The sequence below is a fragment of the Henckelia pumila genome, chromosome 1, assembly GCF_033568475.1.
Source record: "Henckelia pumila isolate YLH828 chromosome 1, ASM3356847v2, whole genome shotgun sequence".
Taxonomy (NCBI): domain Eukaryota; kingdom Viridiplantae; phylum Streptophyta; class Magnoliopsida; order Lamiales; family Gesneriaceae; genus Henckelia; species Henckelia pumila.
The window spans coordinates 172,336,758-172,408,846 of record NC_133120.1 but is presented as its reverse complement, the minus strand read 5'-3'; the positions used below and the strand labels follow the sequence as shown (position 1 = coordinate 172,408,846).

Below are 72,089 nucleotides of genomic sequence, written 5' to 3'. Positions count from 1 at the left end.
TTGGTTCTTTAGACTGATCAGTCGACACAATTATTAGTCACATTCATGGATATGACATAGACCATTTATGATGATGACATGCTCAATTATGCTATGTATGATTAGTTATGATGTATATATTGATTGATGATGACAGATGTTTATGATGCATTATTCTTTTAAGATCATGCATGCACGTTCATGTAAGTTATATGTATTAATATGATTATGTGTTTGCATGATTTTAACCCTTGTTATGCATAAGATAAAACATGTTGGGCCTCTAGGCTCACTACGCTTATATGGTGCAGGTGAGTATGATGATATAGTAGATGACACGGTTGCTGCGACCGGCGGTGAGGGCCTATGAGTTCACACGTTGACGGCACCCATGACCGATGTTATCCGTATTTTATGTCATGATATTTTATCAATACTTTAAAACAAGTTTTCTGCATTTACACGTTTTTTGTGGTTGAAAATATTATTTTATTATGGATGCATGGTTTATGGATTGTTAGTTGAGATGTTAATTTATTACTGCATCATTCGAGATTTATTTTATATTTGGTCATCATTTATATCAAGTTTTTAGTAATGTTTATTTTAATTTTTTATACATATATGTATGGACATATATGTATTATTATTATTATTATTATTATTATTATTATTATTATTATTATTATTATTATTATTATTATTATTACTATTTAAAAAAAATCTAGTATTTTATTAGATCGAGTCGTTTCAGCTAGCAATATGCGTGGCACATGGAATGGACTTCAGGCATTATTTCTTAGTGATTGTCCTTATGCATACTATGTTCACTGTTTTGCCCATCGATTACAACTGACATTGGTTTTTGCAGATAATTAAGGATGTTAGTGTTATTTGGGAATTTTTTTTCTCATTTGGACAATATTGTCAATATTGTCACTTCTTCTACTAAGCGCATTGCTGAGTTACATACTGCACAGAGAAATGAAATTGAGCATATGTTAGCAATTGGAGAACGTGATTCTGGAAGTGGGGCCAATCAGATTGGTAATTTGCAGCGAGCAGGAGCTACTCGTTGGAGTTTTCACTCTGACTCAGTAAAAAAATTGATATGTATGTATGCTGCAACTTGCAAAGTTTTTGAAGTTCTTAGTGACCATTCTCCAAATGGAAGAGCTAAGGCTGAAGTTCGGGGGGTTTACAGAAATATGGCAAGATTTGAATTTGTGTTCATTTTGCACTTGATGCATAAATTTAGGAGAATAAAAGATACTCTTTGTCAAGCTCTTCAAAAAAAATCTCAAGACATTTTGACTGCTATAACATTTGTCTCTACTACCAAAACTATCCTTCAAGAACTTAGAGAATGCGGATGGGAAGAATTTCTTTACGGAGTGAAAGATTTTTGTTCAAAAAATGAAATTGATGTGCCAGACCTTGATTGTCTATATAAGATTGGTCGTTCTCGGCAGCAAACCATAGTCGAGCATCATTACCACTTTGATGTTTTTAATGCAACAATAGATTTCATCTTGATGGAGCTAAATACTCGGTTTAATGAGTCATCAGTTGAATTTATTTCCCTAACTGCAGATTTAGATCCAAAAAATTCATTTAACTCGTTTAATAGTGATGATATTTGAAAGCTTGCAACAAAGTTTTATCCTGAAGATTTCACAGATCAAGAAATTGTTGCTTTGGAGTATGAATTGGTACATTATAAACTTGATGTGATGCAGAATTTGAAGGCTTTTACACTTGTTGGGTTGTGTCAAAAATTGACTGAGAGTGGGCGATTAAAGGTTTACGTAATGTTGACCAGATTGATTCATCTTGTTTTGACGTTACCTGTTTCTACTGCAACTAATGAGCGAGCTTTTTTTGCAATGAAGCATGTGAAGACGGCACTTCGCAATAAAATGGAGGATGGCTTTTTTGCTGATTGCTTGACACTCTATATTGAACGATATTTAGCTAAAGAAATAGATGTAGATTCTATTATACATGAAATTTATGTTTCAAAATCTCGTAGGGCTCAACTTTTTTGAACAATATAATGTATATTGTCTTTTTTAGATATAGTTTTTTGTAATAATATATAACTTATTACATTAAGTTCAAGCTCTTTCTAATTCTAATTTCTGGATCCGTCCTTGGTGATGGTCACGTGGTGTTCGCTTGCATGTGTACCGTTATTGGCCAGAGGAAGGGCGGCGACAGATGGTGGAGATGATGGGTTAGAGTTTTCTTTTTTCTATCTTATTTCAAAAATTCAAAAATTCAAGAAAAATAAAAATCAGGTTACTTTGTTTTTGGTAAATATTTCTAACCCAACAAATATTTTTGGATCAAACTTAATTCGATTATAAGCCCATTTTGTTTTGGATTTTAACGATATTTTAGTTTAAAATTTTAATTATTCAAATAATGATAAGATTATTTTTATATATTTTAAAATGAGTTGATGGAAATAAATTTATTTTGACATATAAAAATTTTTGTGTATGTAATTTTTATGTGTATTAATCGGCCCAAGGGAAGGTTAATATTTAATATGGTTACATATGCATTTGTGAGGAAAACATGTGATAGTAATTCAGTTTTCATGTGAATAATAAATCGGGTCAAATGAAATTGTTATTTATCATGTTATTTACTATCAGTATTATGTATCCTCTTATCTGGTTTGCATTATTTGAATTTATTTATGATTTTCTATGTATTCAGTTTATCGGGTCAATATACAAGGGTCAATTAATTTTGAATATAGTGGCATCCAACCTGAAAAGATCACCCGTGACCAATTAACTACCTGATTTTCCCGTCAATGCGGGTGGGTTCGGGTCGGATTGACGAAATATTATTTAAAAATTTCTCAAGCCGAACCCGAATCTAACCAAAAATGGCCAACCCGAACCCAAACTCGGCTAACCGGACAAACTCGATCAACCCGAACCAACCCAATTTTATTTTTTATTTTTTAATTTTTTAACAAAATAATTAAATAAAAATTCAAACACACAATAATAATAGTAATATTTAATTTAAATACATAATAACAGAATCTAAGCTTATATATAATTTAAATTTGATAGTTTAGTGGTAGAAAATTTAAAGTATAGTAATTACTAGAAAAAATATAATATTATTTTAAAAAATCAAAATTGTTCAAAAATAAACATTAAATGACAAAAATTTATTATATCAATATACAATAATTTTTTAAAAACATATAACATATAAAAATTTAGCAAATCGTTATTAATTTTATATTAAATAATAATAATAATAATAATAATAATAATAATAATAATAATAATAATAATAATAATAAATTCCGAGTCATCTCGGTCAAACTGAGGGTGGTTGAGGGTGGCAGAACTGCTTTCTTGATATCACTGTAGCAGTTGACCCCTGAAACTTCAAGATTATATTCAGTTGAGGTTGGTCAAATGAACTGTTTCTGTAAGGCCCGGGATTATTTAATTTTAATCCGAAAATATTTCATTTGGGAATATTTAGAGTTTAGAATTCTAATATTCTTAAATTGATAAGAATTGAAATTGAATTAAATCACTTTTCCGATGAATGAATTGCAAATAGCCAAAAGTCCAGGGACTAAACTGCAAATATGTTATATATATCTTCTATTCCACTTGCATCATCACCATTTACACGTTACCATCAGCAGAAAAGGCGAGAAAGAAGCTGAAAACCCCTTGGGACGCCATTTTCATCTAATTCAAGCCCCGATAACTTGTGATTCGGCCGTTAGAAATTCAAAATAAATACATATCTGCGATCACCGCTTCGAGACCTTCGTTTAGGTACAATTTTTATTGAGTTCTTTCATACTTTATTTTTATGTTGAAGATGGGTTGTTATTATTCTTGGATATATGCATCTATGAGCTAGTACCGATTATGTATTCAAAGACAGATCGATAAAAGACTGTCGTTTGGATTTATTATGATTTGTAGCAGCTATCTTCGAACACTTTGAATTCTGATGGTATTGATTCTCAACGTATATTGGAGAGTTGTGTTGTATATGCTTGATGAATTGATTTGGATATTGTTTGGATCGCCGGTTTTTAGCCGTTACGCAGCCGGTTCAAGAATTGTCAAGATTTTGATATTACTGTTTGAGCTGAGAATTCTTGAGTTATAAGATGATATGCATTGTTCCAAATACTATATTTCAGCTTTATATCGAAGTTTGACGACTCGAGAATTTAGCTTTCGAACCGAGAAAGAATTGAAGAAGGTTTGAAGTTTGTTGCATTGAGCAAGTTTCCATAATTTGAGCAGATTTTTATAGATGACCTTGATGTTATATTTTCAGATTTGAAGTACTTTCAGACTCGACATTGAAATGTATAAATGACAGCTAATCCAGATGGGAGAGAACACTCGAAATAGCTATGATTTTCGAGTATTCCCTTTTAAATCACATACTTTTTTTCTTATATGCTTTTATGTGATTTTGATACTTGTTCTTGTTTGGTTTGATTCTTTGATTAATTGTCCCAAGAAAAGATTAGCAACCCGAGTCCCTACAACAGCTGCTCCAGCACTGACCTGATATTCAGATTGATGTCAAAATGTTTCAGACTTGAAACAGCAGATATTGAAAGAGGCTCACAGCAGTAGATTCAGTATTCATCCTGGTGGCAGAAAAATGTATAATGATCTGAAGATGCGATATCGGTGGAAACAGATGAAGTCAAATGTGACTGAATTTGTATTCAGATGTTTGAATTGCCAACAGGTAAAAGCTGAACGAAAGAAGCCAGGTGGTTTATTGCAGAGTTTATCATTTACAGAATGGAAATGAGATCACATTTCCATGGATTTTGTTACACAGCTACCACGTTCATCCAGAGGATGCGATTCCATTTGGGTTATTATTGATAGGTTGACAAAATCAGCATGCTTTATTCCGTACAGAATGACGTACAAACATAATCAGATGGTAGAGATCTACGTCAGAGAAGTGGTAAGATTAAATGGTGTGCCTAAATCTATCGTTTCAGATTGAGACCCTAGATTTACATCACATTTTTGGCATAGCTTGCAACAAGCTCTTGGTACTCAATTTCATCTGAATACTGCATATCATCCTCAAACAGACGGACAGTCAGAGCGGACTATCCAGACACTTGAGGAGATGCTGAGAGCTGTAGTACTAGACTTTGGTACTAGTTGGCAAGATTCATTACTACTTGCAGAATTTTCTTATAATAACAGCTATCAGACTAGCACTGAGATGGCTCCATTCGAAGCACTGTACGGAAAGAAATGTAGATCACCGTTATATTGGGATGATATCTCAGACGTACCAGATGTTGGGCCTGATATGATCCAAGAAATGACTGAAAAGGTAAAGCTTATACAGAAAATAATGAAAACATCTCAGGATAGACAAGAAAATTATGCGAATATCAGACGACGACCTCTATCTTTTGATCAGGGAGACAGAGTTTTCTTGAAGATTTCTCCGTTTAGAGGTACAATCAGATTTGGCAAGAGAGAAAAGTTATCTCCACGTTTTATCGGTCCATATGAGATTATCGAGAAGATAGGTGATCTTTCTTATCGACTTGCTCTTCCTCCATCTTTGTCTGGTATTCATGATGTATTCCACGTCTCTATGCTGCAGAAGTATCAGCCTGATCCTTCCCATATTCTTCAGCCTGATGAAGCTGAACTTGACGAGACTCTCAGTTACTTTGAGCAGCCTATTTAGATTTTTGATCGCAAAGACAAACAACTCAGAAACAAAAAGATTCAGCTAGTCAAAGTTCAGTGGAGTCAACATGGCACTCAAGAAGCGACTTGGGAGACTGAGTCAGATATGAGACAGATATTTCCAGAGTTGTTTCATTGATGTGAGTTCTTATTCTATTTTTTGTTATTTTATTATCTTATGCGTATACAGATTGCATATACAGCTTGCTTATGATTTCGAGGACGAACTCATGTCTTAGAGGGGGAGAAATGTAAGGCCCGAGATTATTTAATTTTAATCCGAGAATATTTCATTTGGGAATATTTAGAGTTTAGAATTCTAATATTATTAAATTGATAAGGATTGAAATTGAAATAAATCACTTTTTCGGGGACTGAATTGCAAATAGCCAAAAGTTCAGGGACTAAACTGCAAATATGCTATATATGTCTTCTATTCCACTTGCATCATCACCATTTACACGTTACCATCAGCAGAAAATACGAGAAAGAAGCTGAAAACCCCTTGGGACGCCATTTTCATCTGGTTCAAGCTCCGATAACTTGTGATTCGGCCGTTAGAAATTCAAAATAAATATATATTTGCGATCACCGCTTCGAGACCTTTGTTTTGGTACAACTTTTATTGAGTTCTTTCATACTTTTTTATATTGAATATGGGTTGTTATTATTCTTGGATATATGCATCTATGAGCTAGTACCGATTATGTATTCGAAGACGGATCGGTAAAAGACTGTCGTTCGGATTTATTATGATTTTTAGCAGCTATCTTCGAACACTTTGATTTCTGATGGTATTGATTCTCAACGTATACATGCTGAAATATTGGAGAGTTGTGTTGTATATGCTTGATGAATTGATTTGGATATCGTTTGGATCGCCGGTTTTTAGCCGTTACGCCGTCGGTTCAAGAATTGTCAAGATTTTGATATTATTGTTTGAGCTGAGAATTCTTGAGTTATAAGCTGATATGCATTGTTCCAAATACTATATTTCAGATTTATATCGAAGTTTGACGACTCGAGAATTTATCTTTCGAACCGAGAAAGAATTGAAGAAGGTTTGATGTTTGTTGCATTGAGCAAGTTGCCATGATTTGAGCAGATTTTGATAGATGATCTTGATGTTATATTTTCAGATTTGAAGTACTTTCAGACTCGACATTGAAAGGTATAAATGACAGCTAATTCAGATGGGAGAGAACACTCGAAATAGTTATAATTTTCGAGTATTCCCTTTTAAATCACATACTTGTTTTCTTATATGCTTTTATGTGATTTTGATACGTGTTCTTGTTTGGTTTGATTCTTTGATTAATTGTTCAAGATGTTTTAGAGCATTTAATGCATACAGAATATGTTGCATTCATATTGAACTCTACCTTGAAAAGCACTGAGGGCTGATTGGTCTAGAGTGCATATGATGTTTGGAGGGCTGTAGTTGAGTGGTACGGAATGTAGAGTTACTTTCAGAGCCAGAAGACTCACTATAGTTACACCAAAGTCAGAGAAAATAAAATACTTGACTTCACCTCGATTGGGTAACATGCATTGCATTCATGTTTATTATATTGCATGTTTTGTTATTTATACTTGGTTTTATTCTCACCGAAATTATCCGGCTATTGCTTTGTTTTGTATGTGTGCATGACAATAGGTGGGGCAGGAGCTGGTCAGAAGCAACAGGGATAGCTCGAGAGAGAGTAGTAGCATGTGGTGATTTTTGTTTAGCAGTTAGTGTATTAGAATTTGTATCAAACATGTTAGAACACTAGATATTAGTATATATGTTTGATATTCGTCACTTTTTAGCGTGGTACATATTGTGTATTCTAGAATACAATGTTCATGTATGAATATATATGTTTGAATTTGTAGTTTGACAAGATTATAATAGATAATCATGATTGCTATTTCATGGTATAGTACAAAATGAAATGGAAAACATTAGAGGGAAGGTCCCATTTTTCTGGCTGGGCAGACCTCGCTCGAGCGAGAGTTTTTCGCGCCCGAGCGAGATACATCCAGGGATCGCTGGTTTGTTTCCTTGCGCGCGGGTGAGAGCTCTTCTCGCGCGAGCGCGGGCAACCAGAAATTTTGCTGGAATGTTGCCTCGCGCCCGCGCGCGCGCGCGAGACATGTATAAAAAAATTTGGTATTAATTAATTGATTTACTTTGAACGTATAATGTTGAATTATAAATTGCCCCAAGATAAGATTAGCAACCCGGGTCCCCACAGTTTTCTTCTCGCGTGTCGATGTTAATTGGAAAACAAATATTATGTGTGAAATGATGTCAACTAACAGATTAGAACTTGTGATTAAATGGTTGTATCGGAGTAGTGATTGAGTGAGAATGCTCGACTGAAAGTAAGATAACTCAAATGTTTGTTTCTGGATATTCGGAGATTTCAATACTCCTACGCCACCCCTTCTTCCACCTCGGAAGGATTGAATCTAGAAAACTTTGACTATTACAACACTTTGCAACAGCCCACTCCAAGACTAGGACTTACACACGATTTCCTATCCCAAAACTCCTAGAATCGAGAACTCAGCCCTCGACTAATTTTTGTTACAATAAGGTTTGCAGTACCTCAATTGTTTTGCTAATACAAATCGACTGGTCAGTTTTCAATTGACTTTACCCACTTGCATTATAACTCAACACTTAAGCACAATTCGATTTTGCTGATCTGATACACTGATATATGTGTGCTTGTATTCTTCGGCTTCTTGATATATACTTTGAAGTATGCGTAAGTTCCTCGACTTAATGGTTTGTGGGTAAACTGAAGGTGTTCATTTTACCTCTGGTAACTTGAATATTTGCGTGAGTATTTTTCTGAGGAGCCGGATGCATTTCAAGCATCCCTTGATATGTATTTATACTTGGCCGGCAACGACTCTTTCAAATTCAAATAGAGGACGTTAGCTTGTCTTTTTCTCGTATATTCTTTGTCGTGATCGTACATTGTTGTGCTCTGGCTTCTGCGATATCGGCTATGTACGGAAAAATCTATCCACAAGAGTTAGGTTGATTTAGTCTTGATTACTCAGTCTCTTGGATGATTCAGTCTAGCAATCGTTAAGCTTTGATTTGGCTGTGAGACAGTTTGACTCCGAAAAACCGATTCAGTTTAGCATATATGAAATTGATTCAGTTTAATTCCATAAACTGAATGTAGTTTACCTCATTTCTTGGATTGAGCTTCAGTCATGTCAACATAGTTAATATCTTCAGTTTAGCTCCCAAATTCGTCCATTTTTCTAATTTGGTTCCGCTCGTTGAGTTCGTACAATTTACTTCTGATTTTTCTTGTTTAGTTTCGTGAATATCAAAACTATGTAATGTTTCAACATAAAACCATCGATCTCAAATTTAAATTTCACATTTTTTTTAATCCATTCAAAATATATAATACAATTTTCATATTTAATATTATTTATCTATTCTCTTACGAATCAATCTTATCATTACACACATTAACAGCTTCTAACAATTATTTATCCTATTAAAACACTCATTATATAAAAGTAAAATGGAAATTTTTCCTGAAATTTACTTTTCAATAACCTAAGAGGATGGAGGGTTAATAATGGATTATATCGTTTCAAGATTAGATAACGAATTTAAAATATAATACTAGGACTGTTTTTATTTTTACAAATAGGTATTGAAAAAAAGAAAAACAAAATATTCTTCCCTTCCTAGAGAACCGGTTTCATTTTTAATTTTTTCCTCGAAAATATATTTTATTAATTTGACCCAATTTTTTGTCATTAACATCATGTGATTGTATGATATCCGATACAAAACCAAATTATAAAATTCTAAACAATATTAACAATACATTTGAGTCAAGAATTTGAAATCCACAAATCCAAATACACTCAGGTTGCACTTGAATTGAAGTATTTCAAATTCATAAATTTCGATTATAATTTTAGTGTTATCAATGAAACATAGAGAACATCAAATCCATAGATTTCAAATACTTTTATCAAAGCAGAACCTCAAGGTTGCATGCCGATCAAAATACTAGTATTTCTCGTGAACATGAACGTTAATCTACGAATTCCAATTTCCAAGTCTGGTTAAGTTACACACAGGGACCAAGAAACGCAGAAAGCGGACAAAAATGAACATATTCACATCAGAAGTATATGATACCATTTTGTACAGTTCAAGAATCAAGACACCAAAACCTGATGACTTGATGCGAAACATGAAAGGAGGATGTGTGAAAGCGAATATGGCGTATCATATCGAAGGAACTTCAGAATTCTTACATGTAGAGAGCCTGCTACAGGAGGACGAGCTAGACGGCATGCATCGAAACTTTCTAGTTCTTCGAGTAAAAGCACTGTACAAAAGAAAAGTGAGATACTCGGTCCTATGGCTATTCTTATTACAACCCTTGAGGAACAATCGAAGCTCATTTTTTCTGACAGTCGTGTATTCGCAATTACACATGCAGGTTTGTATTAAAAAAAGGCTGTATGGAACTCGTCCTCAAGATTTCCCTGATTCTAATGCATCAAGTAATGAAACAACTTCGTCAATGGAGGGTCTTCTTCTAGGATCTTCGTCTATGCATTTACAGGCAACAAGCAGCACCTCCATGAGTTGTTTTTCACAATCTTGATGCCATATACTCGGATCGAATATTTCCTTCTCTTTTTTCTCTAGCTTCTTCTGATAAATCCACGGCACCAGAACTCTACAATTCTTTCCCTTGCAAACATCAACAGGCCGTCTTCCTGTAATAAGCTCAAGAAGAACAACTCCGAAGCTGTAAATGTCGCCCTTGAATGTTGCAGTCAATGTCTGACTATACTCCGGTGGAATATATCCCAATGTGCCAACCAAATCCGTGGTTACATGTGTATCGTATGGATGTAGCAGCCTTGAAAGTCCAAAATCAGCCAAGTGGGCCTGAAATTTCTCATTCAACAAAATGTTGCTAGTTTTGATGTCTCGGTGAATTATGTTTGGCTCATTATGCAAATAAGCCAGCCCGTGTGCCGCTCCTTGCGCTATTTTCAATCTGGTCTCCCATGCAAGAAACGAACTACCATCAACCCTTTCGTGCAACCAATAGTCCAAGCTTCCATTTTCCATAAATGAGTAAACTAACAACCTATCATTCCCATAAAGACAGTAGCCTTGAAGAGAAACAAGGTTCTTGTGCTGAGCTCTGGACAGAGCTTCCACTTCAGCTCGGAATTCACGTTCCATCTGTCCACAATCTCCAGAAAGCCGCTTGATGGCAACTTTCGAGCCATTAGGTAGATTAGCCTTGTAAACAAGACCAAATCCTCCACAACCAACAATATTTGATTGGTGAAAATTGTTTGTTGACTTGAGTACATCTGAAACTGTAAGATCTCTGCAATCTGTGTTCTTGAAAAGCACCAGCTTTGGAGATCCAAATGCATCGGAAAATCTTGGAGCCCGGCTGGTTTCCTCCACATCTTCAATTGGAACTTGTGCATTTCTTCTTGATATTCTTATCAACATAAAAGCCACGATCAAAGCAATTCCGGTGCCAATGCTGATTGTTATTCCAAATATACTGCCTCGGACAAACTTGCCATGTGCATTATGCGGTTGATTCGGTGGTTGGTGCTCCGTGACATTGACAGAACAAGGAGAAATCATATTTCCGCAAAGTCCAGGATTACCATCAAAGCTGGAGCTGGGAAAGCTAAGGAACTGGCCCCCTGTTGGAATTGGTCCTACCAGATGATTATTAGCAACACTAAACTTCGAAAGGAAGGTGAGCTGATTGAAAGATGAGGGAATAGATCCATGAAGGTCGTTCGAAGACAAGTCTAACATCTCCAGGTTTACCAAATTTGAAATGGAACTCGGGATGGTCCCAGTTATATTATTTCTACTAAAATCTAACACGTGAAGCTGCCTTAGGCATCCTATTTCAGGCCAAATTGATCCATTAATTCTATTATTGCTCAACAATATGGATGGAGGGAAACTTGAAGCTTGATTATACTGCAGGCCACTGGCACTCTGGTTTCTCTTGACAAAAAGTGGAATACCAGATGATGTATTAAGACCCGGTGAATGAAGAGTTACAGAAACAAGGCTCTTAAGGTCTGTGATGCCTTTTGGAATTGCTCCAGTTAGCGAATTATTTGAAAGGTCCAAATAGAATAATCCTTCCATCTGATCAATCCATGAAGGAATACAGCCTTGTAAATGGTTCCACGACAAGTCAAGAACTTGCAACTTCCGACAATTTAACAGCCAATCCGGGATTCTACCAGTCAGGCCGCAGTTTCCCAGCGCGAAAAGCAATAAGCTCTCAAAGCCACTCATGCTTCCTGGTATTTCCTCACCATGAAAATTTTTGGTGAGTATAAGAGTGGTCAGATTTTTGCAATGCCTCAAAACAGATAATGAGCCCCTCAAATTCACCATGCTGTTGTTAGACAAAGAAACAAATGAAAGAGAGGAGAGATTTGTGTACGTTTCCGGGATTTGTCCAGTTATATAATTCTTGGCAAAACTCAAGATTCTTAGTTTCTGGCACCTAGATAGTGATTCTGGCAAGGAACCAGAAAAATAATTACTAGCAAGATCAAGAGCACAGAGATTATGCATTCTTGAGAAATCAAGACCAATAGGACCCCGAAGAGTGTTGTTCCGCAGATCAAGCACCTGCAGCTTAGAGCAGTGTGCCAAAGAGTTGGGTAATGAACCAGAGAAAAAATTAGAAGGTGCAACAAACTGCTCTAGTTCAGTTAAGTTCCCAAAAACATTAGGAAGTGAACCTGAGAACCAATTCTCAGTCAAAATTAAGGTTCTAAGATTTACAAGCTTACTGATCTTATAGCTTAGGTGGCCTGAAAAATTATTTGAAGAGATTGAAATGTGCTCCAGCGATGATAAAGAGTACAAGGAATTCGGAAGGTCACCAGAAAATGAATTGAAATCCAAATGGAGCTCACGCAGAGATGCATTGCAATCTTTCAAGCCTTCAAGCCCCCCTGAGAAATTATTGGATGACAAATCCAGAACCTGAATTTGGTTTGAGAAAGTACATAATTTGGAGCTGAGTTCACCAGTACACAAATTGTTGCTTATATTGAATACAACAAGATTTGGAAACATCCCAAGATCAGCTACATTTTCGGTGAACAAATTAGTGGAGAGATTGAGGGAACGAACTGTTTCTAACCCAGATATTGCCATGAACGGAGATCCGCTTAACATATTGTGACTAAGATCAAGAACTCCCAGCTGCTTCAAATTAGAGAGACACGAGGGCAAGCCACCATCAAGAAAATTATGCGAAAGATCAAGCCTTTCCAACAGATCCAATTTGCATAAGGACTCAGAAATTCCACCCTTCAAGTATTTTCCAGACAAACTTAAAGCCATCACTCTACTTCCTGCATACGCATTAACAAAATCCTCACAGACAACACCTTCCCATTCGCAACAACTTGATTCGTTAGACCATGAAAATCTTACAGAACCCTTGATCAATTGGCCTGAAAAATCCTTCAATGCTGCCAAATCATTCAGATCACAGTTCCCGGTAGGCGATCCAAGATTCAGCAAGCAGCAGAAAAAGCAAGCCAAGAATACCAAACTAAAAAAACCCATCAAGAAATTATCAGGCAAGCAGAGAACCAACTAAAGTAAAGGCTAACAAAAACCAGGAACTCAAAGAAATTATTGCTCCCCCTACTTTTCAGAATGAAGAAGAAATCCGAATGATGAAAAATTTACAATTCACAAACCTACACACCTCAGAAACCACGAAGGGTCAAATCATAACACTTCTGAGGGAAGCAACAATTAAGATCTCCTGTCTCCCACATGAACAGAAATCTTAAATCACTACCTGAGAAGCAACAAGTGCCTGTAGATGCCGCACTTAGATTTCCTCCGTCCCAACTTGAAATAAATCTTAAACTTCGAAACGCTATTCAGATCAAAACCACCTCTTTCACGCAGAAACTACAAACCCAATTCCCAAAAGACCTCAAAAATCACGGAGGAGGAAAAAGACATAACAAACGACTTGCAACACAAGCTTGCGTTCTCATGGTCCAAGATCCCCATGTCCCCAATTTGCAGACATAAATGGGAAAACGTATTTTCTTTGTAAAACCCCACAAACCAAATCCCGTCATTAAATACTACTTTTGTAGCCGTATCACTTGCAAACGAAGCAATCCATCACCTAGAACTGGAGCCCACCAGTCGGAAAAATTAGCTCATAATCTTACCCTTGCTGGGCAATTTTATTTCTCTCTTCATATACTCCTGGTGAGCAATTAGAAATCAAAGAAAGTGCGAAAAGAAAAGGTTCAGCATCAGACGAAAGGGGCAAGATTTGAACGCTGATTACACTCGTCAGTGCGTGAAAGGTAGGTGGCTGTGGACTCGTTGAAAATGATGACCGAAGGATTTGACTCTTTTTATTAATTATTTTTATTATCAGATTATTTTTTTGTTTTATCGGATTTATATTCATCAATGTTGATATTCTAGTTCCTTGCACGAGATCGTCGATGTCCCAAATATAACATAAATAAGATTATGGTTACTTTTTTCTGAGAAAATAAGATTATGGTTATTAATATTTCATCGAAACATATAATATTAAGTGATGTAGCAAAAAATTTATATTACTGGATTAAAAAAAATCTGGATAACTTGTGAAGATTTGGATAGCCGGATTAATACTCAAATTGTTTCAAGCACCGAACTTCAACAAAGTGAGTGGCGCCAGGGGTTTTTCGACGAAAACACTCCGACGCGCCGAATAAAAATTCTAGAGAACTAGAATATGTGACTATAGAGGGCGTACAGACTTTAGCTATTTATAGATAGTCGGAGAGTTTCATGGGTTTGAGTCTCTTATGAGCTTTAGGAATTTATGGGTTTTGATAAAGTATCCAAATAAATAATATGAGACTCAAATAGATTGAATCATTGGACTTCGGTCGGGAGAAAATCAAATTAGATCATAACTCATCATTATGATATAAATAATAATATTTTATTTTGATTCATTATTAAACCGGAAATAAGCTAATAAATTATATTTTTTTTAAAAAAAATCAATAGTTAATTATTAAGGTTGGTTTATTGTATGGTTTGTGATGTGTTTATACAGTTAAAAAGATTATCTAACTATAATATTTTTTGTTATTTCTAAATTTAAAATTTTAAAATAAAAATAAAAATTTTGTTGTATATAATAAAAATCTAGATTATAAGATAATATTAAAAATTCATTTTTTAAAAAAATTTAATCCGTTAAATAGTATAGTTGATGATATATATATATATTTGTATTTTTAAATAAGTTTTTACCAAATTAATTAGTAGTTAGTATATGAAAGTCATAGATAAATATATATATGTAACGTCCCAATTTTAACAATCAGAGCGTTACTCAACATACATACTTAAAATTTATGAAAAAATCAAAACTTTGTAGAAGCATCATCTTACTTATTAAGAATGCGCGTATTAAAAGTGCACAATAAAGAAACGACATCTAAAAGTTTTTACCAAACATGGCCATAAATCTTAAATTTCAAAACTTATTTTCCTCTCCTCAACTAAAAATGTTTTAAACAACTTTCATTCAAAAGTATTCGCACTCATGCATTACCCGATGGACCGACCTGCCTCTCTTCATGTCCTCCCACATAATCATCAATGAATGCATCCACATCATCGTTACCTCCATCATTCAAGTATAGTGAGTCTAAAGACTCAGCAAGAAAATGCATAAAAAAAAAGATTTTTCTACTTTAAAAGAGAAAACATTATTTAAACATTCATGCAATAAGCATAACTTTGATGTAGCAATAACATAAGAAATATTAGAGGTGATAAGTATGAGTAATGTAGAAACCGTCATAATGAGCCATTCATAAATTTCTGTTGATCAACAAGCATATGGCATTACGCCCGTAAACTTTCATTCTTTGGATAGCCGCTCCGGAGCTCATCCCAAAGTGCATACCCCGTATAACCATCCCGTGAACCATGTTTGGATAGCCGCTCCGGAGCTCATTCCGAAGTGCATATCCCATGTAATCACCACAAGACGCATAAGTCATCAAAATATTTTTCATACATCATAACATATCATGCTTCATACATATCATCGTCATTCTTGCATAATCATGAACTTTCATAAAACAATGTTTTGCATGCATAAACCAATGTGAGAACCCTTCATGTATAAAATACTTCCTACATTTCATGATTTTCATGAAAAAATAGTTTTCATGAAGGTTAAAAACATAACTTACATTACGAAAATATAATTGATCCACGTGAGTCGTTCCGTTCGTCACGGACATTCAAAACTTGAAATGTTTGCGTAAAACCTCCTAAATATACTTAAGACATCTTAAAATAACATGAACATGAATTTAGGACCCTTAAAACGAAGGTTAAAAATTTTGGGACAGACGCATTCTGGACCATTGTCCGGACCCTTGCACGGACCCGTGTCCGGATGGGGCACGAACCCCGGGTCATCCCCGTGCACAAAAAAATTACGTTTTTTGGTACAGAGGGCATCCGGACCCCCTTACAGGGTTTGGACATTCACGAAATAAAAAAATTCTGGCCTGCGAACAGCTTTCACGAAAATCTGATTTTTGGGTTCCTAATTCGGCCAATCTTCTTGAACCTTGGAAATACAGTTCAAAACTCTGATAAACCTTCAAAGAACACCTCAAAACTCATTCATCAATCCATTAATTCAAAGATTTGAATCAAAAATCCATACCCAACACACTCAAACTCAAAACTTGGATTTCAAACATCTAAGCCTTTACAACTCATCAAACTTGTACCGAAAACATCAGGAACGCCTCACGTTTCACAATTAATCATATTTATTCATGAGTCATCAAGAAATATGCATAGATCATCAATCTTCATCATAGGGTTTAAATATTTAAAATAGCTATATTCTTGAATGGGTTTCAAACCGATGAAAACTTGCCTGACGTCTGTTTGGGATTAACCTGGACTGCGGAACGATCTAGCCTTGAGAAGTCGAAGAGCTCTAGCTTGGAGATCGCAGTGTTTGAGAGAGATTTTGAGAAAAGTGAGCGTTCAAAAAAAATGAGAAGAGAAATCTGAACGTCTGATTTTTCTTTTCTTACCTGTGACTAGTGGGCTTCCCACACGGCCCATTAGTTACACTTAAAAAAATTCTTTAAAATTTTTACTCTCTCAATAAAATACTCTGCATCTACTAACTTTATTTAAAATATTTTTCTTAACTCGTTTCAAGGCTAGGCTCGTCCCTACTACCCAAAATTAAATACCAACCTAAACATTTAAAAAAAATCACATCACATCACATAAGGATTCTCGGGCATCAACATAATTCACATAATTTAAACATAACAATTATATATTTAAAATAACATGAAATAACTCATATAATTAATTATTTTATTATAATTAAGCTAGTGGACTTTTGGATCATACAACTCTACCCTTCTTAAAAGAATTTCGTCCTCGAATTTCGACTTACCAAACAGTTTCAGATAGCGTGCTCGCATATCCTGCTCGGTTTCCCATGTGGCTTCCTCAACCAATTGGTTGCGCCATAGGATCTTTACCATCGGAATCTCTCTGTTCCTCAACCTACGAACTTGTCTGTCCAAAATTTGAACAGGCATCTCCTCGTAGGACAAGTCTGGCGTCCATTCTACTGGCTCATGGCGAATAACATGGGAAGGATTCGCCACATACTTCCTTAACATGGAGATATGGAAAACGTTGTGTACACCTTCCAAGTTTGGAGGTAATGCCAGTCGGTAAGCTCGAGCCCCAACTTTTTTTAGGATCTCGAACGGTCCTATATATCTTGAACTCAATTTACCTTTTTTTCCAAATCTCATAACGCCTTTCCATGGTGATACCTTCAAAAATACATGGTCATCTACTGCAAACTCCAAATCTCTATGCCGCTGATCAGCATAACTTTTTTGTCGACTTTGAGCTGTCAACATTCTGTCCCTGATCTTGGTTATCACATATACTGTCTGAGCCACAATATCGGGCCCCAAAATAGCTCTCTCTACAACTTCATCCCAATGTAAGGGAGTCCTACATCTTCTCCCATATAATGCCTCATACGGAGCCATGCCAATAGTTTTTTGATAACTATTGTTGTAAGTAAACTCCACTAAAGGCAATTTCGATTCCCAATTTCCTCCAAAGTAAATCATGCATGCTCGCAACATGTCTTCGAGTATCTGAATCACTCGTTCTGACTGACCATCTGTCTGAGGGTGGAGAGCTGTACTGAAAGCTAGCTTCGTTCCCAATCCTCTATGTAAACTTCCCCAAAAGTTTGAAGTGAACTTAGGATCTCTGTCAGATACTATCCTCGCTGGTACTCCATGCAATCTGACAATTTCTCGAATGTACAGCTCTGCATACTAATTCATCAAGAAGTTATTCCTGATTGGAATAAAGTGAGCTGACTTAGTTAACCTGTCAACTATCACCCAAATTGAGTTCATCCTTCGCGTTGAAACTGGCAATCCTACCACGAAATCCATTGTGACATCTTCCCACTTCCATGTAGGTATTGGCAATGGTTTCAGGAGTTCTGCCGGTCTCTGATGCTCGATCTTCACTTGCTGACAAGTCAAACATTCATTCACAAATTTTACAACATCCTTCTTCATACCTGGCCACCAATATAAGGATTGCAGGTCCTTATACATTTTTGTACTTCCTGGATGAATAGAATACGGAACAGTATGGGCTTCAGTCATCACTTCCATTCTCAATGAATCCACTGCTGGTACCCACATTCTACCTCTGTGATGCACAATGCCGTCTTTGATGGTATACAGTGTACCACCCTTAGCCTCATATCTTGTTCTCCAAGTTATCAACTGTTCATCAGAAACTTGGCCTGTTCGAATTCTATCAAGAAAATTAGGTGTAACGACCCACGTCCTTCCTGAAAGAGTGGGTGCCCGGTTAGCCAACTTGTGGTTAAGGGCTGTTATGACTCTATGTGTAAACAATCTTTTGTTTAATATAATTTACACTTTTTAATAATGGAATTTACTTTATCTTCCTTCATATTGATATATTATGATATACTATTGTTGTTTTGATAAAGACCTTGAATATACTATAGTGTATGTAAGATGTGGTAGTGCATTGGGATGACTATCATGAAACACATCTTATAGTCACTGTATATTCTAAACAGTTCCTAGTCGATTGAGCCGTCCGCAAATAAGGATAAGGATCGCTCGAGATTGAGACTAGCATTTGCGATGCCTAGTACCACGTTTCATTGGTATGGAACATAGAGATGTTCAAAGCATGCAAATGGATATTCATATGATGAATGATCGAACTACCCTATCCGGATTTTCCAAGTGGTTATCACTTATCGAGTGGATAAAGTCCGCGGTTTTGGTTGTACACCATTAGTCCTTACTTCTTGAAACATCATTGAGACTCTATATGCTAGTACTGTACTTTGACTCATTTACCGACTCTATTGGGGTCATAAGGTGTCGAGATTGGGTGCAGTTACGATACATATAGGAGTCGATGCTTTGTTGTCAAGGATTCACCACATGCTTGCGAGCGTGGATATCCTATGAGATCTGAGGAGATATTAGTGTGACAAATTTCTGGCCAGAGTACATGATGTGCTTTAAGAAATGGTTTTTTAGTAGCACATGCGATGTCAATATTTGATCTTCAAGATGAATTGCATAGTTATCGAATCTCGAACGACTCTCGATTTACCAATGGTTGTTGATTCGATCGGGATATATGGATGAAGGGACCGTACTGTACGCTAACCAAAATCTATTGGTTCTTGCAGGCACTATCAGTGATACCTAGGGAATCATGGGGCGATGTTGCTAGGCGCTCTTACTATGATTCGTTGGGTAAGTCAGAAATTGTTGTTCCGAGTCACAAGGAGTTGTGAGCCCACGGCTAGCTGTATCCCTGAACCATTGAGGGTCACACAAGTAATGGATTTCCAATCCCCGTTGAGATAATTAAATTTAAAGAGTTAAATTTAGTGAATAAAGAAGTGGGACTTCTTGTTTAAGAATAGAGGGAGTAAGATTTCCTAAAATGACATAGTGATGGACATTTTTGGAAATCACTGAATTTGGATTTAGAAAATTTATCTTGACTTTAAAAGATGCAGAAATGGTTTTTGTGCACAATGGTGAAATTGGTTTATCAATCTGAGTCACGATGAATTTTATATTAAATTTTGAACATGCGGGCTTAGCTTGTCAGGCTTGAACTTATGACTAATGGGCCCTAAGCTGTTAGCAGCCCACGTTATAAATAAGTTATTTCAGTGCAAAAATTACACGTAACAGGTCACAAAATTTCGAAACCTAGAGAGCCTCCTCTCTAGAATTCGGCCGCCCCCTTCCCTCACAGTGTTCGAAATTCAGTCTGCAAATTTCTGAATTTGCAGTCTGATTTAACAGATCATATCTGTTCTATCTCATTGTAGAAACTTCTGATAGACTTTCTAGTGCAGTCTATCAGAGGGATTAAACTTCTGTTCGTGGACCTGATTTAAGAATTGTTCGTTCATCAGTTCCTGGGATATACAACAAGAGCAGATTAATCTGTTGGTGTCCATAATCTCGCTTCGAGATTTTAAGGTAAAATTTACATTGTTTAAATTTTATGTTATCAATTTTAATTGCAGGAATTTGATACCCATGATATGGAATTGTTCCATATAAAATTTTAAAACTTCCGCTGCAACGGGTATCACTTTCTTTTTCGATCCGGAGAACGACCGTGTTCCAACAGTGGTATCAGAGACAGGTTGTTCTCGGATTTTACGATTAAAATATTGTTCAATTGTACAAGCCTCGATTTTTCAGAAAAATAAAAAAAAAAAATTTAAGTTTCCGGGGGGCTGCCCGCTGCTCGAAAAGGCAACGGGCGGCCGCTGCCCTGCACGCAGCTGGGCCGCGCCCAGCGGCCCAGCGAAGGGCTGGGCCCCCGGCCCGATTGTCGGGGACTGCCCGGGATCGTCCCGGGCAGCCCAGAAAAATTAAAATTTTATTTTTTTTGAAATTTTGAATTTCAGCCCGTTAATTGTTATCGGGCCCAGTTTTTGGCCCGATTGAAAATTGTTTCAGTTGGTCCACGAGGCAATGGGTCAAAATTGTTTGAGCCCAAAATTTTTAAGAAAATTAATTTTTGGATAAATTTTGAATTTTGGAAATTTATAAATTTAATCCAATAAATTAAATCTTTAATTATTAATTTTGGTACAATTGATAATAAAATATGATTTTATATATAAAATTGGATTTTATATGTAAAATATGATTTTATGGATAAACTAGATAAAATATGATTTTATATATAAAATAAGATTTTATGTATGAAATATGATTTTATCTATTTAAATTTTATTGCCATTGCATGTTATCCAATGAATTAATTTGGAATTAAAATTATTGGATAAGGATGATCGATTGACATGACCAATATTATAGGTGTATGTTAGGTTGTTTACATTTGGTTTTATTATTGTTGTTGTGTTTTATTAATGGGCCTGGTTTATGGCCCAATATGAATTGTCATATGTAATATAATTGGGTCTGGTTTATGGCCCGTTTCCACCCCTTAAATATGTATCCCCTACTTGTCATTGAAATTTATTGTAAATTTATAAGACTCAGTGGGAGATAAAGATTTGAAGACAAAGGTGGGCCCAGCAGACAATAAAGACCGAAGAAATGTAAATTGGAAGCTCAATGTAATAGAATTGCATTGCATACTTGCATATTACCTAGGATTGCACTTAGACTCGTGATTGGCAACCACAGGTCGATTAGTAATGGAATCGATCATCCTAAAATAATATATGATATTATTGTTGTACGTATGTTTAGACTAAATTGTATGAATCCTGCAAGCATACAAATTTTGAATGATGAGACAAATTTTTTAAAATAAAAATCCCTCATTTTAAATATGATTTAAAATTGATATCAAGATATACAAAAGGGAATTTAAATATTGTTTAAATATTCCTACCTTCCATTAACGATCAATGTATAAGATGCTACCCGCGGATACGGTCCGGCTCATATTATTGGGGGGCCCGTTCGTCGGAAAGCTGTACATTGGATCGACACATGTTGTAAGTTGGGTGGAACTCCCATGGGATTGGCTCATATTATTGGGGATCCACATGGCGACCGTCCATCACAACTTAATATTGATGGGTCATCTTGACATGTCACAATAAACGACGTCATATTATTGGGCCCTTATTGGACATGAGGTAAAAATATGGGGATTGATTTAGAAGCAATTGGGCTCTACCTTTTGAAAATTATGGTTGACTGATATTATTCGGGACTATAGTTTGTCAATTGGACTCCATGTTCCCACTAAAGAAAATGTTTCTCGTTTTCACTAGAGGGTAGTGAAATCGTCAAAATAGTGGGAGTGTGATTCATAAAATAAAATTCGCCATATTTTATGTCTTAGTAAATTAATTAAACAAATCATCGATTATTGTCTGTTTCATCTCAGTATATCATTACAATGAATTCGCGAAATCCACTATACTCAATTCTCGAACAAAACAAACTTTCTATCTATAGAGATAGATCTAAAAGAATGATAACTCACTCTAGCAACCTACATCGACACCATATTAAAAAGGTATTCAATGGATGGGTCCAAGAGAGGACATCTACCTATGTGTCATGGAGTTTCTCTATCCAAATCTATGTGTCCCAAGACTGACGAAGAGATAGAGAAGATGACACACGTGCCATATGCGTCAGCCATAGGTAGTATCATGTATGGGATGATATCTACCAGACCGGATGTGGCCTATGCTCTGAGCGTCACGAGCAGATATCAAGCCAATCCCGGTCAAATGCATTGGAAAGCCGTGAAGGATATTCTTAAGTACTTGCGAAGGACTAAGAATGTATTCATGGTTTATGGAGGAAGAGAATTGAAATTGGAAGGCTACACCGACTCTAGCTTCCAAAGTGACGTGGATGACTCGAAGTCAACCTCTGGATTTGTATTCGTGCTCAATGGCGGTGCTGTCTCTTGGAAGAGTTTCAAGCAGGACACCACAACGGATTCCACCACTGAGGCAGAATACATTGCAGCATCAGCTGCTGCTAAAGAGGCGGTTTGGATTAGGAAATTCATCCAAGAGTTGGGTGTAATTCCTGAAGCTGTTGGTCCAGTCCCGGTGTACTGTGACAACACGGGTGCCGTTGCTCAGGCAAAGGAACCAAGGTCTCATCAGAAGTCCAAACACGTACTGAGGAAATACCACATCATCCGGGAGATCGTGGATAGAGGAGACATCACTGTCGAGAGAGTGGCCTCTGCAGACAATATCGCTGATCCGCTTACTAAGCCCTTGCCAGTACCATTGTTTGACAAACATCGCAAAGCAATGGGATTACGTAGTATGACTAGTTGGCTTTAGGGCAAGTGGGAAATTGAAAGAGTGGGTGCCCGGTTAGCCAACTTGTGGTTAAGGGCTGTTATGACTCTATGTGTATACAATCTTTTGTTTAATATAATTTAAAATTTTTAATAATGGCATTTACTTTATCTTCCTTCATATTGATATATTATGATATACTATTGTTGTTTTGATAAAGACCTTGAATATACTATAGTGTATGTAAGATGTGGTAGTACATTGGGATGACTATCATGAAACACATCTTATAGTCACTGTATATTCTAAACAGTTCCTAGTCGATTGAGCCGTCCGCAAATAAGGATAAGGATCGCTCGAGATTGAGACTAGCATTTGCGATGCCTAGTACCACGTTTCATTGGTATGGAACATAGAGATGTTCAAAGCATGCAAATGGATATTCATATGATGAATGATCGAACTACCCTATCAAGATTTTCCAAGTGGTTATCACTTATCGAGTGGATAAAGTCCGCGGTTTTGGTTGTACACCATTAGTCCTTACTACTTGAAGCATCATTGAGATTCTATATGCTAGTACTGTACTTTGACTCGTTTACCGACTCTATTGGGGTCATAAGGTGTCGGGATTGGGTGCAGTTACGATACATATAGGAGTCGATGCTTTGTTGTCAAGGATTCACCACATGCTTGCGAGCGTGGATATCCTATGCGATCTGAGGAGATATTAGTGTGACAAATCTCTGGCCAGAGTACATGATGTGCTTTAAGAAATAGTTTCTTAGTAGCACATGCGATGTCAATATTTGATCTTAAAGATTAATTTCATAGTTATCGAATCTCGAACGACTCTCGATTTACCAATGGTTGTTGATTCGATCGGGATATATGGATGAAGGGACCGCACTGTACGCTAACCAAAATCTATTGGTTCTTGCAGGCACTATCAGTGATACCTAGGGAATCATGGGGCGATGTTGCTAGGTGCTCTTACCATGATTCATTGGGTAAGTCGGAAATTGTTGTTCCGAGTCACAAGGAGTTGTGAGCCCACGGCTAGCTGTATCCCTGAACCATTGAGGGTCACACAAGTAATGGATTTCTAATCCCCGTTGAGATAATTAAATTTAAAGAGTTAAATTTAGTGAATAAAGAAGTGGAACTTCTTGTTTAAGAATAGAGGGAGTAAGATTTCCTAAAATGACATAGTGATGGACATTTTTGGAAATCACTGAATTTGGATTCAGAAAATTTATCTTGACTTTAAAAGATGCAGAAATGGTTTCTGTGCACATTGGTGAAATTGGTTTATCAATCTGAGTCACGATGAATTTTATATTAATTTCTGAACATGCGGGCTTTGCTTGTCAGGATTGAACTTATGACTAATGGGCCCTAAGCTGTTAGTAGCCCACATTATAAATAAGTTATTGCAGTGCAGAAATTACACGTAACAGGTCACAAAATTTCGAAACCTAGAGAGCCTCCTCTCTAGAATTCGGCCGCCCCCTTCCCTCACAGTGTTCGAAATTCAGTCTGCAAATTTCTGAATTTGCAGTCTGATTTAACAGATCATATCTGTTCTATCTCATCGTAGAAACTTCTGATAGACTTTATAGTGCAGTCTATCAGAGGGATTAAACTTCTGTTCGTGGACCTGATTGAAGAATTGTTCGTTCATCAGTTCTTGGGATATACAACAAGAGCAGATTAATCTGTTGGTGTCCATAATCTCGCTTCGAGATTTTAAGGTAAAATTTACATTGTTTAAATTTTATGTTATCAATTTTAATCGTAGGAATTTGATACCCATGATATGGAATTGTTCCATATAAAATTTTAAAACTTCCGCTGCAACGGGTATCACTTTCTTTTTCGATCCGAAGAACGACCGTGTTCCAACACTTCCACCGCATCCCTCCCCATCCTATAGCATGGGCTCGGACCGCATGGTTCGACGGGCATCGCACTCATGACCTCCCCACTCCTGGCAGTGGGTTTTTGCCCTCCCCAGGAATCGAACCTTGTACCTCCAGGCTTAAGTACAAAGTTTTATGATTCCGGGGGAGGGCAAAAACCCACTGCCAGGAGTGGAGAGGTCATGAGTGCGATTCCCGTCGAACCATGCGGTCCGAGCCCTTGCTATAGGCTGGGGAGGGATGCGATGGAAGGACGTGGGTCGTTTCATAAAAGGGCGCCCTTTTTTGTAACGACCCACGTCCTTCCACCGAATCCCTCCCCAGCCTATAGCATGGGCTCGGACCGCATGGTTCGACGGGCATCGCACTCATGACCTCCCCACTCCTGGCAGTGGGTTTTTGCCCTCCCCAGGAATCGAACCTTGTACCTCCAGGCTTAAGTACAAAGTCTTCTGATCCCTGGTACCATTGAGCTGGCTAGTACTACTGTTATTGCTGATAGCGTGCACACATCCCTTGGTCCGAGTACCTCCAAGCTCATCCGTTCAAAATCAGCAATCAAATCATGTTGGACTGTCAATTGGTTCAATGTTGCAGACTTGCGACTCAATGCATCTGCTACTACATTAGCCTTACCTGGATGGGAGCTAATGTCACAGTCGTAGTCCTTCACCATTTCCAGCCATCTCCTTTGCCTCATGTTCAACTCCTTCTGAGTGAAGAAATATTTTAGGCTTTTGTGATTAGTGAAAATCTGACACCTTTCGCCGTACAAGTAATGTCTTCATAGCTTCAAAGCAAAAACAACTGCCGCCAACTCAAGATCATGAGTCGGGTAGTTCCTCTCATGGACCTTCAACTGTCGAGATGCATATGCTATTACTTTATCATCCTGCATCAAAACAGCTCCTTATCCACTCTTATAAGCATCGATATAAACCACAAAACGACCCGTGCCTTTGGGAATTGCTAGCGCTGGCGCTGACATCAGTATTTACTTCAATTCTGCAAAACTCTTCTCACATTGTTCTAACCACACAAACTTCACACCTTTTCGAGTTAAGGAAATCAGTGGTAGAGCTATCTTGGAGAAGTCTTGAATAAATCTCCTGTAGTAGCCTACTAAACCCAAAAAAACTCCGTATTTCTGTAGCATTCTTTGGAGCAACCCAATTTCGAACCGCTTCCACCTTAGACGGATCCACCTCAATTCCCTTAGCTGAAACTATATGACCCAAAAATGAAATCTGCTCCAGCCAAAATTCACACTTACTGAACTTAGCATACAGTTGCTTTTCTTTCAAAATCTGCAACACTGTAGTCAAGTGCTGACGATGCTCCTCTAGACTGGGAGAGTAGATCAATATGTCATCTATGAAGACTATGACAAACTGATCCAAGAATGGTTGAAACACCCTGTTCATCAAATCTATGAACACAGCTGGTGCATTGGTCAACCCAAACGACATTACTAAGAACTCGTAGTAGCCATAGCGAGTCCTGAATATTGTCTTCTGCACATCTACATCATTCACCTTTAGCTGATGGTAGCCTGATCGTAGATCGATTTTTGAGAACACCTCTGCCCCTTGAAATTGGTCGAACAAGTCGTCTATTCTGGGCAAGGGATATCTGTTCTTCACTGTAACTCGATTCAGCTCTCTATAGTCAATGCACAACCTCGTTGACCCATCTTTCTTCTTAACAAACAACACCTGTGCACCCCATGGCGATACACTCGATCTGATGAACCCCTTATCCAGCAACTCTTTCAATTGATCTTTCAGTTCTTTCATCTCAATCGGTGCTAATCTGTATGGTGCCTTAGAAGCTGGCTTAGTTCCAGACATCAATTCTATCCCAAATTCAACTTCTCTGACTGGAGGCAATCCCGCAACATCATCGGGAAAAACTTCTGGAAAGTCCTTCACTACCTCCACTTCCACAAGTTTCGGTCACTGCACTTACAGCTCGCCAGTTAGACTTGCAAGAAATCCTGTACACCAATTACTCAATAACTGCCAAGCTGTTCCTACAGAGATCATATCTGGTAAGCTCCTCTTAGATGTAGTGCGGTACACAAATGGTTTTCCGTTCTGATCTTTCAAAGAGACAATTTTCCGTTTGCAGTAAATAATAGCCTCATGCTGAGCCAAGCAGTCCATCCCAAAAATCGAATCAAAATCCACCATCTTCAAAACAATAAAATCTGCACACAACACTAGACTCTGCATCTGAACTTTGCAATTTCTTACCACACTACTACTTTTCAGTTCTTCTCCTGAGGGTAACGACACACAAAATTCCGAAATAGATTCATCCGGCAAGACCCTCAATTTTATCATAAAACTAACAGACATAAAAGAATGCGTAGCTCCTGTATATATCAACACGAAAGCAGGTAAATCAGCAATATGGATCATACCTGTGGCAATTGCAGAATCTGGGTCAACCTGATCGTGAGTCATAGCAAACACTCTTCCCTTGACAGGCTCCTTTGATTGCGGGCAGTCTTTGGAAAAATTCCCTGGCCTCTTGCAGAGAAAGCAAGTATTGGTCCCCAGCATACATTGACAGGAGTGTGATTTCCCACACTTCTGACAGATAGGTGCATTCTCCGGCCTTGGAGCATTGGCGTTCGGTTGATTCTGTCCCTGAGGTCGCGCCTGATTGGGGTTTTGGCGTTGCTGCTGCTGTTGTCTCCTTTGAGCTGGAGCTTGGTATGGCCTCTTCTGACTAGGCCCTTGCTGCTCTCTCCCCTGGTAACTGATTCTCTTCTCTTGCGATTCTTTGATAATATCATTCCCATCTTTTTCTGACAACATAGCCTCATCTACTGCTGCTTGGTACGTTTTTGCCCCACTCAATCTGACATCACGACGAATAGTGGCATTCAGTCCTTCTGTGAAATTCTTCAACTCCTCTGCAGCATTACCCGAAATCATGGGCACAAAGTACCTCCCCCTCTCAAACTTCTTCACATACTCGGCAATGGACATGCTCCCTTGGTGGAGCTTCAGAAATTCTCTGGAAAGTCTAGTCATGGTGATGATAGTGAAATACTTCCCATAGAACACATCTTTGAATCCATTCCAAGTCAACGTAGTCATATCCACAGCAGAACGGGCTCCCTGCCATCAAACCCGTGCATCATCACGGAACATAAAGATGGCACACCTCACACGGTCTGCATCAATGAGCTGCATGTAGTAAAAAATGGTCTCCACTGACTGCACCCATTCCTCGGCTACAAGGGGATCAGCCCCTCCTTTAAACTCCTGTGGCCCTAGATCCTTAAACTGCTTAAATATAGGATTGGTCAAAAGCGGCTGGTTGTTGTTCCGCCCTCCCACTTGTGCTTGGATTAACTATTGGATCTGTTCCCCTTGGGCTCTACTCTGCTCTTGCAACAGAGTCGCCAACCCAGCAAAAAACTGGTTATTCTGATTGTCCTCATTGTTCGGATTCCTACGGTTAGCCATGATCCTGATGTCCATACAGTCCACATGCTTAATTAGGTTATTTAAACATAACATCATAATCAATATGCATAATTTATTAATCGTAATTACTATCATGCATCTTAAACAATCCATAACATAAAACTTACACACATGAATACGAAGCATAGGGTCGTGGCGAGAATGCATGCGTGCAAACAAACCCAGAGCGAACTGCTCTGATACCAAGCTGTAACGTCCCAATTTTAATCGGAGTCAACATACATACTTAAAATTAGGGAAAAATCAAAACTTTGCGGAAGCATCATCTTATTTATTAATAATGCGAGTATTAAAAGTGTAAAATAAAGAAACGACATCTAAAAGTTTTTACCAAACATGGCCATAAATCTTAAATTTCAAAACTTATTTTCCTCTCTTCAACTAAAAATGTTTTAAACAACTTCCATTCAAAAGCATTCGCACTCATGCATTGCCCGATGGACCGACCCCTGCCTCTTCTTCATGTCCTCCTACATAATCATCAATGAATGCATCCACATAATCGTTGCCTGCACCATTCAAGTATAGTGAGTCTAAAGACTCAGCAAAAAAATGTATAAAAAGAAGATTTTTCTACTTTAAAAGAGAAAACATTATTTAAATATTCATGCAATAAGCATAACTTTGATGTAGCAATAACATAAGAAATATTTGAGGTGATGAAGTATGAGTAGTGTGACAACCGTCATAATGAGTCATTCATAAATTTTTGTTGATCAACAAACATATGGCATTACGCCCGTAAAGTTTCCTTCTTTGGATAGCCGTTCCGGAGCTTATCCCAAAGTGCATACCCCATATAATCACCACAAGATGCATAAGTCATCAAAATATTTTTCATACATCATAACATATCATGCTTCATACATATCATCGTCATTCTTGCATAATCATGAACTTTCATTAAACAATGTTGTGCATGCATAAACCAATGTGAGAACCCTTCATGTATAAAATACTTCCTACATTTCATGATTTTCATGGAAAAATAGTTTTCATGAAGGTTGAAAACATAACTTACATTACGAAAATATAATTGGTCCACGTGAGTCGTTCCGTCCGTCACAGACATTCAAAACTTGAAATGTTTGCGTAAAACCTCCTAAATATACTTAAGACATCTTAAAATAACATTAACATGAATTTAGGACCCTTAAAACGAAGGTTAAAAATTTTGGGACAGACGCATTTCGGACCCTTGTCCGGATGGGGAACGGACCCCGTGCCCACCCCGTGCACAACAAAATTACGTTTTTTTTTGGGAAAGAGGGCATCCGGACCCCCTTCCAGGGTCTGGACATTCGCGAAATAAAAAAATTCTGGCCTGCGAACAGCTTTCACGAAAATCAGATTTTTGGGCTCCTAATTCGGCCAATCTTCTTGAACCTTGGAAATACAATTCAAAACTCTGATAAACCTTCAAAGAACACCTCAAAACTCATTCATCAATCCATTAATTCAAAGATTTGAATCAAAAATCCATACCCAACACACTCAAACTCAAAACTTGGATTTCAAACATCTAAGCCCTTACAACTCATCAAACTTGTACCGAAAATATCAGGAACGCCTCACGTTTCACAATTAATCATATATATTCATGAATCATCAAGAAATATGCATAGATCATCAATCTTCATCATAGGGTTTAAATATTTAAAATAGCTATATTCTTGAATGGGTTTCAAACCGATGAAAACTTGCCTGAATCGTCTGATTGAGATTAACCTGGACTGCGGAACGATCTATCCTTGAGAAGTCGAAGAGCCCTAGCTTGGAGATCGCAGTGTTTGAGAGAGATTTTGAGAAAAGTGAGCGTTCAGAACAAATGAGAAGAGAAATCTGAACGTCTGATTTTTCTTTTCTTACCTGTGACTAATGGGCTTCCCACACGGCCCATTAGTTACACTTAAAAAATTCTTTAAAATTTTTACTCTCTCAATAAAATACTCTGCATCTACTAACTTTATTTAAAATATTTTTCTTAACTCGTTCCAAGGATAAGCTCGTCCCTACGACCCAAAAATAAATACCAACCTAAACATTTAAAAAAAATCACATCACATCACATAAGGATTCTCATGCATCAAAATAATTCACATAATTTAAACATAACAACTATATATTTAAAATAACATGAAATAACTCATATAATTAATTATTTTATTATAATTAAGCTAGTGGACTTTTGGACCTTACAATATATATATATATAATACTAAATTTTTATTTAATAATTTAATTGATGTGTGAGATATAATTAATAATAATTTAATTAATAGAAGATAAATAATGAAGCATCGAAATCAACCATTAATTTTTACAATTTTTTTTTAAGTATTGATTGTTTATTATTTATACTAGTGACCGCAGCACACGCTTTGCATGTGCAATATAATATATATTAACGATCGTGACACATGATCTTTACGTGCTTGATAATTTGATACATAAATTAGAGAGAAATTGTAAATAATTTAATAGGAATTGCTAAATGATGAAATTTGAAAAAAGAGATAAAGATATAAGAAGATAAGGTTGTTAGAAAAAAACCATGATAATTTAGTAATTTAAAATCTAACATAAAAGATATGTATATTAAATTTAGGGGTAAAATGAGAAAATTTTTTGTGTGATTTGACACACTAAAATCGTTAGTCTAAAGAGTTGAACTATTATAATATACTATAAATACACATCTAAGATATTTAAAATTTAAAATATATTATTATTATATAAAATATAATAGGTTTTCTGTTTGATCGTCTCGTTGAACTGGTTAGATAGTTAGGTTAAACATTTTAAAATTTTGTTTGTTTTTTTTGGGGTTATACTAGTATTTAAAATTTCTTGTATATATAATGTGTTTACTTAAGTTTTTTTTTTAAAAAAAAATTAATAATTGTAGACGGTTTTTTTTGTTTATAATTATAATTAACATGAATTTGAATATTAAATATATCTCTTATTACTTATTAGAGAATGCATATTCCACTGTAGTAGTAATACGTTGGAAAATATGTTTGTTTAGTGTGTGAGAAATTTATTCTAGTTGAGTCTTGAATCCGACATTAATCTTCTTATTCAACGTTTTTTAGGAAGTCTTATTCAACGTTTTGAGTGTAAATTAAATGTTTGTACAAAACTGATTTGGTGATGTCTTATGTCATCTCCAACCCATTACGTTATATTTGTGTAACATTAACATTAAGATAGTGTAATTTTTAAACCAAATACAAAATTCATGTTCAATCCATTAACTCTAAACTCTACACTAAAAAGAATATTTTCAGAATATTCTCTATTATTTTATTCACAACAACTAATTTATTAAACAAAATTTAGACACAATAATTAAAATATCAATAACATCTAAAATAATTTATATATAGATATTCATTACAAATATTAATGAATTAATTTTTTTAATTAAATATGTTTTAAGAATTATTTTAAAATATTTAATTTTATTATTTTATTCAATTGATAATATAATTAAAAACATAAATTTAGTTATTTATTGATTATTGAATAAATAAAAATTTTAAAATAAACAGTAAAAATTACATAATAATATAATTAAATTATTAATAAATAAGCTTGAAATATATTATAATACAGAATAAAAAAATAAAAAAAAAAAATTGGTGCAACATTGTTGCTTTGCACCAACCTTACCTAGCTCTGAAATTTAGCAGTCTCACGTTTTAACAAGCACGAAGACACAAACATATATAAATAAATGTGGGGTGGAGATGATAAATTTATATGTACAATGAAAAACATAAAATACAGTTACTACAAGGATTTTGTATTTTATGCCAAATATAGCTGAATAAAATAAAGTTAGAAATAAATATTGTGATTAATTGGCATGATTTTGTAGATATCAAGCCTGAGTTGTATTTCCATTATCTATTCAGAGAGTCGATTATAAGTTCGTGTATATATAGTACAGCTAAGGTTTTCGGTTTTTTAAGTAGCCGAAATTTGATGTTAGTGCAACAATTTTTTTTTTTTTCCTTTTCACGATCGACCAAATGTTAATATAAACAAGATGATTGAAAGCCACTTCTCTAAAGTTGCACTTGAATTGAAGTATTTTAAATTTATGGATTTTGATTATAATTTTAGTGTTAACATTGAAATAAAGAAAAATCTCAAATCCATAAATTAATTATTTACACATTAATTTGATAGATTAAAATGGATTCTAAATCACTACTTTTTTGGATGAACTTAAAATTCATTCCAACTACCATGAATTATCATATAAACATAAAAGAAGTGGATTTTATGTTTGTAGTGCTACTTTTCTAAACAACAAAAATGCATTTGAAATCCATGGATTTGAAATACTTCTATCCAAGCGGAGCCTAAGGGGTGTTCAAGTTGATGGAGTAGGTGAACCAATGTTTTTGGAATCGGACCGGACCGGCCGGTTCGACCGGTTCGACCGGGAGCCGGTCGGTTCTCCGGTCCGGACCGACTCCAAAAACCGGAAAACCGGTCAAGTACCGGTTGGACCGGTCAAGAACCGGAAAACCGGTTCAACCGGTTGAACCGGTTTTTCGAATTTTTTTTATTTTTTTTTTGAAAATTTAAGATTTTTTATTTTTAAAGCTTTAAATTTATTATTTATATATATATATATACATTATTATTTAGAATTTTTACTTCATTTAAAAAATTATTTTAATAATTATTGTTTTTTTAAAATTAAATAATTTATTATTTAAATAATTTATAATTATAATTGATATTTTGAATATATTTAAATGTTTATTTAGTTTTCAAAATATGTTAAATATATATTTTTTTGTCTATTTACATAATTTTTGAGTTTTTAAAATTTAAAATATATTATTTATTATATTAAATTATATAAACGGTTTTCCGGTTCGACCGTCCGGTTAAAACGGTCCGACCGGTTGGACCGTTTTTTTCATGTAGACCGGTTCGGTTATGAAAACACTGAGGTGAACTTTTGGCAAAAGGTCAGGAGTTCGATTTCTCATATCAACACCTTTTTAGATTAGTTTGTCATACAGAGCTTGCCTAGTGTGGTTTACCTGGAACGTAGTTGCAGGCTATTACGTTAGTTCGGGGGTTTACCCTGTGTGCAACGAAGTTAGCGGCTGCGGATTCCCACCTAAAAAAATGATTGAAAGCCGAAAAAACTATGCAATTTACAACATCGATTGTACAATTTTCTCGAGATAAGTTTTTACCCGTTAAACTTTTTGTTTTAATACTAGCTTTTCACATCAAAATTAAAGAATTTTTTTAATGTATATTTTTCTTGCGGTATTTTAGATAGGGGTGTTCATCGGTCGGTTCGATTTTAATTTGGCCAAATTCGGTTCGGTTTTTCGGTTTTCGGTTTATGAATAATGTAATCCGAAGTCAAACCGTTTTAGTTCGGTTCGGTTCGATTTTGTACTATAATGGACCGGTTTATCCGGTTCGGTTTAGTCGGTTTGATCAATAATACATAACACAATAAAATGTAGAGGTGTTCATCGGTCAGTTCTATTTCGTTTTTGGTTTTTTTTTTATTTCGTTTCTTTCGATTTTTGTTTTAGAGATATATAATCCGAGATCCTAACCATTTTTCTTTGATTTGATTTTGTTTTCTGCCAAAATTATTCGATTATTTCGATTTTGATAAGATAATAAAATTAATAATATAAATATATTGTAAATATAATATGTTATCATTTTTTACATGAATTATTAGTAAAACTTTAAAAATAAAGTTTAAATGAATTACATATACAAAAATCAAATAAAAATTACATTAAACAACCATCAATTAATTAACTATGAATTAAAAAAACAACAATAAATTACATAAACAACAATCAACTAAGAATTATTCAAAATGATTATACATTCACTAAATATTATCTCATAACATATATAATATAAATACAAATATAAACAAAATTATTAATTTAATGCATTTCGGTTTTTTCGGTCGGTTCGGTTTTGACATATATAATCCAAAATCGAACCAAATAAACTTCGATTTTAAGAATTATATCCGAATTACAAAATACGGTTTTTGGTCAAGTTCGATTTTTTATTTTTTCGGTTTTTTCGATTTTATCCGAAATTTGAACAACCTTAATTTTAGATATTTCTGATCATAAATAACTTCATAACCCCATTTGGTCAAAAAATATATATATACGCAGTTAAATCCAAATAAATACAGCCATTTATACTCTGGAATTGGCAACGCCAAATTCTTGTATAGTAATTCTTCATATATTTCCAATTCAACACAATTTCTTTCCTTCGCTCTTCAGTTACCATTTGGATTCGATCACTCTTCCACTACTATAACTGTTTCAAAACATTTCAAGAAAATTTGTGCAGACAGAGTTCAGTTCCTCTTCAATTTCATGGCGGCGTGTGATCGATATAACAGAGACATGATTTTCATCTCTTTTTTCTTCGTTTTTTCGTGTTCCGTGGATGCCGCCTTCCAGTTCAGAGTCGGAGGTAAAGATGGATGGAGTTTAAACCCTTCAGAAAACTACCCTCACTGGGCTGAAAGAATGAGGTTTCAAGTTAATGACACCCTCTGTAAGTGCTTTGGATCATATATATTCTTTTTGAAATTAAAGGATAATGGATAGATTAATATATTGGGTTTGATTTGATTTGTTGTCCAGTGTTCAAGTATAAGAAGGGGTCAGATTCAGTGCTGGTTGTGACACCGGAAGATTACGAAAAATGCGGCTGGGGGAACCCGATCTTGAAACTGGATGGTGGGGATTCAGTCTTCAAGTTCGATCGGTCGGGCCCTTTCTTCTTCATATCGGGCAAGAAATCAAACTGTGACAAAGGACAGAAGCTGATAACTGTGGTTTTAGCCGTCAGGCACGACCACGACCACGACCACGACCACGACCTTCCACCGCAGGGTCCTAGCATGGCACCAGCGCCAGAATGGCAATCACCTCCACCAGTAGCTGATCAGTCACCATATCCGTCGCCTGGTGTCGGAGATACACCGCCACGGCGTTCATCTGCTCCGCGGGAACTCGGTCCTTCGGTTTTCTTGGTGTCTGCAGTTTCACTTGTTCTGAGTACCGTAGGTTTGCTTGGTTTGGTCGGTTACCGTTGAGGTTTTTTTAGAATATTTTTCATGTTTTCAGGTTATTTTAGCATTTATATTTTGTTTATTGGAGTAGCTAGTACTCTTTTTACCTTAATTTGTGATTTCTAAAAAAAATCTTAATTTGTTCTCTTATTTATTTATTTATTTATTAGGAAGTCAAGAGATGATTTTGTTTATTGGAGTAGCTAGTACAAGTATTTCTTGATTCACTAAATCCCAAATCAAAATGATTGGATTAGACTTATCGATTCACATAGATCCGTTGCGGCTCACTCTTAGCCTGCCAAGATCAACCAATTAGGCAATCACTTGCAAATTTCCAATCACTGGAACTAACATGTCTTGATCAACAACTCTGAACTCGCTACCACAAGTACGCCAATTTCAAACACTTGGAATTGCAAGAATCTCACTGAACCATATTCCTATCTCTGGAAAACCAGGAGATAGCTAAGAGTAGATACTGGCACAAGCCCGCACACCTACTAGAAAACTGCCTTGTTCACTCAAGATGAACATCATGGTAACTAAAACCAAAAACAATTTACAATTCAATAACCTGAATCATCCTATCCCAAGGAAAATCATACGCTCCATCTTTGAAGACATCAGTCAATACTTCTCATAGTCATCGGTAGAAATTCGTCTACTTACTAGATCTACTAATCTATTAATATTCCTAATCTCGAAGATCCAAACCTATCTGCTTAGAACAATCACTCATCAAGGAAATCCCTCCAAGACTGATTCTTGACAGCAGAAATTTCAAAACCTGAATCTCTGACGAAAAGCCGAACAATAACTGAAATTTCTCAATACCTCACCTGGTATCTGACCACACCAAGGTCATACCCCATTGTGACAGTTACCAAGAATCCTTAGACCGAGTAGCCTTCCCACCGCCCCTTCCTGAAGCACAAAGTCTCCCAGGTAATACCGGCATAAGGTCGCGCCTCCTCACGTGATGAAAATCTGAGATGTCATGAAAAGCGAACACGATTATAAAGAATCGCACCCTCAGTTCAATAACAAAAGACTCAATAATGTTGTCCCGATCTTTTGAAAAAAGTAAGTTTTCGGATATCCACCTCTAGTTTACAACAAAACTAGCAACAGATAATCACGAGATAAACAATTGATCTCAACGAAACCTTCAGAAAATTTATTTCTAACAATCCACAAAGAAGAACAATCGACAAACACCACAAAGTTGTTAAATTTTGATAAGTTTGATTTTGATAAAAAAAAAAAAAAACAAAGGAAAGCTTTGGCAAATTCTATAATGAATGTAAATTTTACAATATATAAAATAAAATAAACTAAGAATCCTAATAGAATTATTCTATCAATCTCCTAGTTAGATTATAGCTCCAAAATAAAAGATAATTGCAAAAGATATCAAAAAATATCACTAGAAAGTTTTCTAGTATGCTTAGAACTCTCAAAAATAGGAAAATTATATCAAAATACCGCACACACACACACACACAAACATGCCGAGTGTGTTTTTTCTCGGTAATCCACGCTCACTCGAGCAGTAGAAAATGCTCGCTTGAGCGGAGAAGACTTTGTCCTGCATTTTCTCTTGAGCTCGCTCGAGCGCTCAAAACCCGCGCTCGAGCGAGAAAGTCTCTGCTCGAATTTTTCATGAAGCTCGCTCGAATGGCAGAATGTTGCGCTCGGGCGAGACGTCTTCTGTCCGAAAATTTAAAATCCTCATTTTCTTCACTTTTAACACTTCAAGGACACATAAAAATCTTTTGAAATACTCTTCAAGCTGTTCAACTTGATTTTCATGTATTCCAAATCCGTCTATCCTTGATTGTAAAACACCGAACAAATCTTGGAACAATATGAATCTTCGAGCACCTCCTAGATTCATATCGTCACGTCTAATCATTGTCACAGTCTACAACTCTTGGTATTACTCGACCTGGCACCCTGATGAAAAACCTTCATCATATAGCAATAACTTAATAATGTCAAAACAACTCACTGTTCTAAGGGAAACAACCTAAAGAAATACCCATGCCCCTGATGAATCACCTCATTCCTGGCACTAACCATAGTCAACCGACTAACTAAATCATCCTAGGAAAACATCTAGTTTCCACTACATGGCATGCAGTTAAATTCGGATTACTCAAAACTTATGAGTCACAAAAATTGAACACTAATTAACGATGCACTGGATTCGACCCAAGAAATTCCAACGATTAAAGTATTAGAATCATCTGTCCAAGAGTTTGTACAATTCTTATTACAATACAAAGTAATAATCAACTAATCCAGAGATTACAAGGAAAAAGATGTACAATTTGAAATAATAATGGGTACATCAAATAGCTGGAATCATTAATACATATGATTTAATTCTTACAACTGAAATAATGTTTAAAACAAAAATTAATACAGTATTTAAACATGTCTCGATCGTAATGCATATCTTGATCTTGAGCATGAAGCTTCTCATCTATCCAAGCATCAATACAAGCATACTGGCCAAACTCTTCCGCACGATCTCTCGAAAGGACCTCCGGAAAAATCTTCCTGCAAAATGATTTGTGCTCCCTTACTAGCCCTCCAAATATGCTTTGCATCAATGCATGTCAACATACTTCATCCGCACAAGATCTAATTTTGTCTGCATCCATCACGTGTCTTGAACATGAAGTTTCCCGTCTGCCTGCCGAAAGCATAGACACAAGCATACTGATGGGATTAACTACTACCTGAATTTAAAGACCTTACGTAATTTACCAATCATGCCTTAATCTCTCGAGGCATTCCCTAGTCAAGGTCCTTATGACAATCTCTCCAACTGCTTATGGAGAATCTTCAGAGGTGTGTCATCATGGCTGAACGAAATAGACGCAAGCATCAAGTGTGTCCCAACCAATCCTCTGCAACTGCCTCTCTGACATCTGGTACTCGATCCAAAGTTAGGATCCACATGAGTAGAAATATTATAACTCGTACACAACCCTTCCCTCATCTCAAACTCGCTGGAGTCCCATAAGCCAAATCTTCAAAAATTCTGTCGATGATGATAGTCTTTGGGCATCCTAATTGCCTCATCATCATCATATTTAAGGTCTCATCATTTCTACAAGGACAACACAAAGTCTCATTACTATGTCCCAAAGTCTCTTTGCATGCGCTCTAATATCAATAAATGTAACGACCCAACCCGGATCCACTACTAATCAGAGAATTAGAGCATAATTAAGTATACAATTAACACTAATCAAAATACACTACAAAAAGCTTAAATAAATGTTGATCGGCAGAATAAAACCGGTTAAATAAATTCAATATACAACCCAATCGAATAAATCTTAACAACAATAGAGCCTACAACTAATCCTGTTGTCCTCCCTGGTCACCGACTACTCCAAGTCGCTAGGTGTACTACCTGCCCCTGCCCCGTCGAATGGGGTGTCCAGACATACAGAAAACACTGTACGTGAGCGACTACGCTGAATACGGAAACAATGATATATAAAATATATGCAACACATAATATGACTTTAAAACCCTAGTAAAACAGTCTGCTCAGGGGAGCTAGTGAATACACAGTTCCATGCCAAATAGCTAGTCCGCGGGGTACTCGTATATTCCCCTATCACTGTAGTGTCCACCCCCACCATCGCGGCATCTCTCAGTGATAGAAAAAACATGGGGCTGAGCCTCCCTCACCCGACAAATCCATAGGGAGGTATCACCATCGTATGGAAGCTGTCATGACTCACCTCTCACGAGATGCAGTCCCGTATATAAAAATATACATGTGCTAAAGTAGTAAAACATGGTAAATACAAAGAACATACAAATGCAACACATATATCATATATCATGCCGGCTATCTCGGTCAGTACTTACGTACCTTACTAAAGGCAGCCCTAGAATTCCCACTTTAGGTTCCAAGCCTATCATCAGCTCTACAATGCAAAATACTCATGCATCATTATTTATGCTCTAAAAGCCTTAACTAAGCTATTGCATACCCCTAAATATTTTTAGGAAGTCAAAGCTACACATGCGTCCTTCGTCAGCCCGCTGATGGCGACAGCCCCAAAACTTAGGCACAGCTCCGCTACTATTTTCGTAGCGCCTTGCACTTTCGGCCCTTCAATAGGATGCTTAGAAACCCCTAAAACTGATTGTGTGAAGCTAAGAACGAGAGAGAGAAGGGAGGAATGAGCGAGAAGAAATGGAGCTCGGCACCCCCTTATATAGACGAAGATCGGAACTTCCGATCGCACGATCTAAGCGTTTGATCTTATGCTTCCGATCCATCTCAGCCAACCACGTGTCACACAATGGCTGGTTCTCGACAGACCGATCGGAGCTTCCGTTCATGTTCAGAGCTTCCAATCTTCCCTGACGTCACAACTTACGCATTATTTATGACATCTGGCCTAGGACCTGATCGAAGCCTCCGATATGAGTTCGGAGCTTCCGTTCTCAGCAGAGCTTATGTTCCCCTTGAAGCCCAAAACTCTTGCCGGACCATTCTCGATTGTTCTGAATCCATTTTTCAAATTCTTAGACCTTTTTACAAATCTCTTAATCATGTTTTACTTAATCTAAACATGATCACTTGATTAATTATCACTTAATTCTTAATTCTGGATACGGGTTAATACACTCAGTATTTTATTTTTTGTAATAGTTACGCGTTTAATTTTTTCCACAGCGAGTTTGTTAAACACACTGTTTTGCGCCAAAATAACCATTTTTTTTAATAATATTGGGATTATGATACGGAAATGATCTTCTATTATTGTAATAATTTTTATATCTACCCAAATACATCACCCACATCAGAATACACAATTTTTTTCACAAATACACGTGATGTATTCGAGTATATATGAAAAATACTACAATAATAGAAGCACATTTTCGTGCTATAATAATATTGTACTTTAAACATAATATTGTCAAAAAAATGGTTGCTTACGCGCTGTAACAACGCGTATTCATAGAATTAAACGTGCAACTATTACAAAAAGTTAAGGGCTGTAGTGTTTATTAAAATTTCACATGATAGAAGTGTGTATTTCAATATTTTAATGGGGATTTAGTGCAATAAACTCATTCTTTTTAATATGACAATCTCTCATATTTATCTTGATGAAATATGTTAATTATAATTAAATTATTGTATGGAATTTAATAAAATAATATAACAATCTCCCGCTTGGTCTACATAGTTCAAATAAGCTGAATAATAAAGAAATCAATCATCATCCCAAATCAAGAAACAATTACACGAATCATGACAACAAGTCCTCTTGTACGAAGTATTATCTTTCATGTAGTGATACTCTCCTATGAGACCCATCTCATGGAACTAGATCCGTAAAATGAGTCAACCCAATAAATAAAAAATACCCGATCAAAGTCATGAAGTCGTGAATTTAGAATCCCTAACCCAATTTAATTACGATTTAGATCCCAATTTAGAGGCCCCAGTGTAGAAGCCTCCATCGGTCTGGCCGCAAGATGAAACTTCACGCAACTGGCTACTTTCTTGCTAAAAGGCGCTAAACTCTTGGAAAGACATGTGATTTTTGCGGTAATTTGTTTCTGAATTTACTATTCGATTCTAGTTAGGTTTTTTTGTGTAGATTTTGTATGGATTTTTTGTTTCTTTTTATGAATTCTAAAATGGATGTCTGCGATAGAATTTTGTTGTTGTTTTCTTTCTAGGGGTTTCTTTGAGGGTATTGTCAATTTGAGAGAAAAAAAATTAGTGAGGCATATCAGATGGCTGCTCCACCCGCCAGATATCGAGCCGATTACGATTTCTCATCGACCTCCTGTTGTTTGGATACAGTTGTGCGTGATAAGTTACACTAAAGGTTGAAGAATCTAAGAAACAGGTTTCTGGCATTGGCGACTATCGGATTGGATAGTGTAATTCGATGTGTTATGCTGTTTTGGTATCTTGTCCCTTGCCCTTTGCTCCCTGTTCTTGATTTTTCCCATCTCATAACAGCGTACACAAATTGTTTGAACTTATTATGTACTTGATTGTACCTATTGAGTTACATGGGAATCATTATGATTTGATCCTGCTATAATTTTCTAAATATATGATGCGAACATCATAAAATGAATATCCCGACGTGAGTTCTTTCTTGAGTTGTTGTTTTTTGTTTTTTTTCTCTCTTTCTCTTTTTTTTTTCATGGCCCCTTTGTAGTAAGGGGCCTCCCTTTTATATGTATTTGACCCGGCCTCTTCCATGATTGTCCAGCATGGCCCAACTGACAACTGTTTTTGTGATGGGATAGTTGTCACGTAGGATTGACCCTCCCGCAATACTAGGGAGAGCTCATACCGAGCCCATACTGTTTCACCATGTTGCCTAATGATTTGATTTGCAGTAAGAGTCTGTCACACGTAAAGGAGGTATGGGCTTCATTTTATATAAAATGACCCTGGGCCCACCGAGTATTACGGGCCCCTGGTTTCCGGATATTTATCCTTGATACTTGGGCCCCTAAAGGAGCTCCTGGGTTCCCGGTTTATGAGATGACCCCGGGCCCATCACCCGGGACTTATCGGGATGACGCCGGGCTCCCGTCTTGCAAGCCGACCCCGGGCTCAACGTCTGTCCTGGGCCCATCACCCGGGACTTACCGGGATGATGCCGGGCTCCCGTCTTGCAAGCCGACCCCGGACTCACCGTCTGGGCCTACCAGGATAACACTACACCTCCGGCAAATAGTCGGGCTAGAACTTGTTTCGCTGTCCCGAGAGATTAGTATGGCCCTTCCCCGGTGGTCCTGTGCAGTACACTGAGCTCCACGTCAGCCCTAAATGCTTCGTAGTACGCGTTGTCAGAGATCTTTTCAGAGGTCGCTTTAGCTTCCCAAGCACGCTTTGCGCTTCTCTTCCGTTCAATTCAAAATAGATGGCTCAGATTGCTCAGACCTTTTATTATTACTCCAGCACTTGTGCTTTCTCTTCACCTCCTCATTGTCTCCCCTTTCTTGTGCGATTGCCTCTGATCATCCGTCCTTCGCTCCCAATTCTGTCATTCATCTCCCGCACGCTTTCACTCGCCTCGTACTTACGTAAGTATTCTTTCTTCCTTCATGTCTACTGGTACGTCTTCTACCTCTGGGGCGAATGCCAAAGGCTCGCCTAGAGACGAAGAGCCTAGCGGTGACTCGAGCGATGCTCGTTCCGCCTCGGCTCTTTCTTCTCGACCTCGCTTTTCTAGAAAAACTTCCCACGCCAAACACTCTGTAGCCTCGTCCTCCAATGCGAGGGGAAAAGGAAAAAAGAAAGTGCAGAACCCCCTCCCCCTTGCCTCTATTCCGCCAACCCTAGGATGGTTCACCCATCTTCCTAGCACCTTATCGCAGGGGGCGGCGGAGGAATTGCGTAGCTCGGGAGAAATCCCCTTATCTTATACCTTGTTTCGCCCCTTATCAGGGAGCACACCCGATACCCCTCCGTCAGGTTGTCATACCTTTTTTCGGGATCAAATCCGTAGCGGTCTTCGCTTTCCCATTCCTCCTTTCTATCTGGCGGTTGCCAACTTTTTCCGAGTTCCGGTTAACCAATTTCATCCGAACTCCTTCCGAATTATGGCATCCACCTACATTCTTTTCAAAATGCATAACTTAGCCATCACCCCCCTCATTTTTCACTACTTTTTCTCCTGCCGTTTTAACGAGGGGGCCTTTTCTTTGGCCGCTCGGCAGAATGCTCGCTTCCTTTCCGATATCCCTTCTTCCCTGAAGGGCTGGAAAGAAAGGTACTTCTTTATCCGCCCCCCGGTCCCCTTCTCTTTTAGGACCGGATTTTTGTCCAGCCTTCCCCCTCAACCTGAACTCCCTGAAAACTATAAGGTTGAGGAGCCCTATGTTCGCAGCCTGGCTTTAGTGGGCAACCAAAACTTCTCTTCCCCTGTCCTTTTCACGCCTGAGAATATGATAGCTTATGGGTTGAGTACCCGGGTGGAAGATCCCCTTAACCAGGTGATCGAAGCTTATGGTGCTCCGGGAGCTCAACCTGGTAAGTTATGGTTCTCTTCCTGTCGTTTGTTTTGATTTGTTTGTTGCATCCTATCCCTAATATATTGCTTTCTTATGGCAGATTCGTCGGACGTGATGAGGGAGGAGTTTGCCCAGCGAGCTAGAGAAAGGCAGGCTGCCAAGGAGAAAACCAAGGCCTTAGCGGAAAGGCGGAAAAAAGCCAGGGAGGAGGAAAAGAGCCGTGCTGTCCTTTCCGGCCCTCCACGCTTGCCTACCACTTTATCACTGCCCCCGCTCCAGGCTTCTCTCCCCCTGCTTCTCTCTCACTCCTCCCTGATGGAGCTTTGGTGGATATGGTACCAGCATCCTCCCATATCTCCTCTCAGCCCAACCCACCTCTATCGGTTGAGGATTTGGAGGATGAAGTTCCGCTTTCCCGGCGAAAGAGGAAGGCTCTCCGGGACCCTGACATGATCATTCTGAGCGACCCGGAGGACGTTACTGCCCCTGTCCCTTCTTCTCCAACTCTCCCGGCTAATCCCGACAGGTCTCTAGCCTCGAACTGGGACATCCCCTCGGCCAGCATGGAGCACATGGGGTGCGCTTGGGGGAACCGAGTAGATTCCTCTACCTGGAACACTCGATTTCCCTTATTCCTATCAGGGACCACCTCTTCGAAGGCTGCAGTGGTCCAAAGTCTGCTTTCACCCGAGGAGAGAACATCTCTGTCAGTGCGGGGTGCTACCTCCAAGTTCTCCGAAGGCTTATCTCATGCCTATACGGTGAGTACGGGTCCAGTGTCCTATTTCTTTCCTTGCTTCCTTTGTCTTATCCCACTTTTGTCCTGCAGGGCCTATGCATGCTAGCCAGTGCTCTGGAGGAAACAAACTCCGTCCTCCACCGGGAAAGAGAAAAAACTCATTCTTTCGAGGAGCGCATGGCCCAGCTTCGCCTTAATGCCGCCCAGCTGCAGGGGATGCATGATGCAGAGGTTGGTGTTCTGCGCTTGGCACTGGAGAGTTCCCGGGCGGAAGCTTCCCAGGCCCATGATGAATGGCAAAGAAAGCTGGCTGCCGCCCAAGAAATCCATCTAAAGGCGTCCCAGGCTCTTCAAAACCAACTGAGGGAAGCACGAGAGGAGACTAACAAGGCTTTGGCCTTATCGGATGCTGCCCGGCGAGAGACGGAGATGCATCAAGCTGTGATAGAGAAGATGCAGGCAGGGTTGGTTGCCGCCTGGACAGAGGCGGACCTGTCTCGCCTACTAGCCGAGGATGCCGACTCCTCTTTGAAGAAGCAGCTGATGATCGAGTCTCAGTGGAAGCAAGCTTTTCTGGCCTCAAAGTATTTCAAGAAGATGGTGATAGACCAATCCTTTGACTTCTTTGCTCAGGGTTTCAACCTATGTTCCGTGCAATACGAAGAGGCCGGGTTAAGTCAAGAGGGGGTCCCGGACATCCACCGAGCTATTGCATCCCTGCCCTCTTCTTCCATGACCGGGGAGGAGACATCTCCTGAAGAAAAGTAAAACTAGTGCCCGAGGCGTGTCTATATTTCTAGGGATTTTTTGTTTCTTTGTAAAAAACATTGGGTAATGAATATGTTCATTTGATTTTCTTTGGCTTTCTGTCAACTTGCGTATTTGAATTCCCTGTTGAGTATCGGGATGTTAAATTATCCGGGTGTTTTGCATATCGGGTAGATCACCTAGATTCCTATGGCTTGTGAATTACTACGGGCCTTTGCATACGTGGGCCCCTAAAATGACCCGTCCGGGCCTATCAGGATAACATACTTGGGCCCCTGAAGGAGCTCCTGGGTTCCCGGTTTATGAGATGACCTAGATTCCTATGGCTTGTGAATTACTACGGGCCTTTGCATACGTGGGCCCCTGAAATGACCCGTCCGGGCCTATCAGGATAACACTACACCTCCGGCGAGAAGTCGGGCTAGAACCTGTTTCGCTGTCCCGAGAGGCGTAGCACTATAAGATAATCCTGAGCCACCGATGACGAGCTGCTGGTTCCATACATGGCCCATGTTGTTACTACAGGCTTTTAAGTACCAGGGTAATGGAATGCCTGAGTTTATGGTGCCAGGGTAGTGGATCACCTGGGCTTTAAGGTGCCATGGGTTTGCTATGGGCTTTGAGTACCAGGGTAGTGGAATGCCTGGGATTTAAGGTGCCAAGGTAGTGGATCGCCTGGGCTTATGGTGTCAGGGTAGTGGATCACCTGGGCTTTAAGGTGCCATGGGTTTGCCATGGGCTTTGAGTACCAGGGTAGTGGAACGCCTGGGTTTTAAGGTGCCAGGGTAGTGGATCGCCTGGGCTTATGGTGCCAGGGTAGTGGATCACCTGGGCTTTAAGGTGCCATGGGTTTGCCATGGGCTTTGAGTACCAGGGTAGTGGAACGCCTGGGTTTTAAGGTGCCAGGGTAGTGGATCGCCTGGGCTTATGGTGCCAGGGTAGTGGATCACCTGGGCTTTAAGGTGCCATGGGTTTGCCATGGGCTTTGAGTACCAGGGTAGTGGAACGCCTGGGTTTTAAGGTGCCAGGGTAGTGGATCGCCTGGGCTTATGGTGCCAGGGTAGTGGATCACCTGGGCTTTAAGGTGCCATGGGTTTGCCATGGGCTTTGAGTACCAGGGTAGTGGAACGCCTGGGTTTTAAGGTGCCAGGGTAGTGGATCGCCTGGGCTTATGGTGCCAGGGTAGTGGATCACCTGGGCTTTAAGGTGCCATGGGTTTGCCATGGGCTTTAAGTACATTAAACAAAACACACATTTATTCACATAACAACATGGAATACATATTACAACAAGTTTGCTTGTTTAAGAGTAATACAACTTGAGATGCAACGTGTTCCAAGGCCGCTTCAGGGTCTTACCTTGACTGTCTTCCAAGTACCAAGCCCCTCTCCCCACCTTCCGAGTAATCTTGTAAGGACCTTCCCACTTTGCTTCTAACTTCTTCACATCCCCTGCAGGGTTAACCTTTTTTAATACGAGATCTCCTATCTGGAATTCTCGAGGCTTGACTCCCTTGTTGAAAGCTTTCATCACTCTTCCCCTATAACCCTCCATCCTTACGGCCGCCCTTCCTCGCTTCTCCTCTATCAAGTCCAACTCCTGTGCTCGGCTACTGGTTCCTTCCCCTTGATAAGCTTGTATTCGGGGAGAAGATTGCCCAATCTCCACTGGTAACACTGCTTCAGACCCATACACCAAGCCGAAAGGTGTTTCTCCAATAACTGTTTTCGGCGTAGTACGATAAGCCCACAACACCCCTGCAATTTTCTCCACCCAATTTTTACCCACGCCATAGAGTCTGGCCTGCAAAGACCGTACTATCGTTCGATTAGTTACCTCCGTCTGTCCATTACTCTGAGGATAAGCCACCGAGGTAAAGGCCTGCTGTATCTTTATCTCAGCACACCAATCCTTCATCTTCCGTCCCTGAAACTGCCTTCCATTATCAGAAACTAATTTCCGAGGAACACCAAACCGGCAAACAATATTTTTCCATATGAAGTTTAACACAACTTCTTCTGTAATTCTTGCAAGGGGCTCCGCCTCTACCCATTTAGAGAAGTAATCTACCGCAACTAGAAGGAACTTCTTCTGCTTGGACCCTAGAGGAAAAGGTCCCACAATATCCAAGCCCCACTGGTCAAATGGGCAGGATGCCCATACTGCTTGCAACTCCGATGCCGGCTTATGAGAAAAATTTCCAAATCTTTGGCATCCTTCGCAAACATTGACTACTTGACGGGCATCCTGCTGTAGAGTAGGCCACCAATACCTGGCTAATAGAGTACGCTGGGCTAGGCTCCACATTCCTCCGTGATCCCCACAACATCCTTCATGTATTTCTTGGAGCACATACTTCACCTCCTTCTCCTCCAGGCATCTTAGTAGTGGGCCCTGAAAGGATCTCCGATACAGACTCCCATTCAAAAGGGTAAAACGGGGTATCTGTCTTCTGACCTTTTGGGCTACTGCCCCATCTGAGGGAAGAGTCCCTGTCTGTAAATAGTTAATGAGAGGGGTCATCCAAGATTTACCCTTTCCTTCCTGCTTTACCTCAAAAAGACTGAGGGTAGTCTTTCGGTACCGTTTACTGCTGCTGAAATGCTGCAGAAAGATTTCCCGAAACTTTTTAAAGACATCAATGCTTCCGTCCTCCAAGTTTTCAAACCACCGTTGGGCAGAATCTTCTAATGTGGTTAAGAAAACTTTACATTTGATTTGATCATTATAACAATGTAACATGGCCACATTTTCGAATCGGGCCATATGCTCTTCTGGATCACCACTACCATCGTATCCTTTGATCTTCGCTGATTTGAATTGTAATGGCAAGGGCTCTTTAATAATCTCCGGCGAGAAAGGGCATCCCGAGCTTTTGACTCGCGAAGATTCCCGCGAGTCAGTGTTTTTTAACTTTAAAATTTTTTTCTTCAGCAGTTCCAATTCCCTCACCATAGTGACATGGGCAGACTCAGCGTGTGATTCTGCCTCCTGTTCCGCCTGTATGCCCTCTCGTCCTCCTCCTTTCTTCTCCTTCTCTTTTCCTTCTTCCCGCACCTTATCTACTGTTTTTTCCTGCTCCTTCCCTGGTTCCCCCTGGTTTTTCTCCTGCTCCTGCTCCTGCTCCGGATCGCCTTCCCTCTTCTCCTGTTGTAGAGCTAGGATCCTTTGTAACGCTGCCTCTACCATGGCATTCACTTGCTCCCGCAGATTTGCCATCGCTCGCTGGGAGCTTTCAGGATCCTCAATAATCGTCATATCCACGTCTTAAATCTCAATTTCCCACAGACGGCGCCAATGATGCGAACATCATAAAATGAATATCCCGACGTGGGTTCTTTCTTGAGTTGTTGTTTTTTGTTTTTTTTCTCTCTTTCTCTTTTTTTTTTTCATGGCCCCTTTGTAGTAGGGGACCTCCCTTTTATATGTATTTGACCCGGCCTCTTCCATGATTGTCCAGCATGGCCCAACTGACAACTGTTTTTGTGATGGGATAGTTGTCACGTAGGATTGACCCTCCCGCAATACTAGGGAGAGCCCATACCGAGCCCATACTGTTTCACCATGTTGCCTAATGATTTGATTTGCAATAAGAGTCTGCCATACGTAAAGGAGGTATGGGCTTCATTTTATATAAAATGACCATGGGCCCACCAAGTATTACGGGCCCCTGGTTTCCGGATATTTATCCTTGATACTTGGGCCCCTGAAGGAGCCTCTTGGGTTCCCGGTTTATGAGATGACCTCGGGCCCATCACCCGGGACTTACCGGGATGACGCCGGGCTCCCGTCTTGCAAGCCGACCCCGGGCTCAACATCTGTCCTGGGCCCATCACCTGGGACTTACCGGGATGATGCCGGGCTCCCGTTTTGCAAGCCGACCCCGGACTCACCGTCTGGGCCTACCAGGATAACAATATAATTTTCAAAGGTGACGTAACGTTTCTGAAATTATCGTTGTCTACTTATTCAATTACTAATGCCAAATCGTCAACTAGAGATGGAGATGGGGATGTGGAATGTCCAAATTTTCTGATTTTCCAGTGCTTTTGGAAATGTGTGGTTTCTTACTTTAAAACTTCTTTCATGGTACTCATGCTTGCTTATGTTTTGATTATGCCAATTGCATGAGGAAACTATAAAAGAAATATACTGATTTTGTTGTCGTATCTTCTTGTTTGCAGCTTTGTCATGACTGAATTTTTTGGGTGGGAACCATATCCCACCTAAGAAGGAGTAATGACATCGAGAATTTATTACCATATAGTTTCAACAATATATTTACAGAGAGAAAACATGCTACTTTTGAGTTGTAAACAAAATTTCAGTTTTAAAGTTTTTGAATAGCCTTCGCTGATCCAGAGATGTAACTTGACTCATAAACTCTACTATAGTTGTTTGAATGTTGCGTTGGCCGAGGTGTAATTCCACTAACCAAATTGTTATAATCTTCCTATTTGGACTACAACTTTGCTACTATTTTAATTGAACGAAATCCTCAAAAATTTAAGCAATTAACAAATTCCTAGAAACAAAATATCACAATTGGCAAATTACTAATATGTTTTAATATAAAAAGTATTTATTACAAAGTAATATTTTTATATAAAACATAATACTTTTAGCATAAAAATTACTGCTTTTGACCCAAAATATAATATTTTTTATGTCAAATAAGTATATATCACAAAATAATACTTTTGACATAACACGTAATACTTTTAACATAAAAATCGATATTTTTTACCCAAACTCTAATATTTTTTTTTGTTAAATAAGCATACATTAGACAGTATTATTTTTAACGTATATTAATTTTAATACAAAATTATTATTTTTCACGATAAATATATTATTATTTTTAGTTAAAAATATTAGTTTTATGATTAAAATATCACTTCTGGAGTATGATAAGTTGATTTAAAAAAGTATTACCTTTTCTATGAAAAGTATTACTCTTTTTGTCAAAAATATTAATTTTGTCAGTTAAAAGTATTACAATTTACTTCTAATATATGCATATTTAACATAAAAATTATTGATTTTTCTGTTAAAAGTATTAGTTTTTGTTAAAAAATATTAATTTCGTCGTTTGCTAATTTGACAAACTTTTTTTTTAACTCAAAAGTATTACTTTTTCATTGAAAAATATAAGGTTTTATGCAAGTATTACTTCTAATGTATCTAATGTGACAACATATTACTTTTTTCTATGAAAGGTATTTGTTTTTATGATAAAAGTATTACTTTTTATACGCAAAATATTATTTCTAACGCATGCAAATTTAAATATTTTTTACGTCAAGAGTATTAATTTTTTTTTGTAAAAATTATTAATTTTTATGATAAAAACATTAATTTAATCGTTTGTTAATTTGACATAAAATTTTTTTTTTGCCTTTTATCAAAAGTATCATATTTTCATTGAAATGCATTAGTTTTTATGTGAAATAATACTTCTGAAATGCAAATGTGACATAAAAAAATAATAGTTTTTTTATTAATAATATTAATTTTTAGGTTAAAAGTATTAGTATTGTTGTTAAAAATATTACTTCTAATATATGATAATTTGACATAAATTAAAACAAAATTATAGACATATACCCGTCAAACTAAGATCATATAATATTTCAGCAAGTTTGATCTGAAATTTTTACGGTCACAAACATAAAACATAAATACTTCGACCAAATCATCAGTAGAGAAACGCATACTTTGTCATGCAACTATGTCCAGCTATACCAGTTTCCCATTCCGTAGCATCGCGTTGTAAATGTTCAGGGCTTCTCTCCCAAAAACCGTACTTAGTTTGACGGGTGTTAATGTCTAAGTCCCACGTTCAAGAAACTACCATAAAACTTAACAGATTCCCAATCTAGAACCATCACAAATCTGTCCTCACTGTTTGCCTGTGGTTGTCTTGATGCTGCACTTTACCGAATTCTCCGTGTTTTTCACCGCCAACATAAAATCCTCATCTATGTTAAGTTTGGTCCTCAAATCATCGGGCAATGCCTGTCAATATCCAGATTAGAAACACATTTTTTGAAAAAAAAAGGAATAAGAAGCATAAAGAGAAGCTTGGGTATTTGTCAGAGCAAATCTCTTGAAATAAATATAATTCGGTCAGTTTTAGCAAATCAGACTACAATTAATTTTTACATATGTATTACAAAATATCACCATGATATGCCACCATGGGACAGCACTCGGCTGAAAATTTCATAGAAAGGGAGCAGATTGTTAACGCCACAATGAACTGAAAGCAAGAAAAAAGTTTGTTCCTGGACAATTGCCCGGACAGAACTGCTGCTTGCTGTAAAGAGTAGGAAGCGGGAACCATAAACAGAGCAGAAACTAGACTATTATACAATAACTGGGAAAAATGTGGAGAAACTGCATCTGAGTCTTTAGCACCTGCAAAATGGAGAGCAAAACAGGATTTTAACGATTCCCTGTCTAGAAAAGAAAAACAATAATTTGTAAGTACTCAAAAATTAAAAACAATAGGGAAATTAAAATCCACAAAAGTAGAAATTAAAAAATTAAACAGCAGAAGGCAATACCAAGAACTATGCTCCCGTTCCAGCAAATAAAAGCAACAAAAGCCATGAATATTACAAAGAAGGGACTGAAGGTAACCAAAAGTTCCCCTAGGAAATTCCATGAAATTATAATTATGTCCCGAATCTCATTGAACAATAATATACAAAAACGGCATAGACGTACAGTTAAGACATAATTAGTTTGCTTTCAAAAAAACAATTAAGACATTTTACCTTGATTGTTTTCGGATGTCAATTATTACATGGATTCATCAAAGCTGGAAAAATGGAAAAATGGGACATATTTTTTTCATAATTTGTCATTTGAATCATCAAAACTGGATAAAATGAAAAATGTAAAATATTTTTGAATCATCAGTTTAAAAGTAAATCATAACCATGGTATGAAAGATATAATAGTTGTTTGAGATTAATTGCTAAAATATTGACATGACCTCGTACCAATGGCCAAAACCCACAAGTAGCCTCGTTATCACAGCTCATGGAAATAACAGCTAATGTGCGTCCATATTTCTTAATATAACTTAATGAATAAAACCAACGCTTTATTCTATATCCAACTTAATTGATATTTTCTCAATATAACTGAATATGTATACAACCGAACATGAGAAATATCATATAAATGAATGAGATTCAAACATTAAAACTCAAACCGAATTCGAATTCGAATCCGAATCATTTTCAAACTAATATTAATCCATTTTAGGCAGATGATAACAACATCGAACTAAAGACTCTGATTTATATGCACCCTGATCATTATCGCTCGGATAGTTTCGAGATAGAAACCATTTTCTCCTCATTGCACCTCCTAATATAATACGAAATCAAAGCAAGTGTTGCATAAAAAGTTTGTGTTCTACTGAATTAATTTTCGACATAATCCCAGAAAATCTATCCACCTTTACTTCACAGTTCTTGACCCATGTCGGATCTCATGATCGAGGAATAGTAATGGGATTCAAGCTCCTTGAGGCTAGCTGCCGCCTGTTCTCCAATTCCAGCCAACATCCCATTTGTATTTTCGGCAAGTTTATTTAACTCATCTGTTCTCTGGTCCACATGGTCGTTGAGAGATGCAAATCCGGAAAATACTGATGTCTGCTTTAATTCGGACACCAACTTAAGCAAAGAATCAGCTGCTTGAACCTGTTATTTAACATAAATACTTGGTAATCCAAAACGCCAAACTTGATAGAGTCGTTTCAAAAGGACAAATACGATTAGCCGAAAAAAAGGGATAGACTAAGATGTGGATATAAGCTAACTAAAATTCTAAACCCACAATTCTTGCAGCGCGCATCTCCATCATGAAAGATTCTTGAGAATTGTGGACCGGAGCATCATTAACCTAAAAGATGAGACGAAACATCAGATGTACTCAATCTTGTAAAATATCATTAGTTAACCGAGGAAGATGAGCTGGATAAACAATGTGCAGAATCATGACACATTTTTTATAATCAGAAAAGGGAAGAGAGGATGAAATGCATAAAAGATTTCTAGCAGATCTAATAATAATGTCATCCGTCATCTATAGCAGTTTTCGATGTAAGTTCAAGCTAATGCCGATGTATATACAAGATATCATTCTATTTAATTTTAAATAAGTTTGATCAGCAACTATCACTAAAACGAAATCCAAAAATGAAACTTAGTTTTGAAGAATTTCTGATATTCTTTGAAAATATGCTCACTATAACCTCATTGAGAGATTGATGCCTAGGGTACCAACTCTGAGTTCCGTTTCACATATCATGTGAACACGGACCACGTAATTGATGTTGTCCCGATGAGAGCCCTCTTTTAGGTTGCTCCATCCCCCTAGGTCAACCACCCTCAACGAAAGGAATAAAACTAATATGAAGCCAAAGGCCAAAGAGAAAAACCCAAGACCAAAAGCGTAGTCAACTTGATGGGAGAACCCCTTATACTTATTTATCAGTTCCACATTTTATCATGGGGCTGATGTTGGATTTAGCATCCATAAAATGGAATTCCGTGGTTAGATAGTATGCATTTCTCTATTTATCTATCTTCATGTATTCTTCTACTGCACAGTAGTTATCAAGGAACTTCTAGCAAGATAAAAAGAAAAAAAAAAAAAAAAGAACAAAACAAAACGAAAAAAGGAAAAAAGAAAGAAAGACGACTCAAAAGTATGCCTCTTGTAGGTCAAAGAACAAACTTGTTTTAAAAAGTGAAAAATCCAACAAATCATTTATGAGATTTAGCTTTGCTTTTGATGTGTCATGCCGAACAAACTCCCGTGCTCAGCTTGCCAATAGAAGTTATGCACTACTAGACTCATCGAAGGGTCGTAATTGTAAATGATGGATCATGTCACTCCCCATTAATCTGGTCCTAAGAGTCCAACACTACTACCTTCACTATGGCTACTGCGAAGCATTTAACCACATTTCCAAGATTTTAGAACAACGTACTCTAACGGAAAATACCAAGAAGCACAATGAAATCAAAACAATTGCAACTCTATGATACCAGATTAATTAAAAGTTTCAGACATCATACATATTTCCCGTATATATATAAACTTCCCCCAATACACAAAGCCTTCAAAGAAGAAAGGATTTCAATAGTACCCGGGCCACGTTAACGAGGTACGCGAAATTATCAACAAGATGTCCAACATCTCCATCCACCCTTTGAAGGAGTGCTTTCTGCTTTTGGGTCGCCGTTGCGGACGCAGCGGCAGTGGGTCCAGCGGCGCCTCCTATGCCTGCTCCTTTATTCATTGTATATTATTGAAATCACCTTGAATTGAATTGAGGGAATAATAAAAGAACGACTAGAAAAAGTCAGAGAAACAAATATAAGCTAAACCCAGTTCAGAAATCAATCTGTAATCCATACACATACAAAAATGAGGGATTTTTAAAAATGGCCTCCTACAAATATAAATTTGGCCTTAATTTAAGTTAATTTTGTAAACTAGCCTTTAATTTTGTCAAGTTACAAATCAATCCTGTACGTAGACCATTTTCATATTAACATATAAATATATTACTATAATTATATATGAAATTACTGCATATTTATTAGACAAATTTTGTTTCACTTATATGTATATATATATATATTAATTTTTTTCTTTTGTTTTTATATTTGAATTTATTTTTTCAATATTTAATTTATATTGATAATAAAACATTAATAAAATTATAACATCTTATTGAATTAGTTAAATTTTTAACTTGTTTTATTAATAATTAAATATAGTAAAAAAAACACAAATTTAATATGTAATACATATCTTGAAAATAATAATAATTATTATTGTTATAATAATAATAATAATAGTTAATAGATCAAAATATACCCTGTATATACATTAAACTTCCTTATTTATTATTATCGACTTTTTATTTATAATTAATAATATTATCATCTTAATTTCCTCTTTTTCTCAGATTATGGATTTGATTATTATTATTATTAATATTAATATTAATTTTCTATTATCATTTAATATTAGACGTAGCATTTTTAATTATTTTGGAAAGTAATTCTAATTTCATTAAATTATACTAATTTATTGGGATTACTTCATAGAAAGAAAGGGTATTTTAGTATTATTAAATTATTAAAGGCCATATTATGAACTTTTAAAAAAGAAAGTTATTTTTAAAAATAACCAATTAAGATGGGCTAGATTAAATAAATTCTTTGAGAACTTCATCACCGAGACTCGTCACAGAAACCAAAAAATTTATTAGTAAATTAAAAACTAAATATTTTTTTTAATTACTTTGAATAGAGGTTCGCTAATTTATTTTTATTTTTTTTGATTTGTTTGTTTTATTTACAATATTGATAATTTATTTAATAAATGATATTTGATATTACATTCAAACACGAGTTTCTCTAATATAGACTAATAATATATTATATGTTGTGAAAAAAATCTCAAGGATGTTATCTAGAGTAAAAATTAATATTTTTAACTTAAAAATAATGTTTATTCGGGGCAGGTCAAATAACCTTCCCAAAAAATTGCTAAGTGGAACCGTTACATTGCAATTTTTTTATTTTGAAAATGATGATGAACTGGACATCTATTTTTTTTTAAAAAAAAATCCTAATTTTTTAAAAATATTAGGTAATTTATTTATGTGTTGGTTTGATTTTCAAAAAATAAAAAAGATATATGATGTCGGTCCAAACCTGATTAGGTAAGTAAATGAACCGAGCCGAGCCGAGCCGAACAGTATCTGACTCGGATTTGGCTCTTTAAGTATATGTCGAGGCTCGGGCTCGGTCCGATCTTTTGTTTTAAAGCTCGGGCTCGGCTCGTTAGGGTATACTAAGCTCGCGAGAAGCTCGAGCTCGGAACGTGAATAACTCATTTATCTTACTTAACGAGCTTGGTTTAAGTTCAGCTTGTTTTTGGGCTCGTTAAGCGAGCTTATTTTCTGACACGTTAAGTGAGCTCGTTTTCTGACTCATTAAGTGGGTTCGTTTTCTGGCTCATCAAGTGCAAGTACAATAAAATACATCTCTATAAATTAATTATAAACTAAAATTAATAACAAAAAAAATATCCCAAAATATTATATCAAACTTCCAAGTACCATATAAAATAACATCAACATAAAATTCATTATCCAAAATCTCACTAGTCACTAGTCTCTAGTCTCAATCGATAAACCATGGAATATTCTGAAATTAGTATCAAACAATTCAAATGCATTTAGATACACAAATATCAATTTATTTAACTCCATAAGTTCTAAAATCCTTAGATTAATAATATGAAATTCTTGGAAAATACAAATAAATCCATGAACTATAATTTTTAGATCATTTAACTATCCAATTCTCAATCAGCTCATTTTAAAAATTCCAAAAATCCTAGATAAATAAATCTGGAAAATTCGAACTAATTCTTAAAAAATTTGAAAAATCCATTGGTACCTTCAATCGGCTCAAATATAGCACCTACAACCAACAAATAATCACATATCAGTAATATAATTTCGAATTAACCAAAAATACCCAAATTCGAAAACCTAATTTCGAATCATACCTTCTAGGCTATGAAAACAAGCTCCAAACAACTAAACAACCTCGACCCAGGGCTAAACGATGGTCGGAGACGGTAGGGACGGCAGCTGGGCGATGGCTGCTGGAATTGGGTTTGTCGGGACGAGCTTAAAACTTAGGAAAACGGGTAGTGGTAGATAGCCCTCGTCGAATGGATTCCAAATCTATGCTCGAATAAATTTTTCAAGCAACAAGGCGGTGTAGATCGGAGCTTGAAGTTTATCCAATATGTATGTGCGATTGTGAGACTTTTTTTTTTTTTTTTATTAATTTTGATTTCAAAATTGATCTGGTTAATTTTATTTAAACTCATTTGTGTTATAAAACTAAATATGTATTTTAATAGCGTCTATATTTTGATATTTACAAATACTAGTATTATACCCCGTGCGATGTACGAAACTTTGTTTTTATGTTATTAGTACTAAAAATTAATAAGTATGCGTGTTTGAATAAATAATTAATATACAACTAAATTAAGTTTGAGCTTGATTATGAAAGGACTGGAAATCCATTGATTTAATGTATTTCTATTTTTTTAAATAACTTACACAAAAAAAATAAAAATAAATTCATTTTATATTTTTTTACACTATAATTGAGTTAATTACAATATGTTTCAAACCCTAAGAATATTGCAATCAATTGAAATTAATTGTGGTAAGTGAAAATAAGTAGGAGATTGATTTGAGTTTACATTGCTAAAGTTAATAGATTTCAAATGATTCAATCCAAATACAACCTAAACTGGTTATGGGCTTCGTTTGAACGTGTTTAAAAAAAATGTTTTCAATGTTTTATAAGAAGAAAAAATTTAAAATTTTTTTTTGGATAAAAATATTTTAAACCATTTTGAAAATATTTTTTAAAAATCGTTATTGGATAACACTTTTTAAAAAATATTTGAAAGGTGTTTTTGGTTGTTTCAAAAAAAACGTGCGGGCCATAAAAATGAATCTCGTGTATTTAGAAAACAAAAAATTAAATAATTTATAAATGATGAAAACTTCATAATACAACAATTTTTTTGAATTTTTTTTCTATTTATTATGCCACAATATCGAAATTTTAAGATTCCTAGGATTCAATAATTTTAGACCTTTGTGATTCGTTAACTATAGATATCACTGACCATGACAAAACATGTGGCTCTTCAAAATAAGTCCTACATGAGATAATAATTCTGTAGGACTGAGCGCTTGCCACTTTGCCAAAAGTTATAGCTGGTGGTAATGGTGCAACTCAAATCTTTTAATCCACACAGCATCCCAAGCGCCATGGTTCGATTGCTCTACCTAACAGGAACAATTATTGCAACCAACATCCCTCCTAATAATTGCACTCCTTGCAATCAATGGAAATCGAACTCGTGACATTGGGTTTGGTATCAATTTTAGGACCCAGCTCTTGCCGCTTTACCAAAAGCTATAGCTGGTGGTAATGGTGCAACTCAAATATTTTAAACCGCACAACAACCCAAGTGTAATGCCCGAAATTTGTTACGTAAACCCGCATGCATAACCAGGGGATTTAATGATTTTAAAAATTAACAATAAGGGGTTAAATGATTTTTATGTGCTATTATGTGAATTATGTTATTTATGTGCATGTTTTAAAGTTATTATAGCATTTAACCCGATATTATGAAATTATGAATTTATTTGAGAAAAAGTATTTTTGTGATCGCGTAGACGAGATCGTGGACGAACGAGATGCAGATTTTTATTCAAAAATTTTACGTAGGTTTTCCAAAGCCGTAATTTATTATTTTAATATTTAATTTTTAGAAAATAAGAGTTTTATTATATATATATATATATATATGTATAAAAGCCCGAATTTTACCAAAATGAGCATTTTAAGGGCTTTTTATAGGGCTTTCAAGAGCCCATAATATTATATTTCGAAAATTCCAATATTTATCAGATTGTTTTGTGGGCTATACGATGTTTAAACTTAAGTTATAACTCATTGGGGCCCAGCCCAGTTATTATGCAAACAAATACCAAAGTTTGGCCCTCATTTTCTTCATCATCTTCACGTTTTATTTTCCCTAGCCACCATCTCAGATTTCAGCAGCCTCCATCCCTTCACTTAACACACAACATGATTTGATTGAAGAAAAGCTAGGCCTTGACGTCCCGTTTGTCCTGGACTACGATCTACGCGACGGTAACTTAAATTCAAGCGTAAATAACGCAAAGGCACGTCTCAAATCCATTATTGGCCATCATTTAAATCATATACACTATTTTTAATATGAATGATCTATTAATGCATTTTTTTTTTAGATTGAATGATATTATTCATGGTTCAGGTATGTTATCACGTTTTTTTATGCATATGGCTCAAGTTTGATGAGTTTTCTGACCATGGCTTGATCGGGACTGCTGTAATTCGGTTTTTGGTCATAATTTGGTTCCTTAGGGTAATTTTTTTATGATGGTCCAGTGGCTTTAGTCATTGGTTTGGGCTAGGATCGAGCTGGACGCAGGTTTGGTCGTAGATTGTGCAGTCTGCGTGTGATGGCTCGTTCTTGGTCCACAGGGCGAGTTAGGGCCTGATTCTAGTTGGGTTAATCCCGCGAGACAGTGGGGAAGGTATTCAAGGTGGTGCTCTGGCCGGTGGTGGCCGGAGATGGGCGGCCGAAGCCCTGAAAGTGCCAACAGCTGCTGCAGGTCGCGAGAGAGAGAGGGTGAGGAAAGGGCTAGTCGGCAGGACTCCGTAAGGGGTCATCCCGGGTCCGGGTCCAAGTTATATTAGTTGGGCTCGGGTATTTTAATTAATTTATTTTGAGTTTAACTTAAGAATTAATGGGCTTGGGTTGAGTTAATTAATTAATGGGCTTGGGTTGAGTTACTTAATTAAATGAGCTTAAATAATGTTTTAAGTGAGGTCATTAGTTTTTCATGGGCCTGGGGGTCCATGAGAATTAATGGGTCAAGTCTTGTTGGACTAAATGCTTATTGGGTCAATTTAGAAATTTATGGGTCTAAGATAAGTGGTCAGCAACTCGAACAAGTCCTTAAAAAAAATAAAAGGTTCGTAAATATATATTTAATTCATGTATATATTTTAATAACATATATAAGTATAATTTTTAAGAAAATAAATTAAATATATATTTACGGGCAAATTTTCATGAAATAAAGAAATAATGAGAATTTTTTTAAGTTCATGCATCATGTCAGAATTTTTATGTAAAGTTTAATAGCATGTTAAGAAAAATAAAGTTTTTAAGGAAGTTGAAGTGAATGTAGAAAGTGATGTGGTTGGATGCCGGGATATCTGGGCCCGATTACCTTCCTGTTCAAGAATAAGATGAGCTTATGGACAAACACTTCTTGCGATATTTGTGCCTACAAGTGCGCGGTATCAAGTTTTAATATATGATTAGCAGAGTATCGTTCCCACGAGAATTGAAATTTATATTCACACTAAATACTGTAATTAAAATAATCTCAACTTTGTTTAGAAAATCAAATTTTAAAATTTAATAAACTAAATAAAATAAAAAATCTAGAATTTGAAGGATGGCTTTATGTACACGATCTGAGACGGGTTCTAGATACAAGATATCACTTGATTTTTATTCATGCAAATCATATCAATTGATTATAACATCTATTCCAATTTATTGGCCAAGAACCCTTAATTTTTATTTACTGCCTCTCCCGAGCGCCGAGTAAATGTTATTATTTTAATGCTAATTTTGATATCCCTATCAGAAATCAAACAACAAAACAGTTTAATCAAGTTCTATGGTTCTCTTTCAATGACCTCAAAGGAACTTGTAAGTCTCCCGACCTCTACAAAAATCCTAGGTTGTGTTTTCCTATGATTATATTCAAAATCTCCTCTCCCGAGTGCCATATTTCAAATAAATATAACAATTCAAATTGATCAAGCAATTGAAAGACAATCAAAACAGGAAAACACAAATAAATTGTTAAGAATAAATAATAGTAGGCAAAATAATAGTCAAAACATAAAAATCCAATCAAGGTCCGTCAATCTCTAGAAACAACTAATAGTTTTATAATGAAATAATCAAACACATAGACATATCCAAAAATCTCATCATAAATCAAGACAGATAATAAAAATCACAGATTAAAGTTGATTCTCCGTCCCCAGATGAATTTTCTATGTCTTGTGATTTGATTATCACTTGCCTTTCGCTCCCACGTCTCAAATCTGTGTCCCAAGCCTACTTAAATGCATAGTTTTCTGTGGTTCTCTTTGGGTGCCGCTTATTCTCCTCTCAATTCTCTCCAAAGTGTGCGTCTCTTGTACGGCTTCTCTTGTGCGGCTTCTCTTGTGCGGCTCTCCCTATCAATTGTGCCTAAATATCTTTTTTTATATGCCCCTAAAATCTTCCAAGAAAAGCCCAAAAAAACCCAAAGTTTCCTTCCAAAAAAAATCACAAAATCTGACTTCGCGACGGCGCGCCCGCGCATGGCTCTCGGGTATGAAATTCTGCAGTGCGCGATAATTTTTAAAACATTATCTCACAATCTAACAGTCGGACTGAGCTGAAATTTTTACTGTAGTTTGAAAACATCTCAAATTCTATTTTGAATGGTGGAGATCGAATTTAGATGAATCAAACATTCCCAGTAATTTTGTAAAGTTGCTGCTCCAAAATTCATCTTTCCGCTTCTTCTTGTTACTTTTCTTCCAATCTTTGCATCTCACAAAAACAACAACAAAGACGCATAATATCTACTCGATACATCACAAAATCTAAGTCAAATCATATATAAATTAAGTGCATAAAATGCACTTATCAAATTCTCCCAAACTTAGACTTTTTCTAGTCCCGAGCAAAACAATAATGAGTAATGTAATTGGCCTCCGAATTTTTACATTTCAAGATTTAATACACATGTCCGCTAATTTTCTCAAGAGTTCTCGCGTGTGTGTGATTCACCAATCTTGTCTATCCTCCTCGCTTTTGATACACTAACAACAAGTTTATTTCATAGAATCATCAACTCCGCTCTCTAGTTTCAAAACACTCTCCACCAAGTTCAACTTCTACTCACTAAGATCAAAAGGACTTTTCAAGTTATATCAAAAAAATTTCATAACATCGTTGGATTTTGCACCCAGTTTTATTTTAGCCCCATAAATTACCCGCAAACTTAACTATAACTAAAGATAGGATTCGGATTTCAATCCTTTCGTCTATAGCCCGGATGGAGCATCAACCCCATTTTGTCCGCAAACTTAGCCATGGATTGGTGATTAGGATTTCAATTCCTTTCCAGGCCTGGATAGAGTTGTTAAAAAAAAATCTATGTTTCTTTGGCAACTTTTCATCATTCAATAAAAATTTTGCCTAAATCATTTCTAAGCTTGTAGAAGTCTGCCTCGGTTTCAAGTATAAATCACCAAAGTTAAGAATCGAATCATCCAATTCATTCACAATATCACAAAGTTTCTTTAATCACTAGGGTATAGACAATCAAGACATAATGCATATGTGAAAAATTATTTTCATCGTAGGCCAACACAAGTACCCATCATGTATTCAACTCAAACTAACTCAAGAATAATTTTCAAAATTTTCAAAAAAATTTAAACACCCCCCCAAACTTAAAATGTGCATTGTCCTCAATGTAAAATAAACAAATTAAATAGCAGAGAAATACACATACCTATGACAACGACCATCAGTAGTCTTCATCTTTTTCATCATCATTTGCAGCGCATTGGGGTATAGTAGGGGTAACACCAACAAACTTCATCTCCACACGTCCTTAAAAAAAATACAAGGGACAAAAATTTAAGAATTAAATACATAAAAATCAAACAAAAATAATAAATAATAATACTAAAAACTTTTGGGTTGCCCCCCAAGAAGCGCTAAGTTTATAGTCCTCAGCCCGACTGTGTCTGCACATTCAAAACTTTAAGATCTGTGAATAAACTGCAGACATAGATAAAACAAAATAAATTAATTCAAAAATAATGATAATAATAAATAGACAATAAAAATTATAATTCTAAATCAAAATCAAGATCACTTGGTAACAGTATTAGTGCGCAATAAATTGAATCAATCCCCGGCAACGGGCCAACGGTGCCAAAAACTTGTTGCGATATTTGTTCCCGCAAGTGCACGATGTCAAGTTTTAATATATGATGAGTAGAGTATTGTTCCCACGAGGATTGAAATTTATATTCAAACTAAATACTGTAATTAAAATAATCTCAACTTTGTTTAGAAAATCAAAGTTTAAAATTTAATAAACTAAATAAAATTAAAAATCTAGAATTTGAAGGATGGTTTTGGGTATACGATCTGAGACGGGTTCTAGATACAAGATATCACTTGATTTTCATTCATAAATCATATCAATTGATTATATCATCTATTCCAATTTAAAGGCCAAAAACCCTTATTTTTTATTTACTGCCTCTCCCGAGCGCCGAGTAAATGTTATTATTTTAATGCTAATTTCGATATCCCTATCAGAAATCAAACAACAAAACAATTTAATCATGTTCTATGGTTCTCTTTCAATGACCTCAAAGGAACTTGTAAGTCTCTCGACCTCTAAAAAAATCCTAGGTTGTGTTTTCCTATGATCCAATTCAAAATCTCCTCTTTCGAGTGCCAGATTTCAAATAAATATAACAATTCAATTATTGATCAAGTAATTGAAAAACAATCAAAACAGGAATACACAAATAAATTGTTAAGAATAAATAATATTAGGCAAAATAATAGTCAAAATATAAAAATCCAATCAAGATCCGTCAATCTCTAGAAACAACTAATAATTTTATAATAAAATAATCAAACACATAGACATATCCAAAAATCTCATCATAAATCAAGGCAGATAATGAAAATCACAGATTAGAGTTGATTCTCGGTCTCAGATAAATTTTCTCCGTCTTGTGATTTGATTATCCCTTGTTTTTTGCTCCCACGTCTCAAATCTGTGTCCCAAGCCTACTTGAATGTGTAGTTTTGTGTGGTTCTCTTGTTTGGGTGCTGCTTCTTCTCCTCTCAATTCTCTCCAAAGTGTGCGTCTCTTGTGAGGCTCTCCCTATCAATTGTGCATAAATATATTCTTTTATATGCCCCCAAAATCATCCAATAAAGCCCAAAAAAACCCAAAGTTTCTTTCCAAAAAAAATCACAAAATCTAACTTCGCGACGGCGCGCCCGTGGCTATAGTCTCGAGCACCCGCGCATGGCTCTTGGGTATGAAATTCTGCAGCGCGCGATAATGTTCAAAAAATCATATCTCACAATATAACTTTCGTATTGAGCTGAAATTTTGACTGTAGTTTCAAAACATCTTCAACTCTATTGTGAACAGTGAAGATTGGATATGGATGAATCAAACATTCCCAGTAATTTTCTAAAGTTGCTGCTCCAAAATTCATCTTTCCGCTTCTTATTGTTACTTTTCTTCCAATCCTTGCATCTCACAAAAACAACAACAAATACGCATAATATCCACCCGATACATCACAAAATCCAAATCAAATCATATATAAATTAAGTTCATAAAATGCACTTATCAATCCAAAATTGAGTATTGGTGAAGTGACAACATAGAGGTGGTGATGTAGCGAAAAATTACTTGTATATGACACGTTGCTTCTGCAAAGTCCGGAGTATCAACAAATCCTTGTATGTTCCCGATGGAGATCTTCAGTGGGTTTTTCCTACGTCACAAAACAAAGTCAGGGGAGCCGGGAGGGTTTCCGGCAAAGGCACTCCGACTCTCAAGTCAGTGATTATTCAAGGAATAATAATCAAGAGTAGAGCCTTATAGTACTAAAGAAAGTGTGTACCTTAATAATGAGGTGACTTGAGTTATTTATAGATATTCAGAGAGTTTCATGGGCTTGAGCCTCTTATGAATTTGTGTAGAATTCAGGGCCTGCTTGAATTAAATATATATAATATTTAAATAAGCTTGGGCCTCAAAAATATTTGGAGTGGACCTTCATGATTGGGCTCAGACCCAGTTGAATTTTTAGGTGTAACCTATCATAGGCCCCCCACTCTCGGGCGTGTCGCGTGTGTTGAGAGGACCGAGAGTAGAATTTTTATCGGAGTTTTGTCAGAAATTTAGTTGCCGAGAATGAATATTGTTTGCCACTGCAAAAATTACGGGGATCGACCTGCCCGGTCAGGACGCGGGGATCAACCTGATGGAGAAACCGTAGTAGGACTGTGATGCAATGGAATTAAAATACTGGCAGAATAATAATTACAGTGTAATTGGATAGGAATCAAAGTCCTGCCAGAATATTAAATGTAAAAACCCAATAGAGCTCTATCAACTATTGTCATTATAAATTTAGCACCGCGGTATGTTTTCATCACAACTTTCTGATTTTTTTTGTATTGCAGAATTAACCGATTGCAGTCCAAAAATAAGCTGATAGGAATAAAGTAACCAAAAGCACATGGCAGGTATTACTTAATTCCCATCACGTGCATATGTGAGAAAAAGAGAAAAAAAAATAATTTAATGTCGTTTCCATCTTTCCTACCTTTCCTTCTTTTAACATGTTCTGTCCATGTTTGTCTGTTTCGTCTTGTTCTTCTATGTTCATGCGTGAGATTGTGTATGTATGTTTATATTTGTATCTATATCCCATCCCCCCTTGGGTATTCATCGCCTCCTCTATTGGCGGCCAAGCTTGCGACGACTTGTGGCGGTGTTATATTTTCGTCCGGCGAAGGTGTTGCTCGATTCTCAGCCATGGATTTGCTTTCTTGAAAGCATATCCAAATCTGAAATTGAGAAGGGAGGGGGTCCCGGGAGCGCAAAAGGTGGTGCGGCTCTAAGTGAGGAGGGTGGTCGGTGATGCACAGAGGATGGAATCCAAGAAATTGAGTCCCAGCCATGGCTGCGTGTTCTGATACATAGCCAGATTCTGGGCTCGATGGACTCAAACGTTAGTGGCTACGTGGTGATCCGGCGAGGTCTTCTATCGATGTCCAGCCATGGATGAGCTTCCATGCTCTCCAAATCTGGCTCGATGGGAGGACGATGACCCAGATCGAGGTTGGTGTTCGACGGGCTGTTGGAGAGGTTGTCATGTCGGCGGCGACCGGAGATGGTAGATGTTTCACGGTGGCCGGCCGATGATAGCCCGCCGAAAAATGCGATCGTAGGCGATCGGGCGACGGTGATGAAGATTTTGGCGATGATGACCCAGTCTATGATGGTTATAGATACCTATATACGGAGTCGCTGTGTATCGTAAGTCTTTTTGCTCCTACCGATAGGGCCAATTTAATTTCCATGATAAAAGCTTCATATTCTACCTCATTATTCGTTGCAGGGAATAGAAATTTGATGGCATATTGAAATTTATCTCCCTGTGGGCTCTCCACAACTATTGTAGCAACCTTACCCGAATCCACTACCTAATCAGAGTTAAAAGCATAATTAAGCATGCATTAAATAAATCGCTGCGGAAGATTTAAATAAAACCAGACCGGCAGAATACAACCGGTTAATAAAATTCGATTATACAACTCAATCGAATGAATAAGCCTAAAGGGCAAAAACCTACAGCTAATCATGCTGTCTTCACTAGTCACTGGCTACTCCAAGCTCCTGGTGCTCAATCCTGCACCTACACCTGCCCCATCGAATGGGGTGCCCAGATATACAGAAAATACTGGACGTGAGCTCTAAGCCTAATACGAAAGCACGGGTAAAACATACAAATATGATGCATGCAAATGACAGGGTATCCATATCAGGGATAACTATATACAACTGCTCAGTAATGGCGCCTAGGACATGAGTGGTACAACCCGGGGAGCAAACCCTGTGTACACTCCTCATTCCTAACGGACATAGACCATTTCTTACAGATGTCAGTGCCGGCTAACCCGTCGATCACGGGGCGCTCGGCATCAACCGTCCGAACAGGGCTGAGCGGCCCTACATGGCTCATCTCAAAAGATGCACATGCACAATATGATATGCACATGCTGCATAATAATATGACACACAAATGCAACATATAAGAATGCAAAACCCGCTGGCTATCTCAGTCAGTACTTACGTACCTTTCTACAGGCAGTCTTAGCAGTCCCACTCTAGGTTCCAAGCCTACATCAGCTCTACAATGCAAATACCCATGCATCATTAATTAAGCTCTAAAAGCCTTAACTAAGCTATTGCATACTCCTAAATAATTTAAGGAGACCATAGCTATATCTGCATCCGTCATCAGCCCGCTGATGGCAATTGCCACAAAACTAGGCCACTACTCCGCTACGACGCCTGGATCGCTATGCCACTTTCGAATTCCCCATAGGATGCCTAGATCTCCCTAGATCTGAGTTAGAAGGCTAAGGAATCGAGAGAGAAGAGAGGAAAGATGTGCAAGAAATGAATTCTCGGACCCTCTATTTATAGACACGGAATGGAACGTCCGTTCCTCAACGTTGCGTCAGTTCTTCCTGAAGAACGTTGCTTCCGATCCCCATCGTTGCTTCCGATGTCCCATCAAGTGCGTAAGCAATGACGTAATATTTTTGACGTCACGGATGACATCACTACCAGAATGTTGCTTCCGTTCATGAACATTGCTTCCGTTCTTGGTCACCCTTCGGGCCATTTCCGATCATTATGAATCCACTTTTGAAGTCCGTTAATCCAACAGAAACTTCCTTAATCATGTATTAATAAATCAAAACATGATCGCACGATTAATTACTCATTAATCATAAATTCCAGATACGGGTTACTACATTCTCCCACCCCCTTAAAATATTTCATCCTCGAAATCTAGAGTAAAACCTCGAGAACGTACTAGAAACCCTTGCTCGAGTGCCTGGTCGAAATATCCTCCGACACACTCAGACTCTCGTCAAATTCCCTGCAAGCTCCATTAATGTTGAACCGCATTAACATCCTCCCAACTGAAGATTACTGCGCTGCTGGTTGACATTCAAACTTTCTTGGCACTAATGTATCACAACACTGATATGTCTTCCATACTGACCACGATCTCTCTGATCACAAAGGATATAAACACCCTCTTGATCGAGACCATCATCCCAAGGGATGCCTTAGACTGACGAAGACCAAGTCATAACCTGACTGGTTTTACTGCATCCGTCAAATCACCAAACTAGGTCTAAACATCTAATGGTTCCAAAAGTTCTCGGTGCTCAACACCTCTAGTCAGGAAATACCATTCCCAACATTGTGCTGACACAAAAAAGCCCGAATTTCTCCTCAAGAGAATCTAGTTGACACAAAGTCATACTTCAACATAACTGCTTATCACAATTCCCAGACTGGTCATCCTTCCCATGCCCTACCGAAGCAAATAAGCTTCCCAAGAAATACTGGGAATCCAATACCATCTCCAGTGTGAATCATAGTTCACGTTTCTTAGTATAACTCAATACCATGCCTTGATGAAAACTATCATCGCTCACCGATAATTACACTAAGTCATCTCCTAGCCATTGGCCTGCGAAGCCACGCATACACTGCAATAGAAGTTATTACACCTCTGATGATCTACATCATCTCGACCATAGGTTATTCACCCACGAATTTAATCGATAGACATCCTTCTGCTAGTTATACATACTCGCATCACTGTGCACGCATCAAGACTAAGGCAAGCTCCCACCTATGCTCGACTGGGACATTCCACAGTACACAGACATATGGAAACGCTTCCTGTTCCATCTCGAAACTCGACAGTTACATGCGCCTGGTATAACTCAACTCGGAGTCTCTGGTGATACCATCATCGCTCGTCCAAACTTACCACGGTTGAACATAAAGATTCTGGAAACTAAATTCCAACGGATTCTCAACAGTCAAATCGCTCCTTTTGCTGAAGGCATCAGCCTTAGCGCTGAAAGGACTAATTCATCTATTCCCTAGTCACTCCGGGGAAAAACTTACGCTCGAAGTAACTTGTCACACAAAACACCTCTGATTGTCGTTCATTGCTAAAACGCAATATCTTTGACAAACAGTCTGCATTGATGTGACTCACTGACTCGAAAGAACAAATTCAATCCGTCACGATCTTGCGAAATCTTCGATCCCAAAGGCAAACCTCGTTGGCTACTAAGTCGATCCTTGACTATCTCAGTCACTTCAGAGATATCGTACATCCCTCGCTGAAATATTAGTGACATAACCTGCTGGATCTCGAGAACTAGATCCCTGCTAATGCCACACCTCACGATTAGACAACTAATGTCCATACGAGTACACAATTCTCGTTGGATCTCAAACCCAACGGTATACTAAGACATCATTACAAGAACACTATCCAGAGAGTTACCAATTCCTACGCTTGTCTCCACCGTTAAGTTATCACCTAACTTGTCCATACAAGTCCAATTGCAATCGTTCCCGATTACAGCCATCCCAAATTATTCGTCTCCGACAGTTCTAGAGACTCTAAATCATCCAAATTGCCAAATGCTCTGAGACTGTACCAAGTACTCATCTCCTAAGCACTAACCGACAAAATACTACCCCAAGTATTTCTCGATTGCTATATCCAAATCATCACTGATTTATCGACCTCGTCGAACTACTGATTGCTCGCACTCTTCCGATCAAACAACCACTGATCATCCATCCTACGTGGCTAAATAACCAAGATTCAGCTGCCACAAAGAACTATTTCCAAACACTTGGGATACCCAAATTGATCTGGTTTCAACACACCCACATTTGATAATTCAGACAATAGCTATTAGTAGCCTATCGACACAATCTCGTGCCTTACTACTGACAGCTGCCTCATACACTGAACTTAATCAATCTAACTCTGACAGAGTTAGCCAATAGCCCCTAGTAGTCATTAACACACATCTCGTGCCACCTTAGCACTACCAATCATTGTCTTGTTCACCCAAGGCAGACATCAAGATAAACTAAGCCCATTTCCATCCCATGGAAAATCCTACGCTCAAACTCTGAAAATATCAGACAGTACTTAGTGCAAACACTGGACTCACTATCCTTGCCTTGTTCATTCAGGATGAACATCACGATTCGTCAAGTTCAGAAATCATAACTAACGAATCTCCAAAATTCTCACAATTCCCGGACATACTCTTGATTATATCCCTCTCTAAGATTGTGCAACAATTCAAGACTGAGGTATCTTACCACGATAACCCACCTGGACAATCACCAAGGTTTCATGATCATAGGCCACACTTCCCTCACATCTCAATTAGTCATGTACAATCCTCAACATCTGATATAATCCAATACTGATGAAGCCAATCAAGGAGTAGTCCTCGTATTCGAGTTGAAGTCTTAAAACAACATCCCATCCAAGTTCTTGGATGACTCCTACCGCAGGAAAACCCTAAACACAACTCTGATGACAATCTCTAGTCATCACTGGTAGAAATCAGTCCACCTACTAGATCCACACGTCTAGCAGTAACCCAAAGGTTAAAACTTATCTGCTCAGAGTACACACTAGTCAAGGAAATCCCTCCCAGACTGGTTCCCCTAGCAGAATACTCAACCTATATCTCTGGCACACCAGACGATATCGAACCATCGATATCAAACCTGATATCTAATCCAAGGTCATACCCTGTCATGACTGCTACCAAATCCCTAGACTGAATAGCCTTCCCACCACCAATCCTGAAGCACGAAGGCTCCCATGTAACCTCTGAAGTACAAGGACTCCCAAAGTAACACTGGCATAGGGTCGCGCCCCCTCACGTCTAGTCATGGTCATAGTCCACAACCCTCGGCATATACTGGACCTGGCATCTCGATGAAAACCCATCATCACAAGTCTCAACTTAACGAAGGTCAGACAGCCTACTGTTCTAAGGAAACAACCTAAAACAAAGCCCAATGTTCTAAACCGAACAATACCCTTATTGCCTCTAGACGAGTCCACTCATCGCTGGCACTATCTTAGTCTTCTGACTAACTAGGTCAATCCTAAGAAAACAGCTAGACTAACCACAAGTCAAACAGTCACAGTCGGCCCACTCAAATAACATGAGCTACAATAGTTGAACACTAATCAACTAAAACCAAGCCAACCTTTCGCACAATCACGCAATCATCCACGAATTGGTGGATAAATAAAACATGTATCATTGATTCGAGTTACGTACAATTCTCTTTATTACAATTCCATGTAATACAATTACAGTATTCAAAATACAATGAAATGTACAACCAAACTTGAAATGATACAACTAAAGTATGATGATTCATTACAACTGAAATACTATTTACAAATTACATCAATACAGTATTTAAATCATCGTACTAGTCTTGTTCCTTGAGCATGAAGCTTCTCATCGACACACGCATCAATGTGGGCGTACTCCCATCCATGTCTCTCTACATGTCCTCCCGCAAAGAACTCTAGAGAAATGACACGTGATAGCTAACCAGCTATGCTCTGCGTCAGTGCATGTCAATCGACCTCCTCTGCTCACGATCTACCGTCAGCTTTCTTCTTGTAATCGAATCATGCTTTTGAACATGAAGTTTCCCGTTTGCCTACCGAGCACATCGATACAAGCATACCGGCAAAAATATGTTCTGCATGAGTTTAATGACCTTACGCTCGAAACCTATCATGCCATAGACACTCAAGACATTCCCTGGTAAAGGTCTATCTAACAATATTTCCAACTACGACTGGAGAATCTTCAGAGTAGTGTTATCATGGTAATGACTGTACAGATTCAAGCATCAAGTAAGTCCCAACCAATCTTCTGCCACTGCCTCTGGCATCCGGTAATCGATCCAAAGCTAGGACCCACATGAGTAGAAGTCTTGAAAACTCGAACACGATTCCTCATTCCTGCCGATGATGATAGTCTTCAGGCAACCTAATCGCCGCTTCACCACCTCTTCCAAAGTCTCATCAATCCTATAAGGATAACCCAAAGTCTCAATACTATATCCCAAGTCTCTTGCATGCATGCTCTGATACCAATAAATGTAGCGACCTTACCCGGATCCACTACCTAATCAGAGTTAAGAGCATAATTAAGCATGCATTAAATAAACCGCTGTGGAAGAATTAAATAAAAGTATACCGACAGAATACAACCGGTTAATAAAATTCGATTATACAACCCAATCGAATGAATAAGCCTAAAGGGAAAAAACCTACAG

The 72,089-nt window shown here is 37.3% G+C and overlaps 5 protein-coding genes across 8 annotated transcripts; 2 read left to right on the top strand and 3 right to left on the bottom strand.

The window, feature by feature from the left end:
• The first annotated feature begins 860 nt into the window (after positions 1-860).
• LOC140874473 (uncharacterized) lies at positions 861-2,027 on the top strand. The gene is made up of 2 exons (XM_073277764.1): positions 861-1,484; positions 1,626-2,027. Exons 1-2 carry the CDS (start codon positions 861-863, stop codon positions 2,025-2,027), a joined length of 1,026 nt encoding a protein of 341 aa, XP_073133865.1.
• Positions 2,028-9,763: 7,736 nt separating this feature from the next.
• On the bottom strand, positions 9,764-14,140 carry LOC140874978 (phytosulfokine receptor 2). 2 transcript variants are annotated; one of them, XM_073278498.1, is made up of 2 exons: positions 13,511-14,140; positions 9,764-13,351 (listed from the first exon to the last, which is right to left on the bottom strand). In XM_073278498.1, exon 2 carries the CDS (start codon positions 13,135-13,137, stop codon positions 10,246-10,248), a length of 2,892 nt encoding a protein of 963 aa, XP_073134599.1. In that variant the 5' UTR covers positions 13,138-13,351; positions 13,511-14,140; the 3' UTR covers positions 9,764-10,245. The 2 variants fall into 2 exon arrangements, with proteins under 2 accessions (XP_073134599.1, XP_073134594.1); XM_073278493.1 differs by having other exon boundaries at positions 9,764-14,140.
• Positions 14,141-25,918: 11,778 nt separating this feature from the next.
• LOC140874472 (uncharacterized) lies at positions 25,919-28,616 on the bottom strand. Its single transcript, XM_073277763.1, has 6 exons — positions 28,532-28,616; positions 28,317-28,420; positions 27,146-28,265; positions 26,850-27,064; positions 26,169-26,381; positions 25,919-26,026 (listed from the first exon to the last, which is right to left on the bottom strand). The coding sequence occupies exons 1-6, from the start codon at positions 28,614-28,616 to the stop codon at positions 25,919-25,921; spliced, it is 1,845 nt and encodes a 614-aa protein (XP_073133864.1).
• Positions 28,617-35,047: 6,431 nt separating this feature from the next.
• LOC140874471 (early nodulin-like protein 14) lies at positions 35,048-35,775 on the top strand. The gene is made up of 2 exons (XM_073277762.1): positions 35,048-35,231; positions 35,321-35,775. The coding sequence occupies exons 1-2, from the start codon at positions 35,048-35,050 to the stop codon at positions 35,773-35,775; spliced, it is 639 nt and encodes a 212-aa protein (XP_073133863.1).
• Positions 35,776-50,910: 15,135 nt separating this feature from the next.
• On the bottom strand, positions 50,911-54,727 carry LOC140875169 (mediator of RNA polymerase II transcription subunit 22a-like). 3 transcript variants are annotated; one of them, XR_012148360.1, is made up of 5 exons: positions 54,471-54,727; positions 53,153-53,218; positions 52,770-53,016; positions 51,865-51,951; positions 50,911-51,715 (listed from the first exon to the last, which is right to left on the bottom strand). XR_012148360.1 is itself a non-coding variant. In XM_073278759.1 (4 exons), exons 1-3 carry the CDS (start codon positions 54,621-54,623, stop codon positions 52,777-52,779), a joined length of 459 nt encoding a protein of 152 aa, XP_073134860.1. In that variant the 5' UTR covers positions 54,624-54,727; the 3' UTR covers positions 50,911-51,715; positions 52,770-52,776. The 3 variants fall into 3 exon arrangements, 1 of the variants encoding a protein (XP_073134860.1); XR_012148359.1 differs by lacking the exon at positions 51,865-51,951 and having other exon boundaries at positions 50,911-51,313; positions 51,482-51,715; XM_073278759.1 differs by lacking the exon at positions 51,865-51,951.
• Between the last annotated feature and the right edge of the window lie 17,362 nt (positions 54,728-72,089).

Excerpts from the sequence above, each read along its gene's own strand:
- LOC140874473 (XM_073277764.1), top strand. The coding sequence starts at position 861 with ATGTTAGTGTTATTTGGGAATTTTTTTTCTCATTTGGACAATATTGTC. Across the intron at positions 1,485-1,625 it reads AGCATCATTACCACTTTGAT|CTTGCAACAAAGTTTTATCC; the intron begins GTTTTTAATGCA and ends GATATTTGAAAG.
- LOC140875169 (XM_073278759.1), bottom strand. The coding sequence starts at position 54,623 with ATGAATAAAGGAGCAGGCATAGGAGGCGCCGCTGGACCCACTGCCGCT. Across the intron at positions 53,219-54,470 it reads ACCTCGTTAACGTGGCCCGG|GTTAATGATGCTCCGGTCCA; the intron begins GTACTATTGAAA and ends CTCATCTTTTAG. Across the intron at positions 53,017-53,152 it reads AGATGCGCGCTGCAAGAATT|GTTCAAGCAGCTGATTCTTT; the intron begins GTGGGTTTAGAA and ends GTTAAATAACAG.
- LOC140874471 (XM_073277762.1), top strand. The coding sequence starts at position 35,048 with ATGGCGGCGTGTGATCGATATAACAGAGACATGATTTTCATCTCTTTT. Across the intron at positions 35,232-35,320 it reads TCAAGTTAATGACACCCTCT|TGTTCAAGTATAAGAAGGGG; the intron begins GTAAGTGCTTTG and ends TTTGTTGTCCAG.
- LOC140874978 (XM_073278493.1), bottom strand. The coding sequence starts at position 13,365 with ATGGGTTTTTTTAGTTTGGTATTCTTGGCTTGCTTTTTCTGCTGCTTG.
- LOC140874472 (XM_073277763.1), bottom strand. The coding sequence starts at position 28,616 with ATGGCTAACCGTAGGAATCCGAACAATGAGGACAATCAGAATAACCAG. Across the intron at positions 28,266-28,316 it reads AGCTCATTGATGCAGACCGT|GGAGCCCGTTCTGCTGTGGA; the intron begins GTGAGGTGTGCC and ends GTTTGATGGCAG. Across the intron at positions 27,065-27,145 it reads AACAGCTTGGCAGTTATTGA|TGAAGGACTTTCCAGAAGTT; the intron begins GTAATTGGTGTA and ends AAGTGGAGGTAG.